Here is a 72,089-nt window from a genome sequence, read left to right as displayed (position 1 = left end):
CGATACGTTCCTGAGAATCAAACACACGAACGAAGGCGTTATCGAACTCCGATTCGGGCGTGCAGCATATCAAAACGAAGCTCTCGAAATCTTCTTTCTGATTCAATCATCAATTTTTGCCCAGAAATCAAGGTAATTTTCTTATTTATTTATTTATATTCAAATTATTTGATAATTAAATTATGTAAATTTGTTCTTGATGTTGTTTGTGTGATTTGATGGCATAATCGTGTAGATAATATTTTTCTGGTCAATTTGGTATATTATATGTCAAAAATAGAGCTCAATAACATGTTGAAATGGTTGTTTGATTCTCGGATTAGAAATTAGGGTTTATGTTCTTGAATATTTAAATTCGAAATTGGGCTTTTTACTTTGATTGATTCTGGGTATGATTTGATAGTACCATTTTGTAGATCATTTGAAAATCAATCGAATGATATAGGTTAGATTATCACAGCATTCCTGGAAGAGGCTCATCAGAAAAATAATTAGAGCGGCGACGGAATTTTCCAGCTGCGATTCCGGCCGCTTCGTTGATGTGTTGATAATTTCGGTTCCATATTCTATTTCCTGGTATTGCAACGATTAAACGGCGTGATTTTGGTCCAGTTCTGGGCAGTTTTTAAGCTCGTCGGAAAGCTTGGTGGTCGCCGTTAATGGCGGCCGGCCACCGGAGAGGGAAGGTGAGGAAGACGATGGCGAATTACATTTTAACCATCGTTCTTTCCTTATATCTACAGAATAGTCCCTCAGTTTTAAAAATTCTTAAAAATCAGATTTATGTTTTAAAATGTTTAAAAATCATATTCCTGTTATATTATTTTCAAAAGTTGTATTTTCTTTTTATGTTAATTTCAGAAATTATTTTTAATTATTTTAAATTCCAAAAATTCATTATTTTAATTCTAAAAATTTATTTTTGATAGGGATAAATAAATCCTGATTGTGTAATTAAATATTAAATTGATTATACAAGGTGTGGGCTGCTAGGCCCAATAAGAAGATGTATGATATTCAGACCAGAAAGGTTAACACGTTGATCAGGCCTGATGGACTAGATCAGGCCTGATGGAACAAAGAAGACCCAAAACCCTGATTATTTATTAATTTCGTAATTAATAAATAAGGGAGAAAAACAGCTATTAAGATAAGTCCTAGTGGGGATATAAATCCTTGTAGATTGCCTCCAAGGAACCTCATGGGATAAGGAATCAGCTTCCTACTTCCTAGGACTCCTAAGTCTATCCTAATTCAGAGACTTGACCACCAAGTCTCCTATACCAAGTCCAATTCAAGGACTCCCACATCTATATAAGGGGCCTCACCCCACAAATCAGAACTACGTTTTTTGACTTGATCCTTGGCAATCAGCAAGGTACATAGGCATCTTGTTAAGGCAGATCGAGTCACGAAACACAAGAGCAGTCAAATCGAGCTTCGAAGCTCACGTTCCTTAGTAATAAATACAGTAATTATATATATTAGTTTTTAATCCATAACATTTGGCGCCGTCTATGGGAAAGCACAACAACAACCATGGCGAGAACACGGAGAACAATTAGAGCTCTGGAGGAAGGAACACCATCGGGGACAACCCAGGTGATTTTGTCAACCGTGGAGATACCCCCTCACTCAACTTATGCATCTACTCAAGGGGAAGCCCAGATAGGGGCAACTCAACCTCAGCCACAGGGGACGATTCCCCCAGCTATTCAAGGTACGAATCCTCAAGTTCAACAAGTACATGTACCTGTGAATTCTCGACCCATCGGGTATGAATATTCAACTGTTTTTACTACTAACCCCCTTATGGGATGCTCTTTTACCCCGAGGTTGGAGGAAGCGGACATGCTGGGCGAAGTGAAGCACGAGGGCAATCGCCCCCCTACATACGAGGTTTGGCTCTTATCCCCGAGGATCGGGAATTTTCTGGTCCTTACACTGAGAGAGACTCCGAATCTTCGGATGATGAAGTAGCCCCAAGAAGGAGGTGTGCTGGCAAAGAGCCGATGGCTGATGGAAACCACGCCCTCAAAGCACCCAAGGGGCGAATCCCCAAGAAGTGCAGGAAAGGATCAGGGCTCATGAGGCTGAGGCGCGACTTGGAGGGGCACCAGACCACCAGACCCCAAGCACCTCCTAGAGGGAGAAATCCTCCTCACATCATAGACCTGGACGGTCCGGTGCAGAGAAGGGCTGTTGTCCCAAGGGCTGATCCAAGCAATCTTCTTCCCCTTGGAGATCCTGATGATCCTACTCCACCCTTCACTGAAGGAATAATGAATACCCATATCTTAAGGAAGTTCAAGATGCCAACTATCAAAGCTTATGATGGCACGGGAGATCCCTCTAATCATGTTAGAACATTCTCTAATGCACTACTGTTGCAGCCCATGAAAGATGCTATAAAGTGTCGGGCCTTCCCTCAAACCCTGTCGGGTATGGCTCAAAGGTGGTACAGTCGCTTTCCCCCAAACTCTATTGGGTCGTTCAGAGAATTAAACCAGGTTTTTATTAAGTAATTCATCAGTGGGAGAGTTCATAAGAAAAGTTCAGCATCTCTTATGAGCATTGTGCAGGGGACAAAGGAATCCTTGAGAGATTACCTGAATCGATTCACAAAGGAGGCTTTAAAATTCTCAGACCTTGATGATAAGGTAGCCATGATAGCACTGCAACAAGGAACTAGGGATGAGTTTTTTAAGATGTCCTTGGCCAAACGCCCCCCTGAAAGCATGTTGCAGCTCCAGGAGAGGGCAGGGAAGTATATCAAAGTTGAAGAAACTATGAGGAAGACCGTAGTAAGTAATGAGCCCACTGGAGGCAAGAAGCGGAAAACTGATCTGGAGTATATCGCTAAGGACAAGTATCCTAGAACTGAGCAAAACCCTGATTCAACCCCCGAGAAGGGAGGACCTGGGCAAAAGTTCACCGAATACGCTAAGCTGAATGCTCCTAGAAGCCAGACCTTGATGGAAATCGAGAAAGATCGAGATATTCGTTGGCCTTAGCCCCTGAAGGCTGATCCTGCCAAGCTAGACAAGAGCAAGTATTGCAGATTTCACAAAGATATTGGTCACAACACTGATGAGTGTAGGTAGCTGAAAGGTGAAATTGAGTTCCTCATTCAAAAAGGAAGATTGAACAAATACACTGGAGAAGGAGGGGACAGGAATAATAATGGAAGGAAGAACTTTGAAGATCGTAGGAGGGACCAAGACGATCAGGGGCGAAACTCCCAGCCTAGAGGACTAGTTATAAACACAATTTATGGAGGGCCGCGACCTCGAGGGCCTGTGATAAACACGATCTTTGGAGGTCCAACTGCTGCTGGATTATCCAAAAACTCCAGACAAGCATATACTAGAGAGGTTATGCATATTGTTGGAGAAGCCCCGAAGAGGGCCAGGACAAAAGTAACATTGGCTTTTGATGATTCTGACCTAGAGGGTGTGAAGTTTCCTCATGACGACCCGCTGGTCATAACACCGGTAATAGGAAATAGCCCGGTCAAGAGGGTCCTTGTGGATAATGGTGCTTCAGTGGGTATCTTGCTCCATGACACCTTTCTAAGGATGGGGTATAACGACTCCTAGTTAACACCAACCGACATGCCGATATATGGATTTGCAGGAGTGGAATGTCTAGTGGAAGGGATAATCAAGTTTCCAACCACCATAGGTCAGGAACCGAGGCAAGCAACGCAGATGTTGGACTTTATGGTGGTAAAGGCTAGTTCAACTTATAATGCTATCATGGGGAGAACTGGGATACATGCCTTTAAGGCAGTCCCTTCTTCCTACCATTCAGTTATGAAGTTTCCTACCCGGAATGGGATTGGAGAGGAGAGAGGAGATCAAAAAATGGCTAGAAGCTGTTATGTAGCCTCCTTGAGGGTAGATGGAGTAGGGGGGCAGGTTCTTCCTATTGAAGATATGGATGTCCGAGAAAATGATGAGAAGAGAGGAAAGCCAGCAAAAGACTTGGTTTCGATTCCTTTAGACCCCGAAAATCCTAAGAGGATGACTTTCATTGGAGCCACATTAGAGGAGCCCCTTTGAGGGAAGTTGGTGAGATTTTTGCAAGAAAATAGTGATGTGTTTGCGTGGTCAGCAGCTGATATGCCAGGCATAGACCCGGAGCTGATTACTCACAAATTAAACGTGGATCCAAGCTGGAAGACAGTGAAACAAGAGAAAAGAAACTTTGCCCCGGAAAGACAAGAGGCTATAAAACAGGAAGTAGAAAAGCTCTAAGAGGCTGGTTTCATCAAGGAGATTCAATTTCCGGAATGGTTAGAAAACCCTGTAATGGTGAAGAAGGCTAACGGCAAGTGGAGGATGTGTATAGACTTCACTGATCTGAATGATGCATGCCCTAAAGACTGCTTTCCGTTGCCAAGAATTGATACTTGATTGATGCCACTGCTGGGCATGAGATGCTGAGTTTTATGGATGGATTTAGAGGATACAATCAAATTAAGATGCACAAGGATGACATTCCAAAGGTATCATTCATCACTGACTTTGGTGTTTATTGTTATCTTGTTATAGCATTTGGTCTTAAGAATGCAGGAGCCACCTATCAAAGGTTGGTGAATAAAATTTTTAAGGATCTTATTGGTAAGACTATGGAAGTCTATGTTGATGACATGTCAGTCAAGAGTCTAGTAAAGGATGATCATATAACCCATTTGAGGGAAGCTTTTGAGGTCCTAAGGTACCACAAGATGATGTTGAATCCTACAAAGTGTGCTTTTGGAGTAGGATCTGGAAATTTTTTGGGATTGATGGTCTCCAAGAGAGGGATAGAGGCAAATCCCGATAAAATAAAGCCAATCATGGACATGGAACCACCAAAAACTATCAAGGATGTTCAGAAGCTCACAGAAAGGGTTGCTGCTTTGGGACGATTCATCTCTAATTCAGGAGACAAGTGCTTATCATTCTTCAAATCACTAAAGAATATTAAGGACTTTGTATGGAATGAGGAAAACCAGAAGGCATTCGAAGAGTTAAAGAAGTATATGGCCCAGGCCCCGTTGTTGGCCAAGCCTGCTTTGAATGAAGTTTTATTCTTGTACTTGGCCATTTCAGAAAGTGCTTTGAGCGCTGTGTTGGTTAAAGAGGAATTGAAAATCCAGAAACCCGTATACTATGTCAGCAAAATTCTGCATGGTGCTGAGTTGAATTATTCAACTATTGAGAAATTTGCTCTAGCCTTGGTGATGGCTTCAAGAAAGTTATGTCCCTACTTTCAGGCTTATCAAATTGAGGTGCTAACAAATCAGCCCCTGAGAAATATCATTCACAGTCCCAAGGCTAGTGGGAGGTTGATCAAGTGGGCAATAGAGCTGGGACAATTCGACATTAAGTACAAACCACGGACGGCAATAAAAGCCCAGGCATTAGCTGACTTCGTGATGGAATGTACCATAGCCAACCAAGAAGTCGGGGGGCAGGAAGATACCATACACAAGACAAGGAAGTCGGTAATGGGGACAAAGGAAAGGATGGTAAGTAGAAAGAATATTGGGTTCTCTATTTTGATGGAGCATCAAAAACAAACTCCAGTGGAGCGGGACTGGTTTTACAAAGCCCTAATGGGTTCTTGATTGAGTATGCCATGAAATTAGACTTCCCAACCATAAACAACGAGGCAGAATATGAAGCCCTGATAGCTGGCCTTGGCCTAGCTGGGACACTTAGAGTCAAAAACTTAAAGGTCCGTGGAGACTCGAAGCTGATCATATCCCAGGTAAAGGGAGAATTTGAGGCAAGGGATGATACGATGGCTAAGTATGTTCGCCTAGTAAGGGCTGTGATGACCCAATTCAATGAATGCCATGTTGAGCACATTCCAAGGGAGGAAAATGCTAAGGCAGATGCATTATCAAATTTTGCCTCATCCGAGATAGAAGAAAGTTCAGGAAGTATGTACTTCCGTGTTTTGAAGACACGAAGCATAGATGTTAAGCTTGTAGCTCCTATAGGCCTGGGGACGTCATGGATAGATCTCATTAAGGCCCACATTCAAACCGGTTGGTTGCCAAATGATACAATTGAAGCACGGAAGTTAGCTGTTCGGGCACTAAGGTACTCTTTGATATATGGGATTTTGTACAAAAGATCTTTCGTGGTTCCTTACTTAAGGTGTCTCAGGCCCGATGAGGCACGCTTAGCTCTTGAAGAAGTGCATGAAGGTATTTGTGGACAACACTTGGGGGGCAGGGCCTTGGCTCATAAGATAACCCGTTTAGGCTTCTATTGGCCAGAAATGATGGTTGATGCCAAAGAGTATGTGAAGAAGTGTGATTGCTGTCAGAAGCATGCACCTGTTGTTAGATAACCCCCCGAGATACTGACCTCTATCAATTCGCCCATTCCCTTTGCTATGTGGGGAATGGATATTCTGGGGCCTTTCCCCATGGCCACGGCACAAAGGAAGTTTCTGATTGTAGCCATTGATTATTTCACCAAGTGGATTGAAGCCAACCCTTGGCCAAGATCATAACTAAGCACGTTGCACAATTCCTGTGGGAAAATATTATGTGCCGGTATGGAATTCCCCGTATCCTAGTCACCGACAATGGAACACAATTCAACAACGAGGAATTCAAGAAGTACTGTGAAGAAAATGAAATTGAGTTACGGTTCACCTCTGTGGCTCACCCGCAAGCCAATGGGCAAACAGAGGTAGCAAATCGAATAATCATGGATGGACTAAAGAAGAGGATCGAGAAATCAAGAAATAATTGGGTGGATGAAATACTTCCAATATTATGGGCCCACAGGACTACTTGTAGAGTCACGACTGGAGCAACTCCCTTCATGTTGGCATACGGGGCAGAAGCAGTATTTCCCGTGGAGATATCACATTCCTCTCCAAGGATTCAGGCTTTCAATGCTGAGGAAAATGAGGAAGGACAAAGGTTGGCTCTGGATTTAATCGATGAAGTGTGAGATGAAGCACAAGCAAAGATAGTAGAATATCAGAAAAAGGCTTCATTCTACTACAACCTAAGGTTAAAGAAAGGTTTTTCAAACAAGGTGACCTAGTTTTGAGGAAGATAGAAGCTTCTGGTGTAGGACAGAAAGGGAAGCTTGCCCCAAATTGGGAAGGGCCATACAAAGTCAAGAGTGTTCAAGGTAGAGGAACCTACAAGCTGGAGACGATGGATGGTTTTGAAGTCCCGAGAACTTGGCATGCACAAAACCTGAAGGTTTACTATGTGTAGGGCAACTGAATATGATTCTCACTTGTCAAGACGACGAGTAGGTTGAAAAGCACCTTGAAGCTTTGCTTGCTTAGGATTTATTTGTTCTAGTTTTATTTTGAAGTTTATTAAGACTTGTGTAAGGGACGAATCCCAAACAATTTATGAAAGTTCATAAAATTTTCGAAATATGTTTAAATGTCTATGGCCAAGAAGATAAAACCGAATGCATGGAATGCAAGCATAAATAAATAGGTCAAATAGATATTACAAGAGTTTGATAAATAAAGTCTCAAAAATAAGATAAAAAAATAAGCCACGCAGGGGCTGGAAAAGCTCTAAGGAGCTGAGGCGCCCTCGACATCCATATCATCGTCCCCTCCGCTCTCGCTAGATGTCTCTATCGTCTCGGAGGAGGCAGAAGAGCTATCGTCCTCAGCAGACCTGGAAGAAGACTCGGGAGGAGGAAGGAGCGGATCCTGAGGAACATGATCCGAGACAACTACTCGGGTACGAAACCTCTATAGCAAAGCCTCGTCATCAGGGCAGACATAATCCTCCGGGTTAATATCAGGACAAGCCTCGTTCACGGTCCCAAGGGCCGTGTCCCATCCAGTCCTAAAAAACCCGGGAAAGACTGAGTCATCCCTAATCCTCATGGACTGGGCAAACTCCTTCTCCGCCCGAAGTACCACCAGTTCGGCGTTAGACTCCCAGAGTTCTTCCTCCTTGCGCTTGAACTTCTTCTCTAGAGTAGCATACTTCTTCTGTTGCCTCCTGAGGGCATTGTCGGCCTTATCGGAAGCCCGCTTCCATGACTCGGCTTGCCTCACAGCGCCTTGAAAATAGGCGTTAGACTGAAATAAAGCAATTAACAAAGTATAAGGCAAGAGAATCCTACAAGTAAGAAAGATAAGTTCAAAAAAAGAAGAGGCATACCGAAGCCAGAGACTGAGCTCCCATGAGCTTTATCCTCTCAAGGTCAGGGGTGGCCACCACGTCAGTAAATCCTTGGGAGTCACGCCATGGTAGGACCAATCCCAAGCATGCTTCGTGGATCCAACCACGGTATCCCCTCGGTGAAATCCCCAGAGAGGCTGGAAGGTGCCTGTAGCAGCAGCAGCAGGAGCAGCAGCAGTGATAGGAGCACTGTGGCCCTCAGCTCCCTCAGTTGAAGCCTTCCCCATAGGCTCCTTGTGTTTCCTCAAGAAGCTAGGCTCCGTGGCCTTTCCTCGAGTGTCCAGGCCTGCAAGGCGAGCTTTTTTCATCCTAGCAGTCTCTTCAACGGGAGGTACATTGTCCTCGTTGATCTCCTTAGCATCTGCAAAACAAGGCAAAATACAAAATAAGTGGTGTTAATTATGCATGAAATGAAATAAAATTGAGAAGGGAAGAAAAATACCCTGTTGAGAAATAGAGGATAGTCCCACGTGAATGAGGGAGAACTCCTCTAAGAGAGTCCAGCTGGTAGTAGTGTCGTCGTCCTGAGTAAGCCCATTATAAATAATAGTTTCCTCGGGAGTTAAGTGAATGGATTTGAGGCTACCATCACTAACCTTCCCGAAGGAAGATCGGAAGAGTGTGCCCCAGTCGCCATTCTCCCAACGTAACCCAACAAAACTATTCCTCCAATTTTGGTTGTTATCGGGAATGGAGGCGCTGTTAAAGATATATTTACATTTGGGCCTTTGCTTAACATAGACCCAACCACAAATACTGGAAGAGATATTATAGCACTGAAAGACCTTCCTAAAAACAGCTACAGAAAGGGGAAAACCCTCCCTAAGGCAGCAGACCATAAAACATGAAATGTTCCTCCAAGCGTTTGGAGGGAGCTGACATGGGTTGATTTGTAAATCAGCTAAAAGATGAGGAATAAAAGGATGGAAAGGAAACCTAAGCCCTGTATTAAGGGCATCTGTATAAATAAAAAGAGTGTCGGGTTTCCAGTGGCAAGTACGGTCACCACCAGAAACTGGAACTAATCTAAGAGGAGGAAGGACATTATAACGTGCATTTAGTTTATTGAAATCAATGTTGTGCCAAGTGTTACAATGATTAAAAGAATCGAGATGTGCAGTAGAGGGATATTCATCCCCCCTAGTGTTAATCATATCGATTAAAGACATGTACGAAGAACGGATCTCGATATCCTTACCTTGTTTTGAAGCCGAGGCTATCTTCGCCGCTCTCTCGGAATTCTTGTCAGCCATTAGTGAAGCCTAGAAAACCTGAAAGTCTTGAAGGGAGGAGTGGCCAAAAAAACTAAGGAAGAGAAGAGGGAGAAATTTGTAGGATGAGTGGAGAAGTGAAATGAGAGGTGTGAGGAATCACACTCTCATCCCACCTTTTTGTAGCCAAAAAGAAGGGGATTTGGGCCTTGGAAAGCCCATTTGGGCCCAAAATAAGAAGGTTCTGGAATATCTAGGAAAGTCCTGGAAAATCAAGAGGATAAACTTGAGTTTTTTGAAGATTCTGGAAGAATCCAGAAAAACCCTAGAAGAATTTGAAATTTGGGCTTAGAAAATAAAAGCCCAGCTCAGAAAAAGGGCCCAATTTTAGAAAAAAAGCAAGCCCAGTTAAGGGCCCAAGTGTTTAAAAAGCCCAGCCTGATTCAATATTTAAGAAGAAGACCCATTGACAAAAGCCCAGGTAAAAAGGCCCATGGATGAGGCCCAAATGATTTTAAGGGGTGGAAAAGAAGCCCAGTTGAAAACAATGGGCCCAAAGGTTAGCCCAATAAAACCAGCCCAAAAAAGGGGGCCCAATTAGTTAACAAACAAAACCTAGATTTAAGAAATGGGCCCAGGATTAAAACTCACTAAGACGTTGGCCCAAGAAAATCCGGGCCCAAATCAAGGACCCAAAAGATTCTAGCCCAGAATTAAGGGCCCAAATCCAAGTATATGCAAAAAAATATATGTATATATTCCTGACCTGTTCGACCAGAAAACACGAAGAAATCCTGGTCGAATGGCCTGAGGTCGAATTTCCCTCAACCAGGGCTGAAAAAAGAAGCTAATTCGGTCAAGAAAGGAATTCTGACCAAAATTCTTGGTCGAAAATGATTGTTCTTCGACCAAAATGCCAGAATAGTTTTTGACCTTGATTCTTGACCCTGTCGACCAGGAAACAAAATAAAATCCTGGTCGAATGAGCCCAGCCCGAATTTTCATCGACCTGGGCAACAAAAGATGGTTAATTCGGTCAAAAAGAACAAGAATCCTGACCGAAAGGGAGGGAAATCCTAGTCGAAAAATTCCTGGTCAATATAAAAAAAAGGGAAAATTCATGGCCGAAATTCGACCAGGATTCCTGATCGAATGCACCCTGCTCGAAATCCTGTCGACCAAGGAATACTGAGGGGTAATTCGACCAGGATCCTGGTAGAACAGGATTCCTGGTCGAAATCTGTATTAAAAAAAAAGAAAAAAGAGGGAAATTTCTGGCCGAAATTCGACCAGGATTCCTGATCGAATGCACCCTGCTCGAAATCCTGTCGACCAAGGCATACTGAGGGGTAATTCGACCAGGATCCTGGTCGAACAGGATTCCTGGTCGAAATCTGTATAAAAAAAAAGAGAAAAGAAAGAAAAAAGGAAAAAGAGGGAAGAAAAAAAAGAAATATTCCTGAAAAAATTGAGGAAATTCCTTAAAATATTTTTATAAAATAAGGAAAAATCCAGAAATTAAGGGAAAAATCCAGAAAAATAAGGATAAATCCCATAAATTAGGGAAAAATCCAAAAATGAAGGGAAAAATCCCAGGATTAAGGAAAAAATTCCTGAAAATTAAGATAATTCCTGAATAAAAGGAATAAAAGTAAATCGTTGTAAATGTGTAGGTTGCTCCACACTTTACACAAAAACGAAACCCTGTAAGGGAACGAATGGACTTAACTTCTGCGAAACCTAGTCAATGTTTCCCAAAAAGTTGGGGGGCAAATGATAGGGATAAATAAATCCTAATTGTGTAATTAAATATTACATTGATTATACAAGGTGTGGGCTGCTAGGCCCAATAAGAAGATGTATGATATTCAGACCAGAAAGGTTAACACGTTGATCAGGCCTGATGGATCAGATCAGGCCTGATGGAACAAAGAAGGCCCAAAGCCATGATTATTTATTAATTTCGTAATTAATAAATAAGGGAGAAAAACAGCTATTAAGATAAGTCCTAGTGGGGATATAAATCCTTGTAGATTGGCCTCCAAGGAACCTCATGGGATAAGGAATCAGCTTCCTATTTCCTAGGACTCCTAAGTCTATCCTAATCCAGAGACTTGACCACCAAGTCTCCTATACCAAGTCCAATTCAAGGACTCTCACATCTATATAAGGGGCCTCACCCCACAAATCAGAACTACGTTTTTTGACTTGATCCTTGGCAATCAGCAAGGTACGTAGGCATCTTGTTAAGGCAGATCGAGTCACGAAACACAAGAACAGTCAAATCGAGCTTCGAAGCTCACGTTCCTTAGTAACAAATACAGTAATTATATATATTAGTTTATAATCCATAACAATTTTAATTCAAAAATAAATCCAAATTATTTAGTTAATTAATTTTAGTTGAAAATTAATTATTTAATTAGTCAATTAATTTAAATATTAATTGATTAATTAATTTAATTAGTTATTAATTAATTTTAATTGATTATTTAATTAGATTTAATTATTTATTCTTGATTTAAAAATTCCGAAAAATAGTTTCGAGCTTTAAAATATTATTTTAAATTATTTTCCAGGCTCGATAATTCTTATAAAATTATTTTCGGGTGTTCGAGCCCTATTATTTAATTATAAAATGATTCGGAGACCGTTTTAATTCCGAAAAATGTTCAAAAATTCATAATAAATCAACCGTTCGTCCGTTTAATACGAAATGGACGCCTCTAGACTCAGAAAAATATTCTAATTTCAATAAAAGTACTTTTGAGACCTAATTTATTTTGTATTAAAGGACCGTTTGATTTTTATATCATTCTGAGTCAATTTTTGATCGATAAATCATATTTTTGACCCGATTTCAGTTTTAAATGTACCGAGTCGAACCTTTTGACGAATCGAGAAATGTGTTATACGAATTATATGATATATGAGTTATTTGCTTATGTGCTATGTGAATTATGTGTGTATGTGGATCAAGGGTCCTGTGTTTGTTCATTATATTTATGTGTGGGCTATCGTATGGATAGACGATAGGCTTTTGACGCGTAGTTCATCGAGTGATTATCGTTTAGGTGATTAAAGCTATATCTTTTAATTATAGATACAGATCGTTCGAGTGATTAGGACAGGGTGTTGGATAAAGAATGAGATGGAATGACATTGGATATTTGGCTTCCAGCAATCGCAGGAGCAGCATATCGGTGAAGTGTTGAAAAGAATAGATGCGTCATTGCGAGTGTGACTAACTTCTAAATCTCAAAGGCAAGTACTCCTGACTTCACTTATCGTTCAAGTGATGTTTATTTCAAATTAATTATCCAAGTATCCCTATCATCACTTATTGTTCAAGTGAGATTTATTTTGAATCTTATCATGCAAGTATTGCTTTCCCTATTCTTAGTTTAGTATCGATAAATGTTTTACATATCGCTGAATTAAATAATTATGTTTATGCAATTACTCATCTGCTATTATGTTCAGAATAGTCAAGTGATTTTACTTATCCAATTATCGGATTTATAAATGTTTTGGATTTTGAGAAAGATGACGTTGTTTTGGTTTTGCTGCCCAAGTTAATGGTCGAATAAAAGTTTATAAGGGTGTCAAGTATAATGACCCCTTTCAATAAAATGTTTTAAGTTGGATGGTTGCGTAAGAGGCCGTGGCGGCGGTCCAGCGGAGATTTAGGTATTATACAGGATATAATACCATTAGGCCGATATGTGCCTTGGGTGCCCCATTTGTTTAGTTGGATATGCTTCGACATAACGGTGTTGCTCCGCGGCTGATCATCGGCGGCAACACACCGTCGTTCGAGGATTCCCATCTAAATTATTATATTGTTTTTGATAATTTTATAAGGAATGTTTTATCAACTGTTTTGGTTTTGAATAAAGGTGGAATACAGTTTTGGATTCGGTTACGTATTGATGTTGATATTTAAGTTGTTGTTAAATATCAAAGGTGGTATTAATGCAGATGATTGATGTTGACTTCCATATTTTAGCACGGATAGGTTATGAGCATCAAAGTTCGGATTGATATCTAATTTGATATGACATCAAAATGAATATTAATATCAAGAGTTGAGTTTTGAATAAAGTTTATGATTCATTCTATAATCATTGTTCATATTATTATTGTTTACGATATTTCCATTAACACTGTTTTACGAGTTTTATTCTCGTCAAGATTCAAAGTATTGCTGAAGCATTTCATTCAAAAATATCAAAATGGTTTTGAATATAATTAAGGAATCAATTATGGGGTTCCTCAACTAAAATTTTATGATTCAGCAATTATGATTTTAAATGTTCTGCTTTAATGCAGATGTCGGTTTTATATCAAAAGACCCTATATATGTCATAATGATCTTGCTGAGCATTTCTTTCGCTCATACTTGCCTGTTTTCAAATTTAACCTCCAGTGAGGATTAGCTTGCGTTGTTTAGCTGCGTAATTCGAGGAAGCAAAGAATAAGCTTTTGGAAGGTGGTTGGTCCAGGATTGCGAACTAGTGTAAATTTTATTATATAAAGTTGTTTATATTATATTATACTATAGTTGTGTTATTTTTGGGCCTAGTATACTTCTTTTCGAAGTTATACTAGGGGGTTTAGCTTTGAGTTTGGAATTTGTTGAAAAGAGTTTTAAAAGAAAGTGAAAATTATTTGTGGAATTTGGATTTCTTGTTTCTAGAACTGTAACCTTAAAAGATCTTGGATTAGTTGGGGTCATTTTTGATAAATATATTTCACTGGCATTTAATTATTGATTACATAGGTTAATTTGGATTGAGGTTTCATAGTGACGACCAAATCCTCTGACCCCGGATTTGGGGGCGTTACAAAAGCCACGATACGTTGGTCCATTTGAAATCTTGAAGAAAGTCGGGAAAGTTTCGTAGGAGTTAGCCTTACCACCTCATATGCAGCATATTCATAATGTGTATCACATTTCAATGCTTAAGAGATATAATCCGGATTCTAGGCATGTAATAGAATATGATCCGATAGAGATTCAAGCTGATTTGTCTTATGTAGAGCAGCCAATAAGAATTCTGGATCGGCAGGAGCGAGTATTGAGAAATAAGTATGTACCTTTAGTACGAGTTTTATGGAGAAATCCTATGATTGGAGATTCAACCTAGGAACTTGAGAGTGAAATGCTAGAAAAGTATCCCCAGTTATTTTTTTAGCGAGACTCTGAGGACATAATCCTATTAAGGGGGAAGGATGTAACGACTGGCAAATTACGCTTGTAATATGTCATAATAAAGATAAAATTATGTGTTTTATTATGCTATTAAGTATATTGAGTCATAAAACCCTAACTGTTATATGATGTGTGGGTTCTGTAACGTTAGTGTATTTTGGTGTAGTTATCGGGTATTTTGTTTCATGTTAAAGGCTTTCGTATCAAAAGTTATACGACCCGAACTTTGTTTTAATAGCTGATATTTCAAATAAAATAATTGACCTTATTTTTCTTAGAATGGATTGTACCATCGCGTTATTCTGAACATCCAGTTATTTTATAAATTTTCTCGTATCATGAAAAATGACTATTTCGGGCCCCTTCGGGTGTCAAAAACCCCACAAAAATTACATTTTTATTTTTATAAAATTATGGGACTTTCAAATATTCCATTTCTTTGCATTTTTGAAATATTCACAATTTTTGGAAATTGTTGGCATATATATTGTATATATTAAATATTTAAAAATTAGAAATTATTACTCAAAAAATATAAAATTAGGGGCCAATTAATTTTTATAGATGTATTATTAGGCCTTAATTTTAATCAGGGGTATTATTTTTACTACTATAAATAGCCTAATTTTTATTTAATTATTTATAATTAATAATTAATAAATAGAAAAATCAGATCATTTCTCTGAAATCGGGTCAGGAATTCGGATTCGGGTCGAGCAATCAAACCGTGATTTTGATCGATTTCCGGCATCAAATCTATTGACGTGAGTACTCAAAACGATCATCTCCATCTGTTCTTTCAATTTTTGGTATCAATTTCATGTTTTAATCTGTTATTTTTTCAATTTTAAATTCTAGGGTTAATGTTCGAATAAGGACTTTTTGAATCTGGGGTTATATGAATGATTTGATGATTGATATAATCTTGTATGATTATTTGCAGTCGATTTATGCTAGTTAATTGAGCTGATCTTTTTTGATTTTATAATAAACTGAGGTTACTAGGAGGTTAGGGGTTCGATTATAGGTGCTTCAGGCTTTATTTTAAGCTATTAATATCAGAATTTCATGTACAAATATGTGATTTCGAAGTTTGGCCGGAAAATTTTGAAACTTTGGTCGGAGATGAAGTTCCAGGGATGATTCCGAGTTGTTGTGATCGGATTTGAATTGCTGAGTTGATTTGGAATGAAAACCCCTCAAAAATAACACCAAACGGTGTTGATTTGAGGCTGATCGGAGCACGGCCGGACTCTGAAAACTCACCGGAATCTGGTAAAATTCCGGCGTGATCTTGGTGACCCGACCTGTTCTTCCCAACCCATTTTCAACCCGTTTGTTGACCCGTCTTTGATCCATTTTGTCAGAAGTTCAATTTCTAACAAATATTTCTGGATTTTTATTAATTATAAAATCAGTTTTATTTATTTAATAAATTGATTAATTCATTGATTTAAATAATTAATCTATTTTATAAATAATTCTGAAATATTTTTCTAAAATTTAAGATTAATTATTTCTTTAAATATTTATTATTTATTTTATTAATTATTTAAAAATGATTAATTATTTTGATAATTAATCAAATTATTTCAATAAATCATAATAAATTTATTTTAATTCCAAAAATTATGGAAAATTATTTTTAATTTTGAATTTTCCTAAATAATTATTTAAAAATATTTTTGAGTTTCAATTATTTTAAATAATTAAATATATTGAATAATAAATTACTTTATCCCTATTTATTAAATAATAATTGAACCATTTATCCGATTTAAATGAAACAAAAGCCCTCTGACTCGGAGAAATGATATGTTTTCATTAAAAATAGTTTCAAACCTTAATTTCTTTTGGAAACAAGTCGGCTTTAGATATTTATTCATTTACAGACCCTATTACTTATAGAGACGAGTCCAATAAATTTCGAAAATTAGGAAACGAGCCAGATACTGTTCAGTAATGCGAATAGCGAGTCGATTTCGATTCTAAAAATTACTGTTTAAGCCTAAAATGACTATGTGACTTTTGTGCTATGTGAATTACATGGTTAATCTAGTCCTAAATGTTAGTAATTATTATACGAGTCAATTGTAAACGTACGGGTAGACGATAAGGGCTAAGTGAAGTCGGTTCGAGACGAGATTGACATACGAGTTGACTAAATAAGTATCTTTCTCTGATAGATACGAAGCCAACAAGGCGGACCGAGCCAGTATTAGAGAGTGGTGATATACTTACAGTAGATCACGTGACAGGCAAGTTTTCCCCCTATTCTAAATTCAGAATAGTGAATTACTTTCAGATTCTCATCGTAGTTAAACACTGATAATTCCTGTTCACATACACTGATACACAATTATTATTCCTTTGTTCATATTTCATTTTGATTCCTGATTTCTCTTGATTCCTTGAATACTCTATTCATATTCCAATATTATATATATATCCTGATAAATTTTGATGTTGAGATATATCAAAGCATACTGATTATTCCGGTTAATCATTCGTGGACTGGATGTTGACGATTAGGATCAGGTATACATTTGATCGTAAGGATTGGGAATTAACCGGATACTTGTGTTGGGTCACAGAGCCTTGGTACCCGAATGGATCTATACATAGAAGTGTAGATCTGCACTGTATTATGGCTGATTAGCATGATATAGGTGTGAACTTGTGTCCAGTCTAGTTTATTGATAATCACCGATAGTGGCCTTCGTTCTCTTTTGCAGAAATGCATAGTTACCGATACAACAAGATTACCGGTTCATTTAGCTTTAGCATACTATTGTTTATATATTTTGAACTTGTTGAGCAACTTTTGGCTCACCCCCTTTGTTGTTATTCACCTTATTTGTTTTCAGTTAAGAAAGAGAATGAAATCTATCCGGACTCCCGTAGTAAAGAAGCGTATCAAGCAGCGGGACCGTCTAATACCAAAAGTGCTAATCACGATCCAAGAAGAGAGCTTTAAGCAACCTGAGCAGGTGTAGTGTAGATATATGTGGTGTGTGTTTGAAATAAAATGACTTTAGTTTTAAAACTTGTTTAGACACTGATCACATAGGATGGGGCCATAACCAAACACATTTACTTTATTGCACTTTACATTTACTTGTTTATTTAATTTTATATATGAGATATATGCCTATGTTTACCATGCGATGATAGATTTAGGTGAACTTAAATCAATATAAGGCGTGCTCTAGAAAATCTAGAATATGAATCGTTTCTTGCCTTAACAATAATATTATGAATACAATCATGAGATTCTTGTGTTTATGAAACACATAATTAAATATGAATTTTCAATATTGAGAGAAAGGATGATTCTGTCAAAAGCAGATTTCTATCTGTAAGAAAGGGGTATTAAGTGACGCCTCTTGACAATGCTCCCCCCGATCTGGGAATCATCTGATTATCGATTATTGATTTGAAATATTTAATTTAAAAGGAAGAATCTCTTTATAATATGATTATGATTGTAACATAATATAATCCCTCTAAAATTAAATAATATCAAGTAGTAATTGGCCAATGACACAACGGGCTTGTGTCGGTCATAGCCTTCCAACATGGTAGAAAGTGGTTCTTATTTTTAAATCATTGTTGTTTCGTGCTACAGCCGAGGGCTTTTATTTCAAAATAAGAAATACTTGTCTATTACATAGAGATGTGTACATTGAATTAGAATCTAAAGGTCGTTACGTGCTACAGCCGTGGGCCATTGGAGACTGATTCAATTGTACGAAATGTTGGGTTAGACTTGACTTAGAATATTGAGTTTGTCGTGCTACAGCCGTGACTCAATTATTCAAGAGGCTAATGTTTTATTAGGGAATAACATAAGATGTAATTGACAAGAGTTGTCTGCCTATTGAACATCACATGATGTTTCGTGCTACAGCCGAGGTTGTGTGATGGAATGTAGGATCCCTATTCCCACTAGCATTATGAATGCTTAATTTTCACTTAGGGGTTGTATAAATTAGATAAACTAGTGGGAGCCACTTATGAATAAAGACCCGATTCATATAGTGTCTTGAAATGAAATTGAATATTTGCTAAGTGTTGTTATGTGTTCATCATTTACAGATTTACTATATTCGTTATGTCTTCTGCACTATCACTCCGGAGTATTCTAGATGCTCACAAGTTGACTGGTCCTAATTTTGCTGACTGGCTTCGAAACTTGAGAGTTGTTCTCAGGGTTGAGAAGCTGGAATATGTGATTGACTCACCTAAGCCTACTGAACCTGCTAGCGATGCACATAATGATGAATATGTTGTGTATCGTAAGTGGATAGATGATGCAAATGTTGCTCAATGCATCATGCTAGCTTCCATGAACATTGAGCTACAGAAGCAACATGAGCATATGGATGCTCACACTATCCTTATGCATCTATAAGAGTTGTATGATGTGGCAGGGAGGACAGCTCGATATGAGATATCGAAGGAACTGTTCGGTTGTAGGATGTCTGAGGGATCATCTGTGAATGACCATGTACTTAAGATGATCAATTTGATTAAACGTCTTGGACAACTTGGTTTTGCAATTGATGGGGAGCTGAGCCAAGACTTGGTCTTGCAATCACTTCCGAGTTCGTTCTCGCAGTTTGTTGTGAACTTTCACATGAATAAGCTGGATGTCAGCCTGCCTGAACTCTACAACATGTTGAAGACTGCGGAATCGAATTTTCCCCCTAAAAAGAGTTATGTTCTTCTAATTGGTAAAGGTTCCAATCCTAAGAAAAGGAAGAAGAACCCTTCCAAGAAGAAGAAAGTAGGTGAGAAAAAGCCGGTTCCACCAAAAGCTGAAGACTCCAAGAGCAAAGATGTTTTCTTTCACTGTAACAAGGTGGGGCACTGGAAGAGGAACTACAAGGTTTACCTTGCAGAATTGAAGAAGAAGAAGGGTAGTGAGACTACCACTTCTGATTCAGGTATGTTCATGATCGAAGTTAATATATCACTAAGTCAAATTTCTACTTGGGTATTAGATACCGCCTGTGGTTCTCATATTTGCAATTCGTGCAGGGACTAAGGAGAAGTAGGACTCCTGAAGAAGAGGAGGTGATTCTACGGATGGGAAATGGAGCAAGAGTTGCTGCTGAAGCTGTAGGAACATTTCATTTACATATGCCTACGGGCAAGTCTATTGTTCTAAATAATTGTTATTTTGTTCCCTCGATTGTGAGGAATATTATTTCTATTCTATGTTAGACTTGGCTAGATTTTCGTTTGTTATTCAGAATAATAAATGTTCAATTCTTAGAGATAACGTTCTTTATGGAAGTGGTATTTTAAATAATGGTCTGTATGTATGTGACGTAGAGCATAATTTACTACAAATTGAACATACTAATAAAAGAAAAAGGGATGATGAAAATCTCACTTTCTTGTAGCACTGCAGACTTGGTCATATTAGTGAAAATAGACTGCGGACATTGCATAAGGAAGGGTTACTTGACCCCTTTGATTTTGAATCATATCCTACATGCGAGTCTTGTCTATTGGGTAAAATGGCCAAATCTCCATTTAGTGGACATGGAGAGAGGGCTGCAGATTTGCTAGGATTGGTACACACAGATGTATGTGGACCAATGTCTACGCAAGCCATGGGTGGATTTTCATACTTCATTGCTTTCATAGATGATCGATCTAGATTCAAATATGTGTATTTGATGAAACACAAGTCTGAAGCCTTTAAAAAGTTCAAAGAATATAAGTATGAAGTGGAGAAGCAGACAAAACATAGTATTGTAACTCTTCGATCAGATCGAGGTGGTGAATACTTGAATGGAGAGTTTCTAGCTTATCTTAAAGAAAATGGTATAGTCTTCCAGTGGACTCCTCCATATACTCCACAGTTTAATGGGGTATCTGAAAGGAGAAATTGAACTTTGTTAGACATGGTTCGGTCCATGATGAGCTATGCGAATCTTCCAATATTCCTGTGGGGTTATGCATTGGAAACCTCATCATATTTATTGAATAAGGTGTCTTCCAAATCTGTTCCTCAAACTCCATATGAGGTATGGAAAGAAAGGAAATTGGGTCTTAAACACGTTAAGATTTTGGGATGTCCAGCTTATGTCAAGAAAGTTGACCCAGATAAGCTGGAATCTCGATCTGTAAAATATAATTTTGTGGGATATCCTAAAGAGACTTTAGGGTATTACTTTTACACCGATCATCGGGTGTTTGTCTCTAGACATGCTACCTTCTTGGAAAAGCAGTTTATCCTTGAAAGAAACAGTGGGAGCAAAATTGAACTTGATGAAGTTCAAGAAGTACAAACTACTACGGATCAAATGGAAACACCTGTTAAGACTGAACAACCTTCTGTGGAATAGCCCATTCGTAGGTCAGGGAGAGTGTCTCGCCAACCTGAGAGGTATTATGGCCTTGTCATTGAGAATGACAATGAGTTGTCAATCATTGATGATGAAGACCCTGTGACCTATAATGAGGCTATGAGTATGTTGACTCAGAGAAATGGCATAGTTCCATGAAATCCGAAATGGAATCTATGTATTCCAACCAAGTATGGACTCTGGTTGAGGCGCCTAAAGGTGTTAAGCCTATTGGGTGCAAGTGGGTATACAAAAGAAAGATTGGAGCAGATGGGCAGGTGGAGACCTATAAGGCCAGGCTCGTGGCAAAAGGATTCAGACAAAGGCAAGGGATTGACTTTGATGAAACTTTTTTGCCTGTAACCCTATTAAAATCAATTCGGATTTTGCTTGTGATTGCTGCTTACTACGACTATCAGATCTGGTAAATGGACGTGAAAACGGCCTTCCTCAATGAGAAACTTGAAGAGGAAGTGTATATGACACAGCCAGAGGGTTTTCTTTCCAAGGGAAATGAACACCTAGTGTGTAAGCTACTACGAACCATATATGGTTTAAAGCAAGCTTCTCGTAGATGGAACATCCGTTTTGATGAGACAATCAAATAGTTTGGTTTTATCAAAAACATAGATGAACCATGTGTCTACAAAAAGGTTAGTGGGAGTGCGGTAACATTTCTTGTATTGTATTGAAAGAGGAGACATCAAGAGAGTTGACACACATAACAACGTAGCAGACCCACTCACAAAGCCACTTTCTCAAAGTCACTTTGATCGTCATAAAGACAAGATGGGTATTAGATACCAGAGTTATTGGCTTTAGTAAAAGTGGGAGATTGAAAGAGATGTGTCCTAAGTCCAATCATGTATGATGATTTAGGAATAACTTTTATATAATCTGTTTTGATTTCATTGATATTAATAAAAGACATGTTTTAGTTTTATTGCGGGCTTTATCTATTTAAGTGTTTAAATAAGATATACCATAGTTTAGAGTAAATTTTTTTATGGATTATGATGAGATCATAATAATGAGACCTAAAAGATGATAACTCTAAACTTAAATATTTCCTGGTCGTAGGATTACTAACTGGTAATTAGTAATCTGCAAAGATCGGTACATACTATGTTTGCTTCATTATGAAGGATGTTTGTTCTCATAGACATTTGTGTGGTGACACTATAGCTAGTATGTATGTGCTTATTATAGAATAAGTTCACTGAACATGACTCACACAGCTGAACAACTGATAGAGTTCACTCACGTGTCAGCAGTTGTTCACATAGTGATAGTTGTACAAGTATCCTTAGACTTGAGGTCATCATAGTCATCTTGTGTACACTGAACTATGCTTTGGTTTAGTTCTTAGTCTTCAGGGACAATTATAAGGGCTCTACTAGGCATAGGAATTTGTACACGAAGATAATGTACGATCAATAAAGGATCTACCCCTTCCAGTGAAGGAAGAGAATGTTCAATGCTGATCCACTTCTGCTAGTTCAGGAATCTCTGGCCAGAGTGAATGAAATTAGAAAGGAGTTTCTAATTTACATTAAATAGAACTAAGCATAGTGAATGGGAAAACAAATGATTAAATAAGATAGGCTTGACACAAGTTCCATGCCTTGTATTTAATCGTGACATTGCAGGGTAGAAGGAATTGATTGTACGGTAACTACTCACTGAATAGGTTCTTAGTATTCTAAGCAGTGAATTCGTATTATCCGGATAGTCGCGATATGCTGAGAAGTATCCCTCACGATGTAGAATAAATATGATTAATTTATTAATTAATCATATTTAATCAATTAGAGAATTTATATTAATAATGATAAAATAGTTTTATTATTATTTATTTCTACTACGGGCTTAATATTGAACCTACAGGGTCACACCATAAAAGAGAATGATTTAATGGTGGAGGAATTAATTAATAATGGCTGGTAATTATTTATTTGTAAAATAAATAATTAATGAGCAGATTTAATAATTGATTAAAAGAGATTTAATTAATTCTTAATATTATTAATTAAGAATTTAATTTTGGAAATTAAATCAAGTGAGAGAATTGTTTTTCTAAAGTGTTTAGAAAAGGGATTAATGATTAAAAGGTATTTTAATTATTAGTTAATTGGTTAATAAGAATAATCAATTAAAGGGTTAATAATAATAATATTTTATGGAAAATTTTCAGCTGAAAATTTTGGCTATAAATATACTATTATAAACCCTATTTGCCTCAACCCCAAATAATTAACCCTAATTTTATAGTAGAACAAGAGGGAGGCAACTAATTCTCTCAACCTCTTCCTCCTCCATCACATTGTACTCTTGGTGGATACCGGTGGAGTGCTTCACACTTGAGGAGCAGCTGCTAGGGATTTCCGTTCATCGTTCTTGGATCGCTATTAAAGACCTCCATCTTTCCATTAACGTAAAGCTTCTTAAGGTAAACATACTGAACTACAAATTAAATATTATTTTCGCATGGATCCTGCGGAGGGTTTCGGTTTTTTTAAGATTTAAATTTACGTTTTCGCTGCATTTATGTGCTCAAAACCCTTCAGAATATTCATCGAGATAGTAAAAATGATAGAGTTTGGAGTTAAAACTACTGTAGAACCTGTGGTGATTGATTTGAGATTATGCACAGATTTCTCAGCAGAATCAGAAAGAAATGGCAAGTGAGCCAAAAAATCATCTAAAGGATGATGCTCACTTGCTTGAGATTTTGGCTTCTGCAAGAGAGTTAAAGATGGAGAATTAGGATTGATGTGTTTATCATATCCACATCCAGTGAGTTTGTTGGAGAATTTAGTGTTTGAGGTGTTTCAATTATAAGAGATTTTGGCTGTGACTCCACATTTATTGGAGCCACATCAAACTGATTTTGAGATGGTGCATTAACTGAGTCTTTAAATGCAGTTGGTACGGTATGTGCACCCTATGTATCCCCAATTATTTTAGATTTCTTATTTCTAATATAAGTTTAAGGTTGGTATGTGTCCCTCACCCTTTTGGCATCTGCTCTTGGTTGAGAGCTTGTTTCAATAATCACATCCTTTTGGGAGGATGCAACTAGCAATGAGCTTAAATCCTTCATTATAGTCTGTTGGGAGACTGCAATATGGCTTGTTTGGGATTCACTTACCTCACTCTCCTTATTCTTAGGTTTTTTTGATTTTCACCCTAACCCTCACCTAGCTCATCACCCTGCACACTCCCCTTTTGGTGTTTGGTAGATTTGAAAACTAGTTTCTTTTGAGAGGAACTAGAGTGGGTTTTCTTTTACTTGAATTTGGACCCAACAATCAAGCTTGTGGGTTGGGTTCTCAATTACAAGATCTTCAAAAACAAAATTAGCTAGCAATATAAAGAATCTAGCATAATATATGTTCTTAGACCTTTTTTTAATGTCTCTTAATTTATACCCTAGCTCATACATTAATGAATTGCTGAAATTAAAATACTTATCGCTCAGAAGCATGTAAAGCATGTTAACAATTGTACAGATAACAGCAACAAAATTACTAATTTTGCCAAAAAATTCCTTAACAAAAGAATCACAGAGAAAGCTCCACTCTTTCCTAAGGCCCATTCTCCTAACCTCTCCTAATTTGGCGGGATTGAGATAATAACCTACAGAAGTAAGCATGTTGCTCACCTCTGTGTCTGTGTGTAGAACAAGAGTGTTATTTTCAGGCAGTTTAAAGCATGTTTGTAGTGTATCACACTTAATGTAGTGGTCCTTACCTTTGAGAGAGAAGGTAGTGGTATTATCTTTTGAATTGAACAGGGCAGTGGTCTAAATCTCCTCAACAACTTCACAATAGATGACCGGAGATTTAAGCATATCATAACTTAGTTTGCAGCCTCGAATGAAGTCCATCAATTTATGATAGTCCTCAGAAGCAGCAATCTCCTTGTTCACCAATGCGACAAAGTTATTCTTTTCATATACAAACCTAGTTTGAGACAGTTTTGACTACTGGTGCCATTGCTGTGATTAAAGGTAGTTGCAGAAAATGGGTTTTTGCTTTGGAGACGAAGAGAGTTAATACAAATTGCTTTGAGAAATATAAAAGTAAAATAGAAAATGAAATGGGGCTTTTATACTTTCTTAGAAATAAACACATAAAAATTAAAAAGTAAAATAAAGTACCCAATGAAATTTTCCCAAAATAGCCGTTTAAAAATAAAATAAACTGCAGAACTTCTAAAGGTTATCCATTGAAATATACTTACAGACTGTAAGTAAATTCGACAGATAAGAAATAGAATTAACGGCTAGGATTAAAAGCAATTACACGGATGAAGATTAAACAGATATCCGTCGAGATAAAAAGTACCCAGAATAATATTTGATTTTTCAACAAATAATAAAATTCAACGAATATTCATTTTCAACGGATAATGAACATCCGTCAAGGTGTAAATTCTGACTTAGCCAAAATTTCATCTTTGACAAGAAACATCAAATTTTATTTTGGCTGCATTTCAAATTGCTTAGACATCAAAACAATTTTAGGAGTAATTAAGCATACCTAACTCACTTACCAACCTAGTAAAGGTGGACTCATCAAGTGGCTTGGTAAAGATGTCTGCAAGTTGCTTCTCACTTAGAATAAAATGAAGTTCCAAAGTACCTTTCATGACATATTCTCTAATGAAGTGGTATTTGATGTTAATGTGCTTTGTCCTTGAATGTTGCACATGAGTTTCAGTAATATCAATGGCACTTGTGTTATCACAAAAGATTGGAATCTTGTCCACTTATAGATCATAATCCAATAATTGATTTTTCATCCATAAAATCTGTACACAGTAACTGCCAGCAGCAACATATTCAGCCTCAGCTGTAGAAGTAGAGACCGAATTTTGTTTCTTACTAAACCTGGACACTAGCTTATTTCCTTAAAATTAACATGTTCCTGTTGTACTTTTTTATCAATTTTACAACATGCATAATCTGCATCTGAATAATCAATTAGATTAAAACCAGAATCTCTAGGATACCAAATGCCAAGTTTTGGTGTTCCCTTTAGATATCTGAAAATTCTCTTAATAGCTACTAAATGAGATTCTCTAGGATCAGCTTGAAATCTAGCACAAAGACAAGTAGCAAACATTATATCTGGCCTACTAGCTATTAAATATAAAAGTGAGCCAACCTTGCCTCTATAACTTGAAATGTCCACATACTTTTCAGTGGTTTTCAATTCAAGTTTTGTTGGAGTGGCTGATAACTCCTGGTGGTGGGGCCACTCCTTCGACGCCGTGCCTGGATCCTTCACCACTACGGAGGTGTAGCTGTGGTGGGGTTCCTACAAAACAACACCGGAAGGGGGGTTTGAGTCCCGCGGCGCCTCCGGTGTGAGAGTAAGAACTCGCTTTGGGGAAGATGAAGATAGATATGGATGAAGGTGGCTATGTGTGTATATGAGTGTGAGAGAGTGATTAACCCCAAAACCTTACCTTCTTGGACTATTTATAGCCCAAGGGTAGGGTTTTGGGGTTGGTACCTTTAGATCATAGCCATAGGTTCTGGGAGCGGAGGACACCTAGTTAGAGTGGATATTTTACAAGTGTCAGTGCTGGACTGGCTGAGGAATTTTCTGAGGATCCTCTGACACGTGCCCTGATTATTCCCATGATTGATGTGTGACAGTTGTCCCCATCATGTGCTTGGGCCAGTGTCTCACGTGCTGGGATTTATCAAGGTTGGGCTTGCGGGACTGGGTTAATCAGGACTGGTAGTGTGCAGGACTAATCCTCCCAGGAGCCGCGTGGAGTTAGGAGTCTAGGAGTAGTCCTTCCAGGAGCTACATAGAGTTAGGAGTCTAGGAGTGGTCCTTCCAGGAGCCATGTGGAGTTGGGAGTCTAGGAGTAGTCCTTCCAGGAGCTATATGTACTATCAGTGGCCATGGGAGTGTTTGCAGATGTGCAATTCATCAAGTCAAACTTCTTTAAAAGATCATAAATATATTTGGTTTGACTTAAGAATATTCCATCACTAACTTGCTTAACTTATAAACCAAGAAAGTAAGTTAGTTCTCCCATCATGCTCATTTCATATTTACTTTGCATCAATTTGGCAAACTTTTTTCAAAGTTCTCATCTATACAACCAAATATAATATCATCTACATAAATCTGAACAAGTATGCTAGAGCCATTAACATTTCTAAAGAAAAGAGTTTTATCAACAGTACCTCTTGTGAAGTGATTTTTCAAAAGAAACTTTGATAAAGTATCATACCAGGCTCTAGGTGCTTGCTTCAAGCCATAAAGTGCTTTCAAAAGATAGTAGACATTTTCTGGAAAGTTGGGGTCTTCAAAACCAGGAGGCTGACTGACATAGACGTCCTCCTCTAAATCTCCATTCAGAAATGCACTTTTAACATCCATTTGATAGACCTTGAAATTGGCATGGTCTGCATAGGCTAGAAAAATTCAGATGGCTTAAAGTCTTGCAACAGGAGCAAATATTTCATCAAAATCTATTCCTTATTGTTGAAAATAGCCCTTAGCAACCAGTCTAGCTTTGTTCCTGACTACTATGCCATTTTCATCCATCTTGTTTCTGAATACCCATTTAGTGTCAATAGGATTTTTTCCTTTAGGTTTGTGTACTAGCTTCCAAACTTTATTCCTTTCAAATTGGTTTAGCTCTTCCTGCATAGCTAAAACCCAATCAGGATCCAGTAAAGCTTCTTCTACTTTCTTTGGTTCTTCCTGAGAGAGTAAGCTGTTGTATAGACATTCTTCTTGAGTTGTTTTCCTAGTTTGCATTCTTGAAGTTGCATCACCAATAATAAGTTCAAATGGGTGATCTCTAGTCCATTTTCTTTTTTGTGATAGATTAGCTCTAGATGAAGATGCCTCATTATTGTCTTGATGTGTGACTGAGTTTTGATTAGAAGAAACTCCCCCTGAGTTTGTGGATATTTGACTTGAAGTTGGGGTCCTTTCTGATTGTGTTATGTATTTACTTTCAACTCCTATTGATGACTCAAGGGATGTTGATCTTCACCTTTCGACGGATGATACGGATTGTCTCTTAACGGATGATGCACTTGGTCTTTCGACGGATGTTGAATTATGTACTTCATTTGTTGCTGATTTTTCTGTATTGTCCTTATAGATTATTTCTTGATCACTTTCATCTTCACTATCATCAGAAATCATCTCAACATTATCAAATTTGAGGCTTTCATGGAAACCTTCATCTGGTAGTCCTTCAATCTTCTTATCATCAAACACAACATGTACAGATTCCATAACAATGTTGGTTCTGAGATTGTAGACTCTGCATGCTTTTCCAACTGTATACCCAACAAAAATACCTTCATCTACTTTGGCATTAAACTTTCCATGTTGCTCAGTTTGATTCCTTAGAATATAGCATTTGCAGCCAAAGACATGAAGAAAGTTTAATATTGGTTCCTGTTTTTGAGAAATTGGTAGGGAGTCATGCATTTTGCCTTATTGACCAAAGAAATATTCTGAGAGTAGTATGCAATATTCACAACTTCAGCCCAAAAATAAGTTGGTAATTTTGATTCTTCTAGCATTGTCCTTGCAGCTTCAATAAGAGACATGTTCTTTCTTTCCACCACACCATTTTATTGTGGAGTTCTAGCTGCTGAAAATTCATGCATGATTCCATTTTCTTCACAAAACAACCTCATAATAAAATTCTTAAACTTAGTTTCATTGTTACTCCTGATTCTTATAACTTTGAGATCAGGACGATTGTTGACTTGTCTTATATGATTGATAATGATTTCACTACCTTCATCTTTAGATTTGAGAAAATATGTCCAAGTGAACTTTGAGAAATCATCAACAATCACTAGGCAGTATCTTTTCTTTAAGATTGACAACACATTGACTGGTCCAAACAAATCCATATGCAGAAGTTATAGAGGTTCTTCAATTGTAGATTCAAACTTCTTTTTGAATGATGCCTTGATATGTTTTCCTTTCTCACAGGCATCACATAACCCATCCTTTGAGAACTCAACTTGAGGAATGCCTCTTACAAGATCTTTCCAAACTAATTCATTCATAGTCTTGAAGTTCAGATGGGACAACTTCTTGTACCATAGCCAACTTTTATCTTGACTTGATTTGCTGAAAAGACAAGTAATAGAGTTTGCACTAGATAAGTTGAAGTCAGCTAAATACAAATTTCCTTTTCTCAGTCCAGTGAGAACCACTTTGTTGTCCTTCTTGTTTGTAACAACACAGGCTTCAGAACTGAATATTACGGAGTTACCCTTATCACAAAGTTGGCTGACACTCAAAAGATTATGTTTGAGTCCATCCACTAGAGCAACTTCTTCAATGATGACATTGTCTTTTGAAATTAAGCCATATCCCACAGTATACCTTTTTCTCTCATCTCCAAAAGTAATACTTGGGCCAGCTCCCTCCTTGAACTCAGTGAGAAGGGTAGAATCTCCAGTCATGTGCCTTGAGAAACCACTATCCAAATACCAAAGATTCTTTATGTTTCCCTGCACACATCAAAACCAAATCAAGTTGATTTTGATACCCAAGTTTCATCGGGTCCTGCCGTGTTAGCCTTCTTTTTAGGTTTCTTAGGCTTGTCCCCATTTGACTCAGGTGATTGAGATTCAACCTTGGTCAATAGAGTAAGGCTTTGGAAACCATTCACAATTGCAGAATTATCATGTACAGGTTGATTAACTTGAAATGGCATATTATGTGCAAACATGTTATTCCAGTATGGCATGCTAAATGGCATTTGAGGCATACTAAATGCAGCATAGTAAGGATTCTGTGCAAATGGCATATTAGCAAATTGTGCATTCAAATTTTATACATGCATAACAGGCATGACATTCAAAGGCACTGTAGGCATGCTAGGAAAGAGGGAGGTGCAGACATAGGTGCAGGCATAGCAAATTTGCAATTAACAGACAAGTAATTAACACTACCACACTTAATGCAGATTTTTCTAGGAGCATATTTGTTAGGTGTGTAGTTGTTATGTTTGTTAATACCTACTTTTCCATTCCTATTATTTTTCCTTTTTGAGTCTGCTTTAACCTCAATTTTCTCCAATATATCATTCAATTGCTTGATTGACAGATGTCTTACATTAGCTCTGTTATTTTCCTTGACTTGACTAGTTTCTCCTGTAATAAAGTTCTTGGAAACGGATCCATATTTTTCATTTAACTTAGCTAGCTTGACTTTGCTAACTGGCTTTCTATCACTCGACGGATGTGGTTCTTTGTCTTTCGACAGATGAATCTTTTTATCATTAGAGGAATAATCTTCATTATCCATTGAATCCACATCCATTGAAAGTCCTTCTACCAACCTAGGATCCAGGTTCTCTTTACTCTATTTCCAGGCTTCCTCACATCTCTAGATGATTTCCAAGCCTTAATTACCTGTTGTTCTCGTTCAACTTGCTTTCTTAAAATCTCTTCTTTCTTTAAGGATTCAGTTAGTTCTTCCTTACCAATTCTACACTCTATTTTCAGTTTCTCAAACTCAATAAATTGAGTTTCTAACACAGCATTCCTCTCACTTAAAACAGATTGTTATCTTTAATTCTTGTGTTTTATTTAGTGAGTGACTTAAGTGTAACACGCAAGTTATATAACTCCGTAGACATGTCATTTATAGCATCATTATACTCAGCTTTAGAAAGATGTGCTAAATTAGTGGTGATTACCTGATTGCTTGAAGAACTGACCTCAGCTTCATCTAATTTAGCCAATAGAGCTAGATTGACATAGCTTGTTTCTTCATCTTCATCTACCCCATCAGCTGCCCAATCATTATCTTGAGTCAAGAAAGCCCTTTCCTTTTGTTAGAGCAATTCAAAGTATTTCTTTTTATAATCCATAGGCTCAAACTTCTTTCTTCCAGAATCAGGCTTTCTGCATTCACTAGAAAAATGACCACTCAAGCCACATTTGAAACATTTGAATTTTGATTTATCAACCATGTTTCTTTTTGGCTTGGCTGCTCCAAACTTCTTCTTGAATTTGAGCTTGGAAAACCTTCTTGACAGGAAGGCTAGATGTTCATTTTATGCCTTCCATTTCATCCTAACTGAGATGGTCTTCATGCTCAGCCACTAACCCTTTTCCTTTGCCTTCACAAACCCTAGAGTTTGGTGCAAATTCCACAGCTTCAACCTTCTTCTCTTTCACTCTCTCTTGTTCAGCTACCAAAGCTACGAATCCTCCCTTATTTCTTTCTTTCTCTATTTGCTCATCTTGTTCCATTTCAAGCTCATAAGTCTTTAAAATGCCATACAGTCTCTCCAAAGTAAATTCCTTGTAATCTTGAGAATTTTTTAGAGAAACAGTCATAGGCTTCCACTCTTTTTGTAGAGATCTAAGTAATGTCAAGTTTGAATCTTTTGTTTGATAGACTCTTCCATGCAGTTTTAGTGCATTCAGTAGTTTTTGAAATCTACTAAAAATGTTACTTAGAGATTCACTGTCTTCACAATGAAAGTGCTCATACTGCTGAATTAGAAGTTGCATTTTGTTTTCCCTTACTTGCTCAGTTTTATCACATATTTGTATTGTATCCCAAATATCTTTAGCAGTCTTGCTGTTGATGACATTTTCAAACATATCTCCATCAAGACCATTGAATAGAATGTTCATAGCCTTTTGTCTTTGTGTACTTGCTCAATGTCTTTAGCTGTCCATTCTACTTGTGGCTTTGGAACAGTTTGCTCATCTCCTATAGCTCTTTCAGTATCTGTAGCAGCTTTTCTAGGAACATGAGGGCCTTTCTCAAAGCAATCAACATACCTTTCATCTTGAGAGAGAAGATGCGGGTGCATTTTCACCTTCCAATGGTGATAGTTGTCTTTATCTAAGAATGGAATCTTTACTCCAAAATCCTTCCTGCTCATCTTGTTAATTGCTTTGATCTTTAAACTCTTAGTGTGTCAAGAGCTTCATTGATACCAATTGTTAGTCCCAAACAATTTAACAACTAGAATTACAGAAGGGGGGTTGAATGTAATTTTTGGTTTCTTTTTTATTTTAAGAACTTCTCACAAATATATCAGTGTTGAATATGCAAAAAATGAAAGTGTTGATGTATCCAAACATAAAGTAATTTAAACACAAGTATTTAAAAACTTTTTAGTGGATTGAACTTATCCACCAGATATATATATATATATCGAGAACTCTGTGATACAAAGATTGTACACAGTTGCTTACAAGTAGAATCACAAGGAACAGAGAAATTCTTCACAGATACAACTTTTTCTATTTCTCTAGTTGATTGCTTAATTTACTACTAGCTACTCTTGGTTTATATATTACCAAGATACAAGTGAATAAGACAAACTAATAAAACAAAATATGTCTTTGTCTAATCACATGCTTCTTCATTTCTCCATCCAGTATCTTTGATTTTTTTCAAGTAAGCATGGAAATGGAAATGCTTCTTTATTCACTAAAACTTGATTACAGGCTGCCACATTCCTTTTATGTGTAATCAACCAATGTGACTGTCAAGTCACTATCAACTCCTGTTTGAAATTCGTCATCCGTCGAGACTCAGTTGGATCATCCGTCGAAACTCTATTGAATCATACATCGAAATGTGACTTGGGTCATCCGTCGAAGCCTTGTGAAGAACATTCGTTGAAAGTGTTTCCATAGCAGTTGACTCAATTTCACTTATGTAAATTACAAGGCATCTAATATATACAATTTTCCAACCTATTTTACATATCATTCTTGCAGTCAACATGACTTAGAATGTCCTATAACTTCTAATTCTTTAAGGCATTACAATACACAAGAATGTGCTACAAAATTCTTATTAATACATAAGCTACTCTTTCAACGGATGACAGATAGGATCATCCGTCGAAAGCTACAAATACACTTAATCAAATATACTAAGGTGTTTTGATAACTCATCATGAAACCTATAACATATTCCTAACATTGATAGCTAGTGGAAAATTCAAAAAATTTAGATTAATGTTTATCTATGTAGTCTACTAAATATGGTACTATATATTAGTTGATCGTACTCGACCCAGGTTAGATGGATCACAAATTATTAAGTTAGACAAAAATAATAAGATATTGATTCATATTCAGCTAAAACCTTAATTATGTAACATATGAGATTGACTTATATCCGAATAAAATGGAGCTAAACCCAAGGTGGATATGGAAAAATATTTTAATGACAAACTTGAGTAGAAGAATGTTCGATTTTACCTCACTTTACATCCCTATCAAAATTTGACTAATTCAAAAGTATAAAAAAATATTATAAAAAATAAAAATATAATATAATTAATATTTATTTAATCATAAAAAGTCAAATGCAATAAAAATTATCAAGATGATTGATTGCTAGATATATTTGATAATGCCATGTCTAATATAATTTATGTTTAGTTTTGAGATCTTACTTAAACAGGACAAATCAGTACTTAACTGAAATCATCACTTATACTGAAGTCAGAACTTAAGTTATCAGTACTTAAGATTCAGGAGATATTTATCAGGAGATAATATCAGGACTTAAAGGAAACTTTTAGATAAGGAAGGTGGCTGATTGAAAGGAAAGAAGATCAAGACAAACGTAAGAAGAGATATGCATGAAGAAGGACATCTGTGAAGATTGGAATACTTGGAAGAAAAGATAACTGATTGATATATTTTAGGAAGTAGAATTATATTCCATATCAATTAGCGATTACCTTGTAACTGTGTGATATATAAACACATACATAGAGTTTACACTAAATGTGTTATCATCATCGAGAATATTATTCATTGTAACCCTAGCAGCTCTCGTGATATTTATTCATCACTGAGAGAGGACATTTCTACTTGTAACAGAGTTTAATAAAGTTTGTTTTCTGTTACTTGTGTTCTTTGAATTCGATTTGATTGTGCTATACACTGTATTCAACCCTCTTCTACAGTGTGTGTGACCTAATAAGTGGTATCAGAGCCAATCTGTTAACACACAAACAGTTTAAGATCCAAAAACAATCAAGTCTGAAGCAGAAACTCCAACCAAGCCCACCAAAACTGAAGAACCCCCAAAGACTCAGATCCATAGTCGATATGAGGCTATCAGAGTTCCCATACTGAAACCATCTGAATATCCAATATGGAAGGTGAGGATGACTATATTTCTGGGAGCTACAGATCCAGAATATCTTGACAGAATCAATGAAGGACCTCACAAGCCAACAAAGCTCATTGTTGTAGTTGCAGGTGAAGCAGCAAAGTCTGTACCAAAGGAGAAGAGTGATTACACTGTTGAAGATATAGCATCAATTGCTAAGGATGCTAAGGTACGACACTTGCTGCATAGTGCCATTGATAATGTAATGTCAAACAGGGTAATTAACAGCAAGACTGCAAAGGAGATATGGGATGCCTTGGAGACAAGGTGCCAGGGAACTAATTCGATTAAGAAGAACAGGAAGACAATACTCACTCAAGAGTATGAACACTTTGACTCAAAGCCTAATGAGTCATTGACTGATTTATATGACAGATTTGTCAAAATCTTGAATGATTTGTCACTAGTTGATAAGGAGTATGATCTTAAAGATTTAAACCTTAAATTCCTATTAGCTCTTCCTGAAAGTTGGGATTTGAAGGAAACAATTATAAGAGACAACTATAATCTTGATGAAACAACTCTTGATGAAATTTATGGGATGCTCAAGACTCATGAACTTGAGATGGAACAAAGAAGCAAGAGGAAAGGAGGAAAGCTAAGGACAGTTGCTCTTAAGGCCAAAGAAGAATCCCCCAAGGCAGCTACCTCAAGGAAAGGCAGGGGAAAAGCGCTCATCACAAAGTCTGATACTGAGTCATCAAGTTCTGATAGTGATGATGACTCAGAAACTGAAAGCTTGCCTGAGATGGATGCTGATGAAGAGATGATGAAGCTGTGTGCTCTTATGGTGAAAGGAATCACAAGGATTGCATACAGGAAATTCAGAAAGGGAAAGAGGTTTTCCAGGAAAGGTGCAAGTTCTGATAAGAAGAGTTTCTGAAAATCTGAAGGCAAAGGAGGGAAGTCTGACATAGGAGATTACATAAATGTCAAATGTTACAATTGTGGTGAGAAAGGCCACATATCTCCTGATTGCAAGAAAGTGAAGAGTGACAAAGGCAAGGCTCTGGTCACAAAGAAGAAAAGCTGGACAGACACTTCAGATTCTGAAAGTGAGGTGAACTATGCCTTGATGGCAAATACTGATAGCAGTCCTGAAGCTGCTGAGTTAAAGGTACCTCAAACTACTTATGCCTTTCATACTGATGACATTAATGAGTTAATAAGATATCTTAAAACCATGTTCATTAGTTATAGAGATCAAACTTTAACATGTGAAATATTAACTTCTGAAAATCTTTCTTGTAAAAAGAGGAATGATTATTTAGAAAAAGAGTTAGTCATGTTCCATCAAACTCAGAAATATAGAGATGATGATTTCTATGTTAGGGATGAAGTACTTAAAATGAATGAATCTCTAAAGACTGAGTTAGAAAAAGAAAGAGAGATTATCAGGACTTGGACTAACTCTGGCAGAACAACTCAGAATTTGTTAAGTAGTGGAAACTGGAAAGAGGGCATAGGTTATGGAGATGATAAGAATGATAAAGGAACTGTAGAAATTAAGCCTACAGTTGTTAAACAAAAGCCAAAGTTAAAACCTGTTAAGTTTGTAGTTGTAAAGTCTGATACTGAGAAATCAGAAGTTAAAGAGGAATTAATTTCTGACAAACTAAAATAGGAAAAGACAATTGAAGTTAACGTAGGCTTAATGACAAAGAAGCAGCTTAAGCATAAGCTGAAAGATGTAAAGAATATAAACAAGGCAAAGTCAACTAGGATAAATAGGAATGGAAAGGAAGGTGTGAATAAAAGCAATGATTATAAGCCTGTTCCTAATGCTCCTAGAAAAACATGTCATAACTGTGGAAGTTCTAACCATCTGGCTTCTTTTTGCAGGAAGAATAAGAACATAAACTCCTTACCTTCAAAGTCAGGAGTTAAGAGTCAGTCTGTTAGATATAGGCCACAAAATCCTTGTTTTCATTGTGGTAGTTTATGGCATTCAATTTATACTTGTAAGTAATATCATAGTTTGTACTATGATTATTATCAAATAAAACCTTCTTTAAAGAAAGTTAGCATTGTTCCTTCTAGTGTAAGTTCTGATACAAAGTCTGATAGTGTAAATGCTGATATGAAAAATGTTAACATAAACTCTGATGCTAAATCCGCTGCAAATGTTAACAAACCTAATAAGGCCAAAGGATCCAAGCAAGTCTGGGTCCTTAAAACTAATCATTAGTGGTCTTTGTGATTGCAGGGCAACAGGAAAAACATCCTAGTTCTGGACAGTGGATGCTCAGGATATATGACTGAAAATAAAGCCCTGCTATCAGACTTTGTGGAAAAGGCTGGCCCAAGTGTTTCTTATGGAGATGGCAACATTGGAAAAACATTGGGATATGGCAATATCAATCTTGGGAATGTCATCATTAAGGAAGTAGCTCTGGTCTCAGGACTTAAACATAATCTGCTGAGTGTTAGTCAAATCTGTGCAGAGGTTATCATGTGGATTTCTTTGAAGAACACTGTGAAATTGTAAGCAAATTTACAGGCAAAGTTGTTCTGAAAGGATACAGGCATGGTAACATTTATGAAGCCAAGATTTCAACAAGTACTGATGGGTCTGCAATCTGTCTAGTGAGTAGAGCATCAATTGAAGAAAGCTGGAATTGGCACAAGAAACTCTCTCATTTAAATTTCAACAATATAAATGAACTAGTCAAGAAAGATCTTGTGAGAGGACTGCCAAAATCAGTATTTTCTCATGATGGCCTTTGTGATTCATGTCAGAAGGCTAAACAAAGAAAATCTTCATTCAAGAGCAAGACTGAATCATCAATTCTTGAGCCTTATCACCTACTTCATGTAAATCTATTTGGTCCAGTGAATGTCATGTCTATTGCAAAGAAGAAATATGCTATGGTCATAGTGGATGAGTTTACCAGATACACATGGGTGTATTTCTTGCACACAAAAAGTGAAACTGCATCTATCTTGATTGATCATGTCAAGCAACTGGATAAATTGGTCAAAGATTCTGTGAAGATCATAAGAAGTGATAATGGCACTGAGTTCAAGAATTTGACAATGGAAGAGTTCTGTAAAGACCATGGAATCAAGTAGGAATTTTCTGCTCCTGGAACTCCACAGCAAAATGGAGTTGTTGAAAGAAAGAATAGAACTCTTATTGAAGCTGCACGAACTATGATTGATGAAGCAAAGCTACCAACCTATTTTTGGGCTGAACCTGTGCAGACTGCTTATTTACTCAGAATGCAACACTCATTAACAAGCATGGAAAGACACCATATGAGATGGTGAAGAAAAAGAAGCTAAATCTGAAGTATTTTCATGTATTTGGATGCAAGTGTTTTGTTCTTAAGACTCACCCTGAACAGCTATCCAAATTTGATTTAAAAGCTGATGAAGGAATTTTTGTTGGGTATCCACTTTCCACAAAAGCCTTCAGAGTCTACAATTTAAGAACAAGGGTTGTCATGGAATCTATCAATGTCTCATTTGATGATAAGAAGATTACTGGACTTGAATATTTCAATGATCATGATCAGCTGAGATTTGAAAATGAAGACTTAAATTCTGATACTGAAAATCCTAACAGTCTAAATCCTGATACTGCAAACTCTGATGGATTAAACTCTGATATTATTGAAACTGTGGTGACTACGCCAAAGGAAGATGCACTTGTGCAGGGGGAGCATATTGAAGATACAACCACATCTCAAGAAGCATCAGAACATAAAACTGGCTCTTCAAGTTCTGATAAGCCAAGTTCTGATAATTCTGAAAACTCAATTTCTGAAGGATCCAACTCAGAGAGCATAGTTTCAGGGGGAGCATCAGAAAATATTGATGAAGATAGCATGGATCATGGGGGAGTATCCAGTTATAGAGAAAACCTCCCATCTGCAAGGAAGTGGACTAAATCACATACACCTGAGTTAATTATTAGAAATCCTGATGCAGGTGTCAAAACTAGAACAGCTACTTCAAGTGAATGTCTCTATAATTCTTTTCTTTCTCAAACTGAACCAAAGAAAGTGGAAGAAACTCTTCAAGATGCTGATTGGGTGCAAGCAATGTAGGAAGAGTTAAATGAATTTGAAAGAAACAAAGTCTGGACCCTAGTACCAAGGCCAAAGAATAGATCTGTTGTTGGTACAAAGTGGGTGTTCAGAAAGAAAATTGATATTGATAGCATAATTACAAGGAATAAAGCAAGGCTGGTTGCAAAAGGATATTCTCAACATGAGGGAATTGATTATGATGAAACATTTGCACCAGTTGCTATATTAGAAGCCATAAGGATATTTTTGGCTTATTCTGCTCACAAAAAGTTCACTGTCATTCAAATGGATATGAAAAATGCTTTTCTCAATAGAGAGTTGGAAGAGGAAGTATATGTTGAACAACCTCCAGGTTTTGTAGATTCCAAATTTCCAAATCATGTCTACAGGCTTGATAAAGCACTTTATGGCCTTAAGCAAGCTCCAAGAGCATGGTATGAGACTTTAGCTCAGTTTCTTCTGGAAAGTGGATTTAACAGAGGAACTATTGACAAAACTATGTTCTACCTCAACCATGGAAAGGACTTACTTTTGGTTCAAATATATGTTAAAGATATCATCTTTGGTTCTACAAATGACAGACTTTGCAAGAAGTTTGCCAAACTGATGCAGTCAAGATATCAAATGAGTATGATGGGGGAACTTAGCTATTTTCTGGGCCTTCAAGTCAAGCAGAATGAAGAAGGCACTTTTATTTGTCAAATCAAGTACACCAGAAATTTGCTGAAGAAATTTGGAATGTAAGATTGTTCCAGTGCATCCACTCCCATGGCCACTGCAACAAAATTAGATAAGGATACTGGTAAATCAGTAGATATTATTGATAACAGAGGTATGATTGGCTCTCTACTCTATCTAACTTCTAGTAGACCTGATATCATGTATGCTACCTGTCTTTGTGCAAGATTTCAAGTAGATCCAAGAGAACCTCACTTAACAGCTGTGAAAAGAATTTTCAAGTATCTTAAGGGAACAGCTGATCTGGGATTGTGGTATCCTAGAGCATCAGACTTTAAGCTAATAGGTTACTCATATGCAGATTTTGCAGGTTGCAATATTGACTGGAAAAGCACAAGTGGAAGCTGCCAATTTCTTGGAGGCAGATTGGTTTCTTGGTTTAGCAAGAAACAAAAGTCAATTTCCACATCAACTGTAGAAGCATAATACATTGTTGCAGGAAGCTGTTGTGCACAGATTCTTTGGATGAAGAATCAGTTATTGGATTATGGGTTAACATATTTTAACATCCCTATTTACTGTGATAATCAAAGTGCTATTGCTGTGACAGGTAATCCAGTTCAACACTCAATGACAAACCACATCAGCATAAGGTACCACTTCATAAGGGAACATGTGGATGAAGGTACAGTGGAATTGCACTTTGTTCCAACAGATCAGCAACTAGCAGATATCTTCACAAAACCACTGTGTGAAGCTACTTTTACAAGATTAGTAAATGAACTTGGAATGGTTTCAGGTTCTTTCTCTAAATTTGCTTAGTTTTTGTTCTGATGCATTAGACTTTATGATGAGTATTTACAGATATTATCATCTTTGTGTATTCTGTGCTTAATTGAAAATTGCTTAAGTACTGATTGTTGTCTGATGTGAATTTCTAAACTCTGATAGTGATATGAATGTTTCTGTGATTATTCAATCCAATGAGGATAAATATGCCAGATGCTAACCTAGTAGTCTTTAATATACTAACAAATCTCATGTTTGAAGTAATTATTTATATGGAAATCTATTGACACAAGCAAATTCTGATATTGAGCTTAGTTAAGTTCACTTTGTCTATCTTATTACTAAGTCAACAACTAGAATAGTGCTTCTCATCTGTTAAGTTCTGATGTTAGTAAATCTTGTGAATGTACTAAGTGCTGATAAGCCTCACTTATCAAAAGAAAAGAAAAAGAAATAAAAATCAGGTACACCTTTGAGATCTAGAGTAAAAACTGTGGAAGGGAAGACCCAAGTGCATTGCTGGTATTAAGTAATATGCATCAGAAAAGCAAAAATAAATATTTTTCTTGGTGACTTTTCACACTCTATGATTACTGGAGAAATGCTCTGATAATAGCATAAATTCTGATAAGCAGTCGTGAATCACTTACACTGAGAAGCCACTGTAAAATGGAATTTCAAAAGATGCATAAAATGAGCACAAAACAGTTGAGGTGGACTCATGCATGAACTCATTCTAAAGTAGACTTCAGAATCATGACAGATTTTGAGAAAAGTTCTTAGTTATGCCTTATTTTTAAGATGTACTGAAGTGAATCAGACTTTAATCTTTATCTGATATTTAGCTTACTGCACACACATACACTCCATATGAATGATGAAAATTACTGTGGTGATAAATGGTATTTTAGATAAACGTTTAAGTGTCCATTACATAAATTCTGAGGATAAGTTATGATGGAAGTTCTGATGATAAAGTTCTGAAGAAACAAAATCAGAATTTGTATGAAGAACTACAGAAATAAGCATTCATTTTTCGAGTTAAGAAATCATGTTATGATGAATGTTAAGTTCTGATATAAGTCTAAGTTCTGATATTACACTCTGATTCTTTACTTGACTTATTTGTGGTTAAAATCTGAAACAGTCTTATTTAAAATCAGAATATGTTTGGGTGAGATATTAACAGTCAATATAATTTGGGTTAGTGGTACACGTCTATGCACAGTAATTTTTACTTGTTTCATGTGCGCATTAAATCCTGTTTTACACTTCCAATGGTTGTTTTCATTCTCATCAGTCAATGGCAGCAGGAATGGCATGTTACGTCCATTCCTGATGAAATTTGGGACTCGGTTCCCCAAGAGGCCCTCACAGACCTCTTGTTCTTCTACATGGACTACCATCGCCATCTTGAGCGACTGGAAGAGGAACGGCTGGAAGCTCTCCGACAGCAGGAGCATATTATTCGTCTTGCTGTTCTTTTTATTGAGAGTAGGAAGAAGAAATAATTTCTCCTACCTGTTTCTCTTCACCGTCAGCTTTGTCTGGCTTCTTAGCTTAGGACAAAAGCTGTTGATGTTAGGATTTGTAGCTTATGACAATCTTGTACTTTTCAGCATGTAATTTGAATTTCATGAAATGTATTTGCTAAATATATTAATGAAATTTTATATTTATGCAAGATTTTGTCTCTGAGTCGTTTGATATTCTGATAACATGTTATATCCTGATACTAACCATATTCTGATGACCTTCAAGCTCTGATACAAATCAAGTTCTGATTCTGACGTGGCAGGATTTATTTACTTGATTTATTTTTGGTTATTCTCTCATTTGTCATATTTTTACAGAATATTGGTCACGTAGTGATAAAAATTTATTAAGTGGGAACAGTTTTAAATTTTAAAATAAAACTGAACTACCTTAATTAATGGGATTACTTGGTAAGTGGAACGGTTTTTCCTTGAAAAACTGCATGTGATAAGTAATGATTACTGAATACACGTGCCCATTAATTATCTTTTACTGCTGCATGTCTAACAGGTGTCCCAACGGTTACTTTTTCTACCGTGTATAAGTAAAAGAGAGAAAAGATTGTAAAATCTTTTTTTTTACTTTCACATTTTATCTCTCTCTCTTTACTTCTATTCTCTCTCATCTACTGACGATTTTTCATACAGACATTTTCTCAAACACCTTACAGGCAACTTTCTTTCTCTCAAATTCTCATGGCACCCAAGGACATAATCTTCGATGGAGCAACATTTGTTCCCAATAACTTCTCTGCTATTCTTAGCAAGTCAGAAGCACCCTCTGAACTTCATTTCATTCAGGACTTTCTTGCTAGTTCTGATATTGGGTATGCTCTGACTCAACCCGAAGCAGTTTCTGGTACTCAAGTACTGGAGTTCTGGAGAAGCGGTGTGTATGATGATGGTGGTGCTCAAGGGTCCCTAAGTATCATTTTTTCATCTGGGGAGGATGAGTATGTTGTGACTTTGTCTACGGTTCGACAAGCACAGCAGCTACCTGAGAACTGTATTTACTCTACTGTTGACGAGCCAGTTCTTCAAAACATGATGGCTAGTCTGGGATATGAAAGAACATTGGCAAAGCTGGGCCAGTTGAAGAGACCTTTCATTAGGAGGGAATGGAGTTTCTTCTTTGATTGCATAACTAAAGCCTTTACAAACAAATGTTCCAATTTTGATACAATTCCCATTTTCAGTCAACAAATCGGGTATGCTCTCATAAATCAAACTGATTTTGACTATGCAAGTGCTGTCTTAGGTTTTATTGGGGACACAATGAATGAAGATAGATCTACTGTTTATTTTGCTAGATTCTGACAGCTTATATATAGTTTCTGTTGTGATAATAAGCCCCAAGGTTATGGTGAATTAATTTCATCATTCAGAATAGCTAAAAGAGCTTTTACTGACTTATTATCTACTGATAATAAGAAGTTTGTGTTAAGACCCCTCTTAATTCCTTTATCTGTCAAACAAGCCTTAATAACCTATGATCCTGTTAAGTACACTGCATTATATCCTGATGTTCAACCATCTGAACCTCATCCATCAGCACCTACCACCTCTACTCAACCACCAAAAACTTCTCAACCTCAACCATCAGACCCTACAGTGCAGTCTTCATCTTCTAAATCTAAGAGGACTAAGAAAGTACCTCAGACTCAACAGAAGAGAAGGATATTCATTCTGCGAGATGAATCAGATGCTGAGGAACAGGTTCCTGTATCAAAACCTGTTGTTCAAGAAGCTGAGAAGGTCTCTTCTCAGAAGGATGATGATATTGGGAGTTCTAGGCCTCTAAAAAGGCTTAGAAAGCATAATTCTGATGATAAACCTGCCACAGTCACCTTAAAAGCTAAAAGATTCAAAACATTTGTAAAAAGGCCTGAAGATTCTGGTAAAGGAATGGAAGCAGCAGCTAAGGAAGGGGATCAGGAATATCTGATCTCACAAGACCCTGTTGAAGCTCACAATTCTCCTAGTGCTGATTCAGATCCTCATGTTACTCATCACTCACCACTACATGAGCCAGAATCCACTCACATTCCTACACCTCCAGTATCTCCAATAAATGCTGATACCCAGGGGCCAAGTGATGAAATTAACAGTCATAACTTGGAAGTGCCTCAAGTTTTGCATCTAGAAGCTCCAACAATTCAAGTCACTCCACCAACAACACCAATTCCTGATGCTAATTTTCATCCAGAATTGCCTACAACACCTTCTCTGCATCTAGATACTGAAGATCAGATTTTAGGTGAGCATCAGAATATTATGTTGCTCAAAACTTAGTTGGAGATCAGTCCTTAGAGGATGATGTTGAAGCATCCATAGCTTCTCATACTGTTCTTGTATCAGAAGATGCTGAAGCTGATGACTCTGTAAGTTCTAATGCTGCAAATGTTGATGCTACTGGTAATGCTGCTACAAATTTAGATGCTGATGCAGTTGGTCCTTCTGGACATGCACCTCTGCAAGCTCCTTCGAAGGCTGAAATAGTCAAAAAGTTTGTTACAGGGGAAACACCAGTACCTTGGAGTGAAACTCCTAGAGGACAGGAGTGGACTAAGGAGTGGAACTTGGTTACCTTTGTTCCTACAGAAAAGATTCTTGCTGATCATTTGGAAAAAGCTGATGAGTTGTTAGTCAATGAAGATTTCAAGACACAGCTAAGAGTTACTGCACTTACTACAAGGCACCTTCAAGGTCAACAGTCTGTAACTCAGGCCAAAGTGGACAAGATTCAAGAATCTTTAATGTAGCAAGATACACTTGTCAAGCTGGACAAGAAAAGGTTTTTCAAACCTTCCTTTGACCAAATTACCAACATTGAGAAAACCCAAGAGAAGCAACAGTCTCAGATTGATGAAATTTTGAAAAATCAAGCTTCTCGGCAATCTCAACTCAATGAGATCCAATCCTCAGTGGAATTGCTTCTCTCTCTTCTTTTACCTGCTGAAGCCGAAAAGGGGGAGAAAGTAATTAAGTCCAAATGCAAACCTGATAAGACACTGAAGAAAAAGGATGATGGTAATGACCCGGGAAACTCTGGAATGGGTGGAGGTCGTGGTCAAGGTGGAGGTCTCTCATCAAGTAGAGCTGGAACTACAAGTCATAGAACAAGTTCTGATACTGGGAGAAGAATAACTTCTGATACTGGTAAAAGGATAAGTTCTGATGAACTTTTGGATCTTGATGAAGAAATTTCAAGACAGTTATTTCTGAAAGAAAATCCAGGAATGGACTTTGAGAGTCTAATAGAAGAAGAAGCTAGACTTAAGGTAGAAAAGGTCAACTTCAAATCTGAAGCTTTTGTTGTTAAAAAGAAACTTCCTACGGCTAAAGGCATTGTGATAAAAGAAAGGACAAATCCTGTGGAAACCAAGGCCAAATCATAATTGCAGATAGATCCAAGGTCCAAGGGCAAAGAAAAAGTTGGTGAACCTGTAAAGGTTTATGTGCCTCCTATGGATGAAGAAATTTCTGTTGAAGATGCTGATCTTACTCTGACTTCAAGGAATATTTCTAAAACAGCCTCTGACATGGCTCAAGTTGTTCAGAGTCAAGATATAGTTAGTTCTGATATAACAATGAAGCAAGCAACCTCTGACATAGCTCAAGTTGACTTGATATCATAAGATAAGTCAAAGGAAACCTCTGACATTGCTCATGTTAAATCCTCAAAGTTACTCCTACCAGGATTCACTAAAGCCAAACAGACTCAACCTTTGAAGACTGCAGCAAGTGGTTTTGAAGTAAGAGTGGTTACTGAAAAGGAAGAAAGAGATAAATCTGGATTGGGTAGTGCTGATGAAAGAAGAGTGCGGAACATAACCAATGATCCAACTTCCTTAAGTGAACCAGGTGTTAGAGCAACTCCTGAAAGATTGAATCAACTAGAATCTGTACAGATGGTCTACCATACCTTCTTGAAAGAACACATCTTGTTATATTTCATGACAGATGGAAGGGTTTACCATATAAGGGAAAATGTTATACCACTGAAGTATTTTGAGGAACTAGAACATGTTTTATTCTTACTTCAAGTGAATGACAGAATAACAGAAAGTGCTGCAAGTTATTTGAAGACTCAAATTCAGAGATAGAAAAGGCTTTATTCTGTAAAGTCTGACAGCACATATTGTCCCAAGTACAGAGATCACGAGGGTGATATTGTTGATATGAAGCCTAATACTGTGACAATCAGAACATATCCTGGTATTAAGGGACTTGAATTCAATCTAGAGTCTGACAAAGCCTATGTCATAAGACTAGATCAGGAGTTGAGAAAAGCAAAAAGTAATGATCTCAGATATGCTATCTTCCAAACTGGTGAAGATACTGCAGAACTCAAAGATGCAAAAAGGAGGATGATTGATGAACTCAGATATGCTGAGAGATGTTTGTTAAAGAACAATCTCAGAACAACTCCTGACATCAAAGAGATCAGAAAGTGAAGCCAAGTCAAGATCTACAACTGCTCAAATTCTGATATGTATACATATTGAAGTTATTATCAGAAGTTAAAGTTGGTAAAGCTTTAAGGACTGTAAGTTGTAGTTATCTAGTCAAATTCTCATGCATTTGTACTTAATGTTTTTGACATTATCAAATATCTGTTAAACTTGTATATTATGCTAATTTACAAGTTGGGGGAGATTGTTAGATATATTTGATAATGTCATGTCTAATATAATTTATGTTTAGTTTTGAGATCTTACTTAAACAGGACAAATCAGTACTTAACTGAAATCGGCACTTATACTGAAGTCAGAACTTAAGTTATCAGTACTTAAGATTCAGGAGATATTTATCAGGAGATAATATCAGGACTTAAAGGAAACTTTCGGATAAGGAAAGCGGTTGATTGAAAGGAAAGAAGATCAAGACAAACGTAAGAAGAGATATACATGAAGAAGGAATTCTGTGAAGAATGGAATATTTGGAAGAAAAGATAATTGATTGATATATTTTAGGAAGCAGAATTATATTCCATATCAATTAGCGATTATCTTCTAACTGTGTGCTATATAAACACAGACATAGAGTTTACACTAAAAGTGTTATCATCATCGAGAATATTATTCATTGTAACCCTAGCAGCTCTCGTGATATTTGTTCATCACTGAGAGAGGACAATTCTACATTGTAACAGAGTTTAATAAAGGTTGTTTTCTGTTACTTGTGTTCTTTGAATTCGGACTGATTGTGCTATACACTGTATTCAGCCCCCTTCTACAGTGTGTGTGACTTAACATTGATATATAATTATAAGTAAAACTAAGGAAACTGAAAAAATGGGAGTTACATAAATAATATAAAGTAACATTTGACTTACTCAAAAGTTAAAATAATAAAAAATATGATACAAGGAAATAATGTAGCTTGTCTAATAAGATTTTAAAAGTGAACTCACCGATCTATGCAGCACAGTGGTAGAAACATCCAATTTATCAATTGGAGAGTAAAGGTTCGATTCTTGGAGTGTACACAAAATCTTCATTTTTTTAGAGTAAAATATATAAAGATGGCGTTTGTGTAATTGTTTAAATTTAAAGGGCAAATTCGTAATTTCACAGCCAATAAAATGGCTCAATTTTCCCTTGGTTGCCATTTAATATATAGACTAGCGTAAAAGCCCGTGTGAGGCACGGGCCTCCATATATATTGAAATATTATCTCGAACGAGTTTGCATTTACATACAAATAATTTTTAATACGATAAATGATCATTTTAAATTTTCACTGGATTGTATAACGACTCGTATATTTTGTATTATTTAAAAGTGTAATGGTGGAATAATTAATTAAATAAAAATATTAATTGGTAGAATTCACGTCGGATACGTGAATTAATTGGGTACTCGCGAACTTTGCCACCATCGACGATGAGCCTCGGCGAGTCGCCTGGTAGACCGTGATGATTATTCTGAGTCCTATAATTATTAAAAAATATTATTTCGTATAATTAGTACAAAGTGTAATTAGCGGTTGTAATGATTTAATCGGTAATTGTGTGATTAATTTGGATTTAATTGTTGGGTTGTGATTGAATTGATTTTGAATTGTAATTGGGATTTGACGTCGATTATGTTTCGACGGGTAGGCCGATAAATAGAGGAGATAATGTCCGATTTTCGGGAAAGTAAATTCTTAAATATGGGGACATATCCTGTGATTATCGGGATTACTAGTCGAATGTATATAATTGTATAAATATTTTACGAAATTTATTTGCGTGTTGTGATAAAACATTTTATAAAATAGTTGACAACCCTACTTTGCGAGACGACGAGTATATGTATTTTCCGAAAAAGATTATTGAATCGAGTTGTGAATACTTGTACCCTAATTGTTATGTGTATTATAGTAATATGTATACTTACGAGTCGGGAATTGTTATCGGTTGGGTAGAAGTGATTGCGAGGATATGTCAAGCAAAACTGGATGTCTAAAGAGTGTAGAAAGGTTTATATAAAGGTATGACTCAGCAATTCAATCAGAGGAGCGAGTCTAAGAGTTCAGTCGAGGGTTTCGAAGGTGTAATCCTGATGTCTATTGAGGATTGGCTGGAACTGCCCTAGATTTTAGTATATCTCCCTCGTATATATGTATTATTGGTAAGGTCCGATAGAGATTCCTAGTTCTTCCTCTCGAGAAAACGAGTCTGATCGTGAGAGTTCAGCTTTGGAGCGGACCCTTGATGTATCAGCTAAAGAGGCACCAATGTTAATTCTAAATATCATATTTTCTATGTCAAGCGATGTTGCTGGACCGAGTGTGCGACCTCAGTAAGTTTAGATCGAATGATAGTAGTCAGCGGCTGCTATGACAGCCAAGTTTCATAGCGTATGTGGATCAATACTGTTGTTTATATCTTGAACCCTTATACGCATTTCTTGAGATGCATTTTGTTTCCAGAGTAATTGTTTACCATCTAATAAGTTGCTTGTTTTCTCGTAAGAAAGTCAAAACTCAAAGTAAACAACTCAAGGTTGTGTTAATTCGTCATGATCCAGATTTCCCTCCCTTTTTGTAAATCTCTTATTTAAACATTATTTCTTTTCTCAGTAATTCGATCGATGGATTAAGATAGATAATGCATATGATTTGACTATTTGTCTGTGTGACAAAGGGTCTGGTGGGACGCCACCAAATTATGTGTTATAAATTGTGCGGTACTAAGACTGGCCATCTTATGTATTTTTATGATTGATCTCATTCATATTTATATCTTCTTCATCTTTCCTCCCTCTATAATTAAATACTCAAATCTAAAATTTCATTTGATATTCCATGGCAATGAGTTCGTCAGTAACCTCTGTAGTTAGACATTCCTGGTTTTTTAGGGTAAACAAAAAGTCGACTGTCGGGAGGAATAGAAGTTTTATATCTGGTTGCTACTTCAGAAATAGAAGAGAGGATTAAGGATTCAATATTGATGGTTACAACTTTAGAAAGGTTAACTCCATAGAGGAAGGGTTGGTTGACACTCAGACGGGTGAGCTCAGCAGAGTCCAGAGTTTTCTAAGTTTGACTCGGTTTACTAGTTGTTCTTTGTAGTTGGTGGCTGATATAGCTAGCCCAGTTGTGCGGTATATCGGATTAGTTAAGTTGTGGTAATTTTAAGCAATGGTGGGACGTTAATCAGTTGTTGTTATATTGAGAAGCTATATTATGATGTCTAGTATCTTTATATTCCAGTTTTCCTGCACTGTTGTTGATTCTGCTACTATCATTGTTGCTATTGTGGCTAGTATTGTTAATCTAGATATCTTTTATAAATGGATCCTGATGATAAAGGCGTGGGTATTTTGATTGGGCAGCATTTTCCCGATACAGGTGCATCGTTTAAACGATGATATTTTCTATCATATATTCTTGTTATGCTTTTGAATAAATTCCCTGCTATATTTCAGGAAAATGCCACCCAAGAAAGTTACCCAGTCTAAAAGATATAGTAGTAATTTTGATGAGGGTCCAATTATAAACGAAATTCTAGATTTGTTGCGCCAACTGCAACAACAACAACTGCAGTTAATCCAACAGATTCAGCAGCAGCAACATCAGCAAAGAGAGCCGAACCAAACTATTAGTTTTAAGTCCTTTCAGTCTGTTAAGTCCCCAGAGTTTAAGAGCGAAGTAGACCCTGTTGCTGCCAGAAATTGGCTTAGGAAAAATGGAAAAGGCATTTACCCTCACTCAAGTAAGTGATGATCTTAAAACGGATTGTGCGAGTTATTTTCTTAAAGGTGAGGCAAATTATTGGTGGGAATCCACTCGTGTGTTGGAAAGAGAAGGTCATGTTTCTTCGACCAGATTTACAGAATTGTCCTTGGAGAAGTATTTTCCTGATTATTTGCAGAATCAGTTGGAAGTTGAGTTTTTAGAATTGAAACAAGATGAAAGAAGTGTGTTAGAGTATCAGGCCAAGTTTACGGAATTGGCCCGATTAGTTCCTGAATATGTAAGTGCAGAGACCCAGAAGGCAAAGAGGTTTCAACAAGGGTTGAAGTTTGAGATTCGCAGTGGAGTTGTGGCATTGCAACTCAAGACATATCCTTCCGTATTTCAGGCCGCTCTAGCAATTGAAAGTGATCAGAAGTTGACTATCAAAGAAAATAGTGTTAAGAAGAGGAAGTGTGAGGGTGTTATCAACATGGCGGATCAAGGAGAATCCAGATAGAAGTTTCAGAAACGGTTTGTCTGAAACAGGAATAAAAGATTCAGAAGATAGAGTTTCTCCCAGGCTAGGCCTAGTGCAACTTAAGTTGCTTCCACTCCAGCCCAGTTAGTCAAGCCGACAGTGGATTGTAAGTCATGTGGCAGGAGACACAGTGGTTCGTGCAAAAAGGATATTCAATGTTTCAAATGTGGTCATAAGGGTCATTATACGTCGGAATGCAAGCCAGAAAATCCAAGAGTTACTTGTTATAATTATGGGGAGGTTGGACATATTACGAGGAGCTTTGGAACTGCTACTTAAGGTACTGTATCTCAAGGACCAACATCCAGCACAGCCAGGGCCAGAACCTTCAAAACGACCAAGAGATCCAACGCTTAGGACTCGGACGTAGTTGCAGGTACGTTTTCTCTGAATTCCATACCTATTAAAGTTTTTTTTGATTCAGAAGCGTTTAAGTCCTTTATATCAAAAGAATGTGTGAATAAATTAGATTTGAGGTTAGAAGACTTAGCCAAGCCCTTGACTATGGAAGTGGCCAATCATGATAGAATTATCAAGGACAAAGACTCCATATTGGATGGTCAGCGGGAATGAAAAAATTAGGTGGGCATCTGCATGAATTATTGGATATAAGAATGATCATACCAGATGTGTCTCTATGGGGTGCACCGGTGTTGTTTATGGAAAAGAAGGATAAAAATATGAGAATATGTACTGGCTATCGGAAGCTTAATAAGTTGACAATTAGAAATAAGTAACCCCTACCTAGAATTGATTACTTATGTGATCTAATTAAAGGAGCGTGTTATTCTCGAATATTGATTTCAGGTTAGGCTACCATTAGATAAAGATCAAGCTTGAGGTTGTACCAAAGACTGCGTTTGGAACTAGATATGGACATTACAAGATTCTAGTGATGTTATTTGGATTAGAAAATGTACCAGTTGCCTAAAGGGATTTAATGAACATGGTGTATAAGGAGTACTTAGATAAGTTGTAATTGTATTTATTGATAATATCCTCGTCCATTCAAGGACTAAGGAAGACCAAGCCGAACACTTGGAGATTTCCCTAAGAAGGGTTAGAAAAGCAGCAACTTTATTCTAAGTTTTCAAAGTATGAATTCTGGTCGGAATTGATTAGGAACTGCGATTGTTCTATTAATTACCACCCAGGCAAGGTTCATATAGTGGCAGATGTCTTGAGTAGAAAAGAAAGATTGAATATCATCAAGATTGCTGAAGAATTAGCAAGGGAATTTAAGAAGTTAGAAATTGAAGTTCGAATACCAGGAGATGATAAGAAGTAATTATATGAGATTATTTTCCAGCCTTAACTGATGGAAAGGATTAAAAAGTGTTCGGATGAGGTAGTGGATCAAGAAGTAAATGGTTTAACTAAAAAGGGAAATTTGTACTTAAAAGGAAAGCAAAGGTATGAGTAGGTTTTCCTTGAAAATATGGATTTCCAAAATGATTGAGCTAAAGAATGAAATTTTATAAGAAGCCCATAATTTCAAGTTTTCTATCCACCCGGGAAGCACTAAGATGTACCAGAATTTGAAGCAAAATTTATGGTGACCATGAATGTTTGGGAACTAAGTTGAAAATGAATACCGCCTATCATCCTCAGATGGATGGTCAAATTAGAAGAACAATTTAGACGATACCAGATATGTTGAGAGTATGTGCTTTGGATTTTAAAGGAAACTGGAATGATCATTTACCATTGATTGAGTTTACCTATAATAATAGTTATCATGTTAGTATGGTAATGACACCTTACAAAGCCTTATATGGACGTAAGTGTAGATCCCCACTTTATTTGGATAAAGTGGGAGAAAAAAAGTTGTTAACTTCTGAGTTAGTATAGCAAACCAAAGATGCAGTGGTGTTAATTCGGAAAAGAGTAGGAGCAACTCAAGATAGACAGAGAAAGATCAGGGACTTGCATCGTAAGAACTTGGATATATACATAGGTTTGTTAGTACTGATGAAAGTGTCACCTTGGAAAGGATTGGTTAGACTTGGACAGAAAGGCAACCTGAGTCCTAGGTATGCCGGACCGTTCGAGGTATTGGGAAAGGTAGGTAAAGTTGCCTATGAGTTAGCGTTGCTGCTGCACCTGCATCATATCTAAAATGTGTTCCACGTGCCTATGCTAAAGCGATATATCCCTGATCCGAACTAAGTTATTGAGTATAAGCCAATCGAGCTTCAGTCAGATTTGTCCTATAGAGATTGGTTTAGGTTAAATTCAGATTATGCACTTATGCAACAATGTATGATTATCGTCCACAGCTAAGACAAGTAACAAATTTGAGTTGGTTAACTACTTAAGAGATTATACTAGCATGCATTAACTAAGAGATTAAAACTGATTTACTTATATGAGAATAAAACATGAGATTCTAACTTCATTAAATACTTCATTCAAAGTTTAGTATACTAATCAGATAACACGAAATTAGTATACTCTATCTTTCGATATACGTATACCCTACTACTAAGCATCCACAATCAAGATAGAAGCCAAATAGACACCAATTATGCTTAGACCCTATATGTCTATAAGATTTGAAAACATAATGGTTTAAGAACAGGTTATCTATTGTGATTACATATATAACGACTCGTGTATTTTCTGTTATTTTTAATATTTTAAAAGTGTAATAATTGAATAAATAATTAAAATAAATGTGTGTATTGATTTTTGGCAGCAGTATGTTGATTTTTTTATTATTCATATATGCTTTATTGGTATATAGGTTGGAATTTTTGTGATTTACTATTGAGTTAAATGATTCTGTTTTGCTTGTAAAAGTGATTTTATTACAGTTTTAATTCCAAAAATATTTGGATTGTCTCTAAAATTAGTTTTATAATTTTATAATTTTAATAATTATTTTTGGGATTTTATAAAATTGAGAAATCAATATTTCACTAATTAATTATCTTTAAATGATTTTCTGATTATGTTTATTTGTAAAATCCATATTAAATTCCAGAGTTCTTTAAAAATCATGAAACTCATATTTTATTAAGTTCATAATATTCTGAGAATTTTAAAATTATTTTGAAAATTTTCAGGATTAATTCCACCCGCACGTTGTTTCGTTTAATTGTTAAAAGCGGGTATAAAGTGCACTTCAAAAATTGTTTTAAAATTTTGAACTTTATGTTTTTATTATGTTCGGAATATTTATAAAATTTTAAAGCTATTCGGTAAGTTTTTGAGTTTGTTTTCTTGAGAACACGTTTCGTAAATAATAAGTTCGGGATATAACTAAACCTATAGAATACATAATTGCAGGAATAAGGAAGCGACACGTATCACAATTAAGGATACGTGTCAGCAGCTTGTAATTGGGGGATAAAAACATCAACTCTCTTTTGTCTCTCTCGACCTCGGCTGTAACCTCTTCATCTCTCTCTCGGAATCTCTTGTTTCTCTCTCGAATCTCTCTCTTTTTCTTCCTCTTTCCCTCACATCTCCCTTTCTTCTCCCTCTTGGTTCCTTGTTCGCCTGTTTCCTTCGGTTTTTCGGTGAGTTCTGGTTGTTTTAACTCTGGTTATAGCTTCGATTTCTTCTCTTGGTTTGTATATATATACACGCACTTGTATATATGTATATGTTTGTGCAGTATTGCTTTGATTGTTGCCTTGAATTCCGGTTGCCACCGCGTGAACTCCAGCTAGGTGGCCGGAAGTGTGTGTGTGTGTGTGTGCGTGTGTGCATGTGTTGTGCGATTGTGTTGTTTGGTTGATGCGGGTGTTGGCCCGTGCGGTTCCTGTGTTCCCCTTTTCTGTTTTTGTGATTTGAAACTTGGATTTTTATATTAATTTTTGAAAATTTTTCTGCAGGAAATTATTTTGAATGAATATCCGTGATATTACAATTTGTGCGGAAATTTTAGTAATCGATGTAATTTATTCGGAAACCCGTATTATATCATGCACCAATAAATTGTACCGCCGTTGACGATGAACTTCGGTGAGTCAACGGTGGACCGTGATGATTATTATCAGAGTCCAAAATTTCATAAATAAATATAATGATTTGTATAAAATGTTTTCGAAAATAAATTGTATATTGGAGTTGTACGTAAATAATTACGAGATTGTGGAATTGATGTTGTAACGAAACTTGTGGATTGGTGTGATTGTTGACGTCGATTGTGATCGACGGGTAGGCTTATAAACAAAAGAGTTGCTGCCAAAATTTTCTAAAAATTTATTTTAATTACGAAAAAAATGTACTTTATTATATTTAAACATTTTATCCCTATTTGTATACGGTCTACGTGATTACGTGATTATGTGTATAATAACTATACGAGTCGGGTTATCGGATTGGGTAATTAGGGTTCGAGGATATAAAGCATGTCGGAATAACTGATTAGGGTATTCTGTATTTGTAGATCCCAGTCGAGTTTTTCCAGGACCGAAGTCAACGTAAAGGCTACTTAGGGTTTTCGAAAGTGTTGCAAGGCAAGTACTCTGACCATTTGTTTATTATTCAGTACGTATGAAAAGCTAATATTTCATTCTCGTAAGGAACAAAAACGTTTTAAGTTACGTATCCCCTGTAGTTATAAATCACTATCTTAAACCTGTTTTAGGAAAAAGTAACTTCGAAGTGTACCTATACCGAATGAAAATAATTTATGAACTGGATTTTCCACGTGTGTTGTTAAAATGAATGGTTTTGAAATGAGATAGGTGCAATTGTTTTGAAAACTGGATAAAACGATCAGATATGGGACACATTTGGCCAGGGGGCCTATTGAGGTGGCGTAAGAGGCTAATTCGGTTGCACGCATTATATAACCGATTAGTCAAGCAGGTCAGAGACCTAGCTAGTCTCTGTGTTCCGGAACAGGTAAATGGGATGGCAGTTAGAGCCGTATGGTGTCGATAGCCTGATCAGCTATCTTCACATATCCGTTACGCATATGATTTGGTTTTGTGATTCCCGTAAGGGTATAAGTAATTGATAGAGTGGTTTTATAAATGTGAATAGCATGCTAAATTGGACTCTGGTACTTACACATCAAACTACTATGTTGTTTTATTAAAAGCATGCTAGTTAGTGATATCCAGTTATCTCCGCTTTTTGTTATATAATGTTGTTTGCATGATTACAAATATGTTCCTATCATTGTTTATACTACTGTTTTTATCTTATTATTCATATGTCGGTACTGCTGAGCGATTATGCTCACCCTTGCAACATGTTATATATATATCGCAGATGCCTAGAAGACCAATCAGACCTTGGCAGAACCGTGTTTCAGCCCCTTCAGGACCCGGCTCCTCAGAGGTAGTTAGTATCAGACCACTTGTGGTCTGATGAGTTGCTCAATAAGTTAGTATGTGTTAAGACTTTTTAGTAAATGGTTTGTAATAACGTGTAGCTTGGATCATACTTGAACCTGGATCGGATCGGTTCGGGGTCATAATAGTTTATATTAATAATAATCATGTTTATTATATTTCTGGTAATTGTGTTTGGTGACGTCAACTCCTGACCCCAGGGTTGAGGCCGTCATAACATAGGGTGTGTAAGATGGTTAAAATTACACTACGAATTATGCATGTCAATTCATACATAAACCTATGCTAGCATGGCAAGTTCTAAACCTCTATATTCAATGTCGCTTCTATAAAGATTAACAAACAATCTTAGATGTTAGCTACACGTCAAAGACGAATAAGCACAACCAAACTAGGAAATCATAAATCACCACACACTAAAGATTTAGACAATCAACTATTGAAATCCATAAATAAATCTGTTAGAACCCCATGACAACGATTAGTTCATGATCGAACGCATCGTCACCATGGGTTCCAATGAAAAAATGGTACTAATAAGTTCAGAATACTACGAGATAATATAAAGTACCAGGGTTTAGAAAAAGAACAAAAACAAGCATCCCAAAGTATCGCCTAAATCGAAGAATATAAAAGTATGAAACTAATTGTTCTTCTCCTTAGCCGTCTCGTGTGCTCTAGGTCTTCTTAATGTTCTCCCTGCCTTTCTTGTTATTAAATATGTCTTCTTTTCATTATATATAGGCCCTTGGATCGCCTGAACTCTCCAAACCTTCAAATTATAATAGAAACAAGATTCTACAGGATTTGATGGGCGCGGGTGCGCAGCTCTGTGGCGCAGGCGCGCTGGCTTTCTAATAAACATGGCACGGCCGCCCTGCCCTGCTTCAGGCGCGGGCGCGTTTGGGTTATATTTTTTTCTGCATTTTCTTCCCTTGTACTACACACTTCGTGCGATCTTCCGAAACTCCATTCCTGACCTCTTATTAGCATAAAATCATTGTAAGGCTCCTTTCCACCTCCTGATTAGTGCCCTGCAATGACTCAACACAAAACACATTAGAAACACCACATACTTGAGTCCAAAACACCAACTTAAGCCGATACGAAGCATTCCAAGTGGATATAAATTCCACTTATCACACCCCCAAACTTAAATCGATGCTTGTCCTCAAGCATAAACAAATTCGACACTAAAAACACAACCAATGCATGAATGCAACTAATATGATAATGCAACAATCCCCTCGGAATAACCATAACCAGTCAACAAGAAAATGTTTTTAAGAATGAAATTACACGAAATCGAGTTCAACTAGATCCCACAAACCAACTCACAAACCAAAAACGTGTGTGTTTGTGTAATGCTTAACAGATATACTCTCCATACTAGATCAATAACCATATCTTATTCTTTTCCAAAACAATCACAACTTATTATATAGAATAGAAGTTAAACACATAATGACTCACAACACCTCAATTTTACTAGAGTTAGACAAGGATTCATGTTATAACATAGAACACATCACAAAACAAATGCTTATTTGACCGTGCAATGAATGAGGTTCCAAAAGACTTATACAATAATACTCATGTAGCGAGCGTTAGGTTAGCGGATCCCAGACTATACAAGCCTTAGGTCACCAGGCACAAATTCCCCTAGAATTTAATTGCTCGAATATTAAAGAGCTCACTCTTGATCAATTCTGCATATACAATTAACAACACAATTTTTTTCTTTTCTTTCTTATCTTTTTCTTCTTCTTTTTTTCAATGATTTCTGAATGAGTGTGTTTTGCTCCATCTCATTCAACCCTAGACTACTCATAAAAATATGAGCCGGCTACTAGCCATTTGACGCCTAGCTTTATAAAAACGAGCAATGATATCCAAGATTTCCCCTAGTTTAAAATTTCAGTGCCCCTACGTCATTACGGGAATAGCAAAAATTCTAAATATAACCAAATGATTCAATTCCAACAAATAAACAAGTATGATCATGATCTAGTTCAAAAGCAACCTATAAGACTTGTTAAAAAAACTTTGTTTTTGGGCATGCAAATCAATTCATTAGGACTTAATCATCCCTCTATTCGACATCACTACACTCCAATCAACATCAACATACCAATCAGAAATAGCTCAAACTAAGGGATCATGTTATATGCATGCGAATGCAACTAAATGGAATCACATACAAACATGAAAAAAAACAAAATACAAAACAAATATGACCTAAATGAACAATCATGCAAAAATATGAATGCACTACAACTAATCATGCAAAATGAATCTATATGGACACAACACACTACTAATCCTTACATTATCACCCCCAGACTTAAAATTTTCAATGTCCCCAATGAAGGAAATAATAAGGATATAAGGCATACCTAGTCATCGGTAGGATCACCCTCCTCAGATGGAGTATCAGGTGGCGGGTACACAGAATCAGCTCCAAACACATGCCAATCGACTTCGACACCAGTGGCCCGGAAAGCATTACCCAAAGCCTATGTCAAATCTGCAGCAAAATGACTGTGAATATCGTGCATCGCATTCATGTACCTAGTCAATCGCCTATACTGCGCATCTCCAAGTCCAAAACTATGCCCTGTCTGCTAAGCACGAGAAGATCTACCGGCTCCATGAGAAGCTCTAGTAGCTGCCTGACATGCCTAAGAAGAACCCCCTGCATAAGTCGGATCAGCTGGCTGTCCACCCGATAAATGATCATATGTGTATCCCAAGCCCTTCTCATCGGCTTTACCGCCATACCACTCCTTCAGCTGCTGAATCGTCGAGCTATCAATGGGAGCACTCGGCAATCATAGCTGCTTATGCTCGGGCCACCTAACACCATCCGCAGTGCATAACCTCATAATAATAGAGGCATGAGGAATCGCCCCCGTGGTCCCTCCTCGCATAAAACCCAGCATACTCTGATAAAATCACAAAGTCGGGATCCACATACTCTTCATTCAGAATCCCCCACAGCAAAATAACACGATCCACAGTAACCTCGTGTGAGTGTGAAGATGGCATGATATTGGCACACACAAACAGGTTCCATGCCCTAGCATACCTGTTCATAAACGAAGCAGGAAAAGTAAGCGGCTCATTCGTGCCCGCCTTGTACTTCCACTTGGTTCCAGGAACTGTTAGGCACAAAGCATGTGCTAATAATTCACGCAAGTATACGCGTTTGCAAGTAATATAGAATAATTTCTAGTTCGTTCCCACAGAGACTCTGATTAATTATATTTAATTAACACTTACTCACCAATATATGATTGCTTCTCAATGTCAAGACAATAAAACTTAAGGTTGATTAACTAATTATTAACTAATATTAACTACGAGAATTAAACACTTAAATTAACACTCGAATTAACAATATTAAACACACATGAGATCATAACTTCAATACTACTTCATTCAATAGTTATTGTTATTACCCTTAGCATGTAACAATGATGATATTAATCGAAAAACACGAAACTGATAAAAGTCAACTTTCGTTGCACAAGTACCATTCTACCAAGCATCCACAATTAAGATAGAAGTTGAATATGCATCAATTATGTTGAGACCCTATATGTCTACAGAATTTGACAACATAACAATTTAAGCACAAGTTATTCATTATGATTACACAGGGCAAGTAAAACGGTTAGAGTTACCCACTAATCATGCATACAATAAATGAACCTATGCTAGCATGGCAAGTTCTAAATCTTAAGATTCACTGTCGCTTCACAAGTGATTAACAAGCTATCTTATATGTTCGCGATGCACATAAGACGAATAAGAAAAACCTATGCTAGATATCATACAATCATTACATGCCAAGGTATTAAACAATTAACTAAAGAAATCCATAGTAAATCCGCTACAACCACATGATCACGATTAGCCCATGATAGAACTCATCGTCACCATGGGTTCATATGAAAAAATGATGATAACACAACGATATAAACTAATAAAAACAGAGTACGTCACAAGAGTATTAAGGTTAAGTAAAGAAAACTGGCATCCACTGTTATAACGAATTAAAAGAATCACAAGATAACGTATGCTTCCTCTTCTTCATTGTTACGTGCTAAAATGGTCTTCTTAATCTTCTCTCCTTGTTACTTGCTCCTTGCTTATTACTTGTTGTTGTGAAAACGTCTCCCAAGATTACTTATATAAGAGTCCACAAGAAACAGCAGTCTCAGAAGCCCAATAGAAGTTGAATTATAAAAATCCAGAATCTAAAATTCCGACCTTAGGCGGCCGCCTCCAATCCCACGTGGGCGCCTGCTCTCCAGGCGGTCGCCTACAGTCTCCAGGCGGGCGCCTTCATGCTTTCTGGAAAAATCTTCTTTTTACTTCTGATATTTGCTGAATTCTTTGCACAACTCCCCGCAACTGGTTCCAAGTACTTCCATAGGCTTATTATGATGAAATCTCCCTAATTACGCAAGTTATACCCTGAAATGCAAAAACACTAGAAAAATGCATCAAATACATAAAATACTTGATTTCAAGACACCAATTCAAGCCATTACAAGACGTTCTAAGTGGTATAAAATGCCACTTATCACACCCCCAAACTTAAATCGATGCTTGTCCTCAAGCGTCACAGACTCAAAAATAAAATAAAAACATGCATGAATGCAAACTACATGAATGCAGCGATCCCCGTCGTGATGACTAAACCAACCAACACATGACATCTCAACAAATGCAATTAGGCGACTAAAGATCAATCAAATCACGCAAGCTAAATACAACTAGAAACGTGGTGTGTGTGAATGCTTAACAGATATGCTTCGAAACTAGATCAATTATCATAACTCAATTATCCTCAAGGCAATCACAAGATTATACGAAGAATATATTATAGACACAAAATGACTTATAACACTTCAAGATCATTGGAGCTTATTACAGAATCATGCTTTTATTCAACACAATAAACAAATGCTTATTTGATCGTGCAATGAGTGAGGTCCACAAAAGACTTATGCAATGGCATCCATTTAACGAGCATTAGGTTAGCAGATCCCAGACTATAAAAGCCTTAGGTCACTAGGCACAAAGTCCCCTAAGAACTTAGTAACTCTAATACCAAAGAGCTTACTCGTGATCAATTATGCATTAAACCATATCTTTTTCTTTTCTTTTTTTTCTTTTTTTTTCCATTTCTGAGCAAGTGTGTTTCGCTCCATCTTGCTCAACCCTAGACTACTCGCATACAATACGAGCTGGCTACTATCCATTTGACGCCTAGCCACAACTAGCAATGAATTCCAATTTTTACTCCAATTTTATCTTTTCATGCCTTTTATCATTAAGAGCCTATCATACATTCTAAGTATAAGCAATTGATTAACCTCAAAAACCATCAAACCATGATAAAAATCTAGTCCTTAAGCATACTCTAAGACTTAGTGAAATTACAAGTGTTTCTAGCATGCATGCCAACCTAACAAAATTCAACATCACTCTAACGCTCTCACTACACTCGCATTAATATCACATATCAATCGGTAAAGCAACACAAAAGAGATTACGGTATATGCATGAGCTTAAATGACATGATAAAATTATAAAAAAAACTATATGGAAAAAATATTACAAAAATATACAACTATATGAACTAACTATCATGAATATGCAACTACATGACACACACATAAATATGTTCCAAAACTACCACCCCCAAACTTAAAATCTTCAATGTCCCCAGTGAAGGTAATAGAAAGGAACACAGGGTATACCTACTCAGAGAAATCATCATCATCGTCACCCTCAGAGGGTGGAGTATCAGGAGGTGGATAAGCAGAGTCCTCACCAAAAACGGGCCACTAGATGTCAGCTCCAAGGCCTCTGAAAGTAGTCCCAAGTACTAGGGTGAGCTCCTGCGCAAACCTACTCTGCGACTCGTACATCGCATCCATCCTCCTGGAGATCCTCCTGTACTGGACATCATCCATCCCTAAACCATCACCTCCCTGGGCTCTAGAAGAACCTGCCTCACCATGAGCCTCACTGGGCCTAGCCATCATAGCACCAGCTGCTGGACGTCCTCCTGGGAGACAATATCCCAAACCATTCTCATCGGGCTCTCCACCCGTCCACTCCTGTATTGCATTCAGCGTCGATGAATCAATAGGAGCATCTGATATCTGCAGCTGCTCATAAGAAGGCCAGTAGACTCCAACTGCCTTACACAGCTTCATGACAATAGAGGCATACGGGATGTTATAATTCGTCCTCCCCTCAAAAAATTCAAAATCCCTTGGTAGATGAACTCACCAAGGTCCACATAATACTCCTCATTCAAAATCCCCTACAATAACCTGGCTCTCTCAACTGTAACCTCATGTGCATGCGAAGAAGGCAAAATATTAGCACAAATAAAGGCATTCCATGCACGGGCATACCTGTTCATCGCAATAGCCATAAAAGAACGATACTCGTTGGATCCCGTCTTAAACTTCCACACCGTGCCCGACTGACAGAGAGTAGCAATAATCAAATCCGAGTCAAAATCCTCAGGGGTCTTCTCATTCCAATTCTCCTCCTGGGGCTTTTTTTGTCGCTACCCAATAACACGGCGAATCGCCTCAGGCTGATAATCAACAGTAAGCCCACGAACAACAGCATACCCATTCTTGTCGGCCTTGGCGTTCGCATAGAACTCGCGAACAACACTCATCGGGACCGCTTCAGGTGACTCGCAAAAAGTAGTCCAACCTTTCTCTGCAATCATCGGCAATAACTCACCATCCCTCCCCGATGGAAAAAATCCCCTCTCCTTCAGAATCGGCTTAGTCAGAAGCCTAGCATACTCCTCCTCAGCAGCCGTATCCACCAATCGGGGCCTCACAGCAGTACCCCTTGAAGAATCAGCAGTCAGAATGGTGCTGCTGCTATCGATAGTTCGATATCTCTTTAGTGCAATTGAAACTGAGAATAAGAGTTGTGGTTTGTGTGTAGGAAAGGGTTTGTAAGTTGAAAGTGTATTGGCGGTATATGGAGAGGTTGTGTGTATATATAGGGTAGGATTAAGGTTAGAATTAGGTTAGGAGTGGGGTTGTGGCTAATTTGTAGGAAGAAAATCGTGGGTAATGGGGTTTGTAGTGTTGTGGTTGTGTTTTTTTTGTCTTTTTCTATTTTTTTTATAAGTTGAAAACCGAATTTTTCAAAACTCAGGTCCGCAGGCGGTCGCCTGGAACCAGCAGGCGAGCGCCTGCCAGCAAGCGGCCTCCTGGAACCTGCAGGAGAGCGCCTGCAAGGTCCCTAGAAAAAATATTTTTTCAGCCAGCTTTTTCTGATTTTTTTTGGGTTTTTGGATAGAGTACTAAATTCTAAGGGTTCCTATGGTCTCATATCTTGGGTTGCTTCCGAAGAAGCGCTTCTTTTACGTCATTAGCTTAACGTAGAGTAGTTCGATCAAGTAGGCAATAAAACAACACTAACCACTTCCCGGTTTGCCGTATCCCCATAATAGTGCTTCAATCTCTGACCAATTACTTTGAATGCTTGGCCCGGATCGTTCCCAAAAATCTCCACCGCTCCATGTGGAAACACAGTTTTGACGATAAATGGTCCAGACCACCTTGAATTCAACTTCCCAGGAAAAAGTCGGAGACGAGAGTTGAATATAAGAACTTGTTGCCCCGGCACAAATGACTTAGGAGATAGCTTCCTGTCATCCCACCTTTTTACTTTTTCCTTGTACATTTTGTTGTTTTCGTACGCTTGAAGTCGAAATTCATCAAGTTCATTTAACTGAAGCATTCGCTTCTTCCCAGCTGTATCTATCAAGGTTTAACTTCTTAAGTTCCCAATAAGCCTTATGCTCAAGCTCCGCGGGTAATGACATCCCTTACCATAGACAAGTTGAAACGGGGACATCCCAAGTGGAGTCTTGTATGATGTTCTATAAGCCGAAACAGCTTCATCGAGCTTCAAAGACCAATATTTCCTTGACGGACAAACAACTTTCTCTAGAATGCGCTTGATCTCTCAATTAGACACTTCAGCTTGACCATTAGTTTGCGGATGATAGGCAGTAGCAATGCGATGATTCACATTATAGCGTTGCATCATAGAAGTGAACTTACGATTGCAGAAATACGACCCTTCATCACTTATGATAACTTGTGGCGTTCCAAACCTTGTGAATATCTGCTTATGAAGAAAACTCAACACTATTTTTGCATCATTAGTCAGTAGAGCCTTGACTTTTACCCATTTCGAGACATAATCGACTGCCAGCAAGATGTACTGATAATTCACGCAAGTATACGCGTTCACAAGTAATATAGAATAATTTCTAGTTCGTTCCCACAGAGACTTTGATTAATTATATTTAATTAACATTTACTCACCAATGTATGATTACTTCTTAATGTCAAGACAATAACACTTAAGGTTGATTAACTAATTATTAACTAATATTAACTACGAGAATTAAACACTTAAATTAACACTTGAATTAACAATATTAAACATACATGAGATCATAACTTCATTACTACTTCATTCAATAGTTATTGTTATTACCCTTAGCATGTAACAATGATGATATTAAGCGAACAACACGAAACTGATAAAAGCCAACTTTCGTTGCACAAGTACCATTCTACCAAGTATCCACAATTAAGATAGAAGTTGAATAGGCATCAATTATGTTGAGACCCTATATATCTACAGAATTTAACCATATAATTATTTAAGCGCAAGTTATTCATTATGATTACACAGGGTAAGTAAAATGGTTAGAGTTACCCACTAATCATGCATACAATACATGAACCTATGCTAGCATGGCAAGTTCTAAATCTCAAGATTCACTGTCACTTCATAAGAGATTAACAAGCTATCTTATATGTTCGTGACGCACATAAGACAAATAAGCACAACCTATGCTAGATATCATACAATTATCACATACCAAGGTATTAAACAATTAACTAAAGAAATCCATAATAAATCCGCTACGACCCCATGATCACGATTAGCCCATGATAGAACTCATCGTCACCATGGGTTCATATGAAAACATGATGATAACACAATGATATAAACTAATAAAAACACCTAATAAAAACAGAGTACATCACAATAGTATTAAGGTTAAATGTAAAGAAACCTAGCATCCACTGTTACAACGAATTAAAAGAATCACAAGATAATGTATGCTTTCTCTTCTTCATTGTTACGTGCTAAAACGGTCTTCTTAATCTTCTCTTATTGTTACTTGCTCCTTGTTTGTTACTTGTTGTTGTGAAAATGTCTCCCAAGATTACTTATATAAGAGTCCACAAGAAACAGCAGTCTCAGAAGCCCAATAGAAGTTGAATTTTAAAAATCCAGAATCTAAAATTCCGACCCCAGGCGGCCGCCTCCAATCCCACGCGGGCGCCTGCTCTCCAGGCAGGCGCCTGCTCTCCAGGCGGTCGCCTGCAATCTCCAGCGGGCGCCTGCATGCTTTATGGAAAAATCCTCTTTTTACTTCTGATTTTTGCTGAATTCTTCGCACAGCTCCCCGCAACTGGTTCCATGTACTTCCCTAGGCTTATTATGATGAAATCTCCCTAATTACGCAAGTTATACCCTGAAATGCAAAAACACTAGAAAAACGCATCAAATACATAAAATACTTGATTTCAAGACACTAATTCAAGACATTACAAGATATTCTATATGGTATAAAATGCCATTTATCAGGAACACACAACTCAGCCAAAATATAACCCAGATCAAAATCCTCCTTAGTCTTCTGTACCCAATCCTCAGCAGTCGGTTTCCTCGCGGGTTGATTGATAACCCTACGAATAGCCTCAGGAGTATAATCACCCGTCAACCCATGAACTATAGAAAACCCATTCTTATCCGCCTTAGCATTCGAATAAAATTCCCGCACAATGCTTCCCATCTCAAAGAAAGTCTGCCAACCCAACTCAATAATCATCTCCAAAAGCTTCCCATCCTTCACCGTGGGTAAGACCCCTCTCCTTCGCAATCGACTTAGACATCAACCAAGGTAAACTCTTCATGTGCCTCCAGAGAAGAAAATCTGTTAGTCGTGCCACCCAAGCTAGAATTCTCGGTAGACAAGGGATGAGTGCTACTACTTCCCGCGGTTCTTGCTCTTTTGGGTGCCATATCAATAATAGAATAGAAATTTGGTTGTGAGTAGTGAATGATAGGCTAGGGTTTTGAGAGAATAGGAGATGTATGTATATAATAAGATATGTATATATATAAAAGGTATAGGATGGGTGGGGGTTTAGATATGTGTAAGGTGAAGAATTAGAGTATAAATAGGTTTAATTTTCGGGTAGGCTGAGTTTGTATCTGAATTTTCTGTTTTTTCTTTTTTCAGGAAGGTCGCGCGGCCGCCCCGCTTCAGGCGCAGGCGAGCCGTGCTTCAGGAAAAAAGTCCAGATTTTTTATTTTTTTTCCTTTTTTGAAAAAAAATCTACTATACAACAAATCATGGGTTGCCTCCCACGAAGCGCTTGGTTTATGTCGCTAGCTTGACGAGAAACTTTGAATTAAGTTGTCAAAAGAACGGCACTCACCACCTCACGGTTCGTCGTATCACCATAATAATGCTTCAACCTCTGACCATTTACTTTGAACGCTTGGTCCAGATGCTTATGAAAAATCTCCACAGCTCCATGTGGAAACACAGTTTTGACAATGAACGGACTTGACCACCTCGACTTAAGCTTTCCTGGAAAAAGTCGGAGATGAGAGTTGAACAATAGAACTTACTGACCAGGCACAAATGACTTGCGCACCAACCTCCTATCATGCCATCTCTTGACCTTCTCCTTGTATAACTTGTTGTTCTCATAAGCATGTAGTCAGAACTCATCGAGTTCGTTAAGTTGAAGCATTCTCTTTTCTTCAGCAGCTGCCATGTCCAAATTCAGCTTCTTCAAATCCCAATACATTTTATGCTCTAACTCTGCAGGAAAATGACACGTCTTCCTGTAAACCAACTGGAATGGTGACATGCCTAGAGGAGTCATGAATGTTGTTCAATAGGCCCAAACAGCTTCATCTAGCTTCAACTAGGGGTGTGCACGGTTCGGTTCGATTTTTACCGAAAACCGTTACCGAACCGTGTATGTCGCTTCGGTTCGGTTTTTAGCTATTAACCGTAACCGAACCGTTCGGAACGGTTATTTTCGGTTCGGTTAACCGTTTATCGGTTTCGGTTTTTTTCGGTTTTTATTTTTTTTAGAAAAAATAATTAATTTAATATAATACTAAGAATATTTATAGACGTTATTTAATATAAATCTAAGAAAATTAATTATTTAGTATAATGTAACAAACAAGTAGCATCATTAAATGAGGGATTCGTATTGATGAATTAATAGAGCTATAATATGAATGACTATCGACAAGTCCAAGTGCAAGTAAATGACTATCATAATCCATCTACAGGCCCAACAACAAAAGGTTTTTAAAATTCTTATATAAATTTGGCAAGTATCATATACTCATATTTGTATAAAATAGATAAGTAAATATATATATATTAAATATTTTAAAATAATATTAGCGGTTCGGTTTTTCGGTTCGGTTTTAAGGATAAAACCGTAACCGTTACCAAACCATCCAGTCGGTTCGGTTTGGTTACGGTTTTTTTCGGTTTTTGTCGGTTTCGGTTTTTTTTGAAGTGGTTTTTTGGTTTTTCGGTCCGGTTTTGGTTTTTCGGTTTTTGTTTGCTCACCCCTAGCTTCAAGGACCAATCTTTCCTTGATGGACTCACAACCTTCTTCAAGATTCATATAATCTCTCAGTTAGACACTTCAACTTGCCCATTAATTTGAGGATGGTAGGTTGTGGCAACACGATGATTCATATGATATCTTTATATCAATGCAGTGAACTTGCGATTGCAGAAATGCGATCCATCATCACTGATTATGACCCTTGGAGTAGTGAAACGTGTGAATATCTGCTTATGAAGAAAATTGATCACCACCTTCGCATCATTGGTTGGCAAAGCTTTAACCTCAACCTATTTAGACACATAATCAACCGCCAAAAGAATATACTGATTATTGCATGACGAGGCAAATATCCCCATGAAGTCGATTCCCTAAACATTAAAAATCTCAACTTTGAGAAGCACATTAAGAGGCATCTTGTCTCTCTTGGATATATTTCCAACTTCTTGGCAGTGATCACATCTTAACACGAACTGATGAGCATCTTTAAGCAAAGTTGGCCAGAAAAATCCCGCTTGAAGGATACGGGCAGCTGTCTTCTCTCCACCATAATTACCACCATACACAATAGCGTGACAATCTCGCAGAATACCTTCTGTCTCCCTATACGGAATGCATCTCCTGATAATTTGATCTGATGCATGTCTGAACAAGAACGGCTCATCCCATCAATACCACTTCACCTCATGTAGAAACTTCTTCCTTTGAGCATAAGAGAGTTCTAGGGGAATAACATTACTCACAAGATAGTTCACAATGTCTGTAAACCATGGTTCTTTTTATTGCACCCCAAACAGTTGCTCATTGGGAAAAGATTCATTGATCAATGTGTTATCCTGTGAAGCCTTACCTTGATCTTCCAGTCATGAAAGATGATCCGCTACTTGGTTTTATGTACATTTCCTATCTTTTATTTCTAGCTCGAACTCCTGAAGCAATAGAATTCATCGAATCAATCGAGGTTTAGAATCTTTCTTCAAAACCAGATATCGAATAGCAGCATAATCAATGAAAACTGTCACTTTTGTCCCAAGCAAATAAGATAGAAATTTCTCGAAACCATAGACAATTTCCAAGAGCTCATTCTCTGTAGTAGTGTAATTCAGTTGAGCAACGTTAAAAGTTTTATTAGTATAGCACTGCATTCTTTCGTTAGAGCAATGGTTTCCAACTCCTCAAGTTTTAGTTTCCGAGAAAGAATACCCTTCATAAACTTAGCATAGATCGGCATCTGTTCTAGAGCTTCCGTAAAAGGCATGTTAATGTGCAACTTCTGGAAAACCTCCAAAAACTTAGCAAATTGTTTGTCGAACTTCTACTTCTGAAGCCTTTTAGGATATGGAGGTTGTAATATCCCATATTTTCCAATATTATTATTATAATTATTTGGAATTAATATGTGATTTTTATGTGAATTTTTGTGAATTATATGATAAGTGGAATTGATGTTTGGGTGTTTATATGTGATATTCCTTGAGTGTTCTAATTTTTATATGTTCAGAATAAAATATTGATAATTGTGATATTTTTCTGGAAATTTTTGGAGTGTTATATGATTTTATAATGATTTATGTATTATTAATTATTTTCTGAATAATTACCAAAATTATTTTATAAAGCCGGGAATCGTCCGACTTCAACCGTTTATACGTTTTTACAACCCGAAACTCTTCCGAAAACTCCTTCATAACCTAATCTGGTAATTCCGGACATTTTCCGTGTTTTGACTTTTTCAATTCGGATTACGGTTTGACCCGTGCGCGGCCCGGCACAATATTTTCGATACGATAGTTATTTCGGTAATCAATAAAACCCGTATTCTCGAAAGACGGGATATTTTTATATTATTCTCGTATATAGTGTTTTATAAAAAGCTCGGTTTTGATAATTATCCAATTTTGGTATTGAATCGGATCGTTATTGCAGTTACTTAGCTGCTAAGCAACTAATTTAACGATCCAAAACGATCCAAAATGATCCAAAACGATCCAAAACGATCCAAAACGATCCAGAACGATCCAATATTCCATAAATATAAATAGTTTTTTTTATTTATTAATAATTATTATTAAAAATCAGTTTTTATTTTTATTTTTCAGAAAATCAGATCTTTCTCTCAAGAACTAGGGTTAGGGTTTTGATTTGTTCTTGAAGATCAAAGCAGATTTGGGAATGATTCTGTGGTCCAAATCACAAGTGTGAATATTCGTTTTGAAGCCCTTGATTTTCTCTATCATTTTCTACCATCAAATCGTATCAACGATTGGTAAATTTTTAATTGTTAATTTTAGGGTTCTTCGTCGTTTTAATCGATTTGGGGCTTTCTTATTTCTTGATTGTTCATAAGTTTTGATGTTATAAATAGCTTTAGATGATCATTTACAGTTGATTCATGTATATATATATGTTATTTGGTTGCTTGAAGTGGTAGAATGAGTTCATGGGTTTAGTTAGAAGTTATTTATCAATTTTCCGGATTCATACTTGATTATTTGATTGTGTAGTGAGTTGTAATAGATTATAGACGTTGAGAGCTTCGTTTTGTGATATAGAACGTCGAGTTTGGTTGGGATTTGCCCGATTTCGAGTTTTGACCGGCGTGTTCATCGGATTCTTGGTGGTTTGATCGGAATTAACGAACTGGAGGTTGCTTGCTGTTGTTATGACTTCGTTGATGTTGTTGAGATTGTACAGATGAAAACCGTGTAAAAATCGAGGTGATTCGGTGATGTTTTCGGGCTAAACGGAGGTTCGCCGGTTTCCGGCGAAGCCGCCGGTTTCTGGGTTCAAGCCCAGATTCCGGTCGACGTCCGACCGGTTTCCGGTTGTCCTCTCTGTTCAATGCCGCCCTTCGATCCAAAAACTCTGAACTCAGCTTTTCAAAAACGTTTTTAGGATTTGCTTTTTTAAAAATAAATCAAATTCAATTCTTAATTCCCAAAATTTATTTTCTATTTCAAAATGATTTGGTTAATTATTTTGTAAATAATTAACTGAATTATTTTAATTTCAGAAATTATTTTCTTTATTGTTTTCAAAAATCCAATTTGATTTAATTATTTATAATTTATTTTAATTATTTATTTATGGATTTAATTAATTGATTAAATCATTTGATCAATTAATTTTATTTATAAATAGTTAAATAAAATGTAAATTATTTATAATTAATTCAAATGAATTCTAAAAATTATTTTTAAGCTTTTAAAAATTATATTTTGGTATTTAAAAATCAATTAATATTATTATTAATTGATTTAATTCTATTTATTCTTATTTTATGCGTAATAAATCAACCGTTCGTCCGTTTAATACGAAACGAACGCCTCTAGACTCAGAAAAACATTTCGCTTTCAATAAAAAATACTTTCGAGACCCAAATTCTTTTGTTTCGAAATGTCGCTTGTTTTGCAAGTTAGTTCTGAGTCGCTTATTTATCTAAAAGTCATATTTTTGACCAGATGTCACTTTTAAACGTATCGAGTCGACCCTTTTGATGAACCGAGTCATATGTGATTTGAATTATGTGATATATGAGTTATGTGCTTATGTGTTATGTGAATTAGGTGTGTATGTGGATCAAGGGTCCTATGTTTGTCTATTATATTTATGTGAGGGTCATAAGAATCTTGTGTTGGACTGTTTCTTTTATGTGCGGGTTATCGTATGGGTAGACGATAGGCTTTTGACGCGTAGTTCGTCGAGTGGTTATCGATTAGACAATTAAAGTTTTATCTTTTAATTATAGATGCGGATCTCTCGAGTTGATCAGGACAAAACGTTGGATAAAGAATGAGATGGAATGGCATTTGGATATTTGGCTTCTAGCAATCGCATGACCAGCATATCGGTGAAGTGTTGAAAAGAAAGGCGGTGATGTTGTGAGACAAAATGTCAGAATAGATGTGGTTTTGCGAGTGTGATTAACTGCTAAAAACTCAAAGGCAAGTACCTCTGATTTCACTTATTATTCAAGTGATGTTTATTTCGAATCACAGTATGCAAGTATCCCTATCATCACTTATTGTTCAAGTGATAATTATTTTAAATCTTTTGATGCAAGTATCGTTTTCCCTATTCTCAGTTTAGAATCGATAAATGTTTTACATATCGCTGAATTAAATAATTCTGTTTATGCAAGTATTCTTCCGTTATTCTATATTCAGAGTAGCTAAGTGATTTTACTTATCCAATTATCGGATTTATAAATGCTTTGGATTTTGAGAAAAGTGATTTGGTTGTGAATATTCCTACCCAAGAATTGGGGGAATAAAATTATTTCGGGTGTCGAGTATCATGACCCCATTTTAATAAAAGGTTTTAAGATTGGATCATAATTGCGTAAGTGACCGGGACGGACGGTCCAGCGGAGGGCTATTTCTAAGTGCCATATGAAATATTATGACACCATTTTGCCACAGGCTAGTTATGCCTTTTTGTTTGAGTACTCGTGTTTTTGGGGTCACGTTTCTATGAATCATGACCTTGTGCTATCACACGGGCTGATCAGCATGTGATAGTACGTCCGTCGGAGGATGATCCTAATCTAAATTATGATATTGTTTTGATATTCATAGAATAATAATTTATCAACTGATTCTTTTTGGATTAAAAGTACTGATTCTGTTTTGGATTAAAAGTGAACTGTGGCTTTGATTCAATTTCTAATTTTGTGGATACTTACGTTGTTGTTAAATATCAAAGGTGGTATTAGTATAGATGATTGATGTTGACTTCAGTATGGGTGTTGTGAGCATCAAAGTTCGTATTGATATCTAATTTGATATGACAACAAAATAAGTATTAATATCAAGAGTTGAGTTTTGGGTAAAGTTTATGATTCATTCCATGATCATTGTTTCATGTTATTGTGGTTTACGATATTTCCGTAAACACTATTTTACGAGTTTTATTCTCGTCAAGATTCAAAGTATTGCTGAAGCCTTTCGCTTGAAAATATCAAAAAGAGTTTATAATTCAGCAATTATGATTTTAAATGTTCTGCTCTAATGCAGATATCGGTTTTATATCAAAAGACCCTATATATGCTATAATGATCTTGCTGAGCATTTCTTCCACTCATACTTGCCTGTTTTTAAATTTAACCTCCAGTGAGGATAGCTTGCG

The 72,089-nt window shown here is 36.9% G+C and overlaps 1 protein-coding gene across 1 annotated transcript; it reads left to right on the top strand.

Moving 5' to 3' along the window:
- The first annotated feature begins 49,360 nt into the window (after positions 1-49,360).
- LOC141696934 (uncharacterized) lies at positions 49,361-49,867 on the top strand. The gene has a single exon (XM_074501097.1). It carries the CDS (start codon positions 49,361-49,363, stop codon positions 49,865-49,867), a length of 507 nt encoding a protein of 168 aa, XP_074357198.1.
- Positions 49,868-72,089: the final 22,222 nt, after the last annotated feature.

Source organism: Apium graveolens, chromosome 2, assembly GCF_009905375.1.
Source record: "Apium graveolens cultivar Ventura chromosome 2, ASM990537v1, whole genome shotgun sequence".
NCBI lineage: Eukaryota > Viridiplantae > Streptophyta > Magnoliopsida > Apiales > Apiaceae > Apium > Apium graveolens.
Note: the sequence above shows the minus strand (reverse complement) of the source record. Positions and strands in the feature narration are given on the sequence as shown.

Excerpts from the sequence above, each read along its gene's own strand:
- LOC141696934 (XM_074501097.1), top strand. The coding sequence starts at position 49,361 with ATGGAAAAGGCATTTACCCTCACTCAAGTAAGTGATGATCTTAAAACG.